Consider the following 72,089-nt stretch of genomic DNA (forward strand, 5'->3'; position numbering starts at 1 on the left):
GCAATCCAAAGGAGGAGGGAACACCTCCCGGCTCACCAGAGGGGATGCAGAGGTCAGAGTTGACCCTGCGCCAGGGTCTCCTGCTTTCTTGCAGGACGCGCCATTTCGGTGATCAGACTCGCCAGCCAGGCCACATCACGCCAGTCTCCTCTTGGATCCCCTCGGACTCGCTCGGTTCCTGGGGCAGAATTCGCACGCTGGGGCCCCTAGGCGGATGATCTATTCAGAACCCTGTGCATTGTCTTGTTAATCACCTTTCATTATAGACTGGTCAGGACAGTCATAACGCTTTTAATATTAATAAGACCCAGAGCACCAGCTCCCCCGCACTGCCGTCCTGAGTCACCCAGCAGACAGCGCAGGTGTCGGGTTGCAACCTGTTCAGCCGGGCTGGGGCGTGGGGGGGGGGGGATGAGGGGGTGGTGGGGTGGGGTGAGGTGGAGGGGTGGGGTGGGGGTGGGCTGGGGTGGTGGAGTGGGGTGTAGGGGTGGGGTGTAGGGGTGGGGTGGTGGGCTGGGGTGGTGGAGTGGGGTGTAGGGGTGGGGTGGTGGGCTGGGGCGATGGGGTGGGGTGTAGGGGTGGGGTGTAGGGGTGGGGTGGTGGGCTGGGGTGGTGGGGTGGGATGTAGGGGTGGGGTGGGGTGGGGTGGGGGCTGGGGGGTGGAGTGGGGTGGTGGTGGTGCGTGTCCTCGGGGGAGCGCGCTGCGTTGGTGGCAGGGAGGCAGGTGACGCCGGGTTCCAAAATGAGACTGGCAAGAAGAACAAAAAACAAAACCAAACCTCTCTTCCAAACAAAGGGATTTGTTTGACTCCAAAGTGCTAGCCCGAAGAATTTAACTCTCGGGAAGAAGGGAGGTGCGAGCTGGGGGTGGAGAAGGAAGGGTCCGCTTGGGCAGGGACGTGACATTTCCTGTGGTGAAGCCTGCATTGGCTGCTAATAGAGATCTAATTGATGGGTGAAGTCCCATTTCCGCGCGCTCTCCTTTATTGCTCCATCCAGTCTGTTGCAAAATATAACCTTAATCTGATTTAGCAATTCCTCCAGGATTCGGTGCGAGCTTCCAGCCCAGAAAAAAAAAAATCGTTATTAAAAAAGTTAAAGTACAGACTTGGATTCGGTGCGTTGCCTTTTAAAAATCTTGCCCCAGCTTCTGACATTTCGCACTTTCTCTTTTGTAATCGCCCGGTCTTTTATGATTATTAATACCCACCGTGCTGGCGGATCTGCGCAGGGCGCGTTTGTTAGGCATGCAAATTGGCGCTGTGGCGCAAATGCCTTGTGGTGTGTGTGTGTGTATGTGCGTGTGTGTGTGTGTCGGGGGCGGGGAGAGGGGTGCGTCTTCTGGCTGGAGGGACCGGTCCGTGGGGATTCGCAGGAGACCAGAGTGCTGTAGTTTTTCGTAATCTCATCCCTAACCCAGGATTCCCACAGAGGCCGTCCAGGGACAGTGGGCCTGGGCGCTAGAACTGTTTGGTGCCAGGCGGCAGCGAGCTGGTGGGCGGCGCCAGTGTTGGGGAGGTGTTTTCACCCTCCTACTTTACCTTCCCAACAAGGTTTCAAAGTAATAGCACAAGGTGCAGGGGGTAGTTCACTGCTCTGCAGGTTGGTTGGGTTTATAAGGTGGTCCAGAAGCTACGACTTTGGAACTCTGGTGGTGGTGTACAAAGATGAAACTTGGTTCTTGTTTGTAATACAAACTGGATATTTAGAGGCCATTCTGGGGCCTCCCTGGTGGCTCGAGGGGTTAAGACATAACCTATGAAGCTATCCGCAGCCTCTGCAGCACGAGCTCATCCCATGACGCAGCAGACCTTTCCTGACTCCTCCGCTGCTCCCCTCAGCAGTGTATTTCAGTCACTCTGCTTGTTCTGTTCCCCACTTTGTCTCTGGTGAATCCTCTCACCTCCCCCCTCACCTCTGCTGGCCTGTACCCCAGTTCTTGTATGCATAAATAAGTAAATCTTAAAAAAAAAAAGAGGGCACTCCAAGGTTATGGTTTCCTTTCCCAGCTGCATCCCTACCTGTCTCCTACCCCAAATGAGATCCTTACTTTCTGCTGGATAAGTCAAATGCACAGTCTCCTTGAGCCCTATATGGTTCTAACAAGCTGATTTTTTACTAGAGCAATAAAGTTTCTTTGTGCTTTTGTTTACTTCTTCCTCCTCTACTTTCTCCTAATAGGCTGAGCAAAGATTCTTAAGGAAGTCCATTTCTAAATATCTGATGTCATATCATAGGCATTTAAAAAAATACACAAATAATAGTGACTTCTTGAACTTCTCTTTACCCTGTCAACCAAGTTGTGTATAAGAAATGATGGGGTTTAATCTCATCCCTTAGAAGCCATAAGATCTTGGTTAAGTTCAACCTCCTAGACTTGGCTTTTCACATGAAATAGAAAATAAAATTCCTGCTGTAGATTCCTTCAAAGGAGAAACCCTTATAATGTGCAAATATAAAAATAAAATAATCCTCATGATTACCTAAAGATAGCAATCTGAAATATTAGTCAGTAGGACAGACCTTTGGAAAATGGTAGACGCCTACTCGCCCCAAATATAGAACTGGGTCTTTTCTAATTTACCTGGATGGCACTTCATGATTTTATTTTTTTGCCTCAGAAAACTCTGAATTCAGTATCAGAGTTCTTTCCTGATGTTGGGTCTGCTCCCAGACATTAAAAAATAACTATGTGCATTTGCATCTGTCAGTCTTAAAATACTCAACTTTGGGTGAAGCCGGTGGTCTTCAATTCCACCAGCAAACAAATGAGTTCCTTAAGAAAAAAGATTGAGGAATGCAGGCTTGGGCTGATCATTTCCTAAATGCAGGTCTAAGAAATCTCCTGGAGCTGCAAGAAAGGTGCACCCCGTGAGTGGCCCTGTGCACCCTTTCCTCCACAAACGCGGGCCCTTTTCATCCCTGAGATTTGGAGCAGGGGGACGGAGAGAGTGCTCAGGCATTCCCTGGCCCCACCACCTCTCTGCAGCTCTCTTGATGGGTTTAATGAGGCGGAACACGGTGAAGGGGGATGTGAACTGGTCCAAATGATTGATGAAGCCAGGGGCAAAGCCCAGGCGTTTCCAGATAAAGCCCCATACAGCCCGTGATAAAGGCAGGATAGTGGCAGGGCTGGGCTCCTTCAAAAGCTGTGGCCCAATTGCATTGAGAAGAAACAGGGAGGGAAGGTGCTCTGTTGTTACCTAATCAGTTCATGCACTAACATGCACTGAGCCACCAGCCACAGAGAGCAGAGGAGGGCTGCAGAGGAAGTGGGGAGGGTGAAAAGGCAAATATCTCTCTCTCTCTCTCTCTCTCTCTCTCTCTCTCTCTCTCTCTCTCTCTCTCTCTCTCTCACACACACACACACACACACACACACACACACACAGGGACTCTCAAAGGCTAAATCAGCCTGAGCCACCACAGTTGACCCTCAACTCAGCATGAGACCAGGGCATTCCCTTCCACAGGGTGCAGAGAGAAGGTACAAAGGCCACAGAACAGCAAGAGTAACTGACTCATCCATACTTAGTGTCCAGGCTTCTTCTGGCTCTCTTCCTAGGTACTCTCTTCTTAGGTGCTGCCTGGGTACTTAGAAACATCAGTTCTAGTCACTGAAAGGGAATGAAAGAAGGGGGGAAGTTTCCAAACCCAATCAGGGATTTCAATGAAAACAATTTTTCCTATTTCTCTGTTATAAAGAACTAAAATAAAACTATATTCATTGGCTTAGGGTGAAAAAAACTAATTTTTTGCTACACATATTATTTTCTAAAAGCTGGTATACTATAGTTCTCATGGCAAACAAAGAAGGTAACAGTCATTTGGTCTGGAATAATTTTGGAATTAGAGTTCAGAATCAGAGGAGCAATAGTTATAAAAAGAACATGAATGTACCTATAGTAGGTGACACTCTCCAGTTTAGCTGTTTAGGCTCACTAAGAAATGGTGTGAAGGGGCCTCCCTGATGGGTCAAGGGGTTAAGTTACAGCACTGTGAAACTATCTGCAGCCACTACAGCATGAGTTCAATCAATCCCAGGACAGGGAGCTAACCCACATGGCACAGCAGACCTCTCTTGTCTCTCCTGCTGCTCCTCTCAGCAGTGTATTTCAGTCAATTGGCCTGTTCGGCTCCCCACTCTGTTTCTGGTGAGTCCTCTCATCCCCTGCATCCTTGGTCTGTACCCCAGCTCTTGTATGCATAAATAAATAAGTAAATCTTAAAAAAAAAAGAAATGGTGTGAGGATAGTGGAGAAATATCAGCTGGGTCTTGGGGGCTGGTGGGCAAATATAATACTATTTTCCCACAATCCTTGACATTATATAAGCATTCGTAGTTACGGAAGGGTTAAGGAACATTTTCATCCATGTAATGGAGGCTTAGGATTGTAATAGGGGTTGAATTTTCACATAGTTATTCATATATGTATGTCCTGGTCATTGACTAGAACTAGTCTTCAGCTTCTCTTTCATGTTCACAACTATATTTTATTGTTCTCTAGGTTTCAAAAGCTACCTAGATAATGGTCTTGGTATCCATGAAGGTTTTGAGAGCCCTGTAGCTGGGCTTATCACCTGTAGTAAAGTGGTAAGAAAGTCCCTGCCACCATCTATTTTTTGTTTAACTTGTCTGTATATTAATCTCCTATGATATCAAGTGGCATTTGTGAAATATAATAATTTATTTTATTTTCCTTATTTGTGCCTGTCAACTGTAGGTCATTTCTACTTCTGTTGTCTTTGAGCTTTTAACTTAGAAGGCAAGATCCTGAAAAATAGGTGTTCTGACTATGGAATGATTGTGTATTACATTACAAGAAAGTGGAACTTAATGATAAATCACATAAGTTTATTTTGAAAAGAGAAAAAATGGAAAGGTATGGTTTAGCAGCTTTAGATGAAGAAAAGTATTTAAAATTAAACTCTTATCTGATATAAAGCAATATGTATTATTTAAAAGTTTTTAAATGTTATTTTAGGATTCTTTAAAAACATTTTTTAAGATCAAATATCTTACCAATAATTCCTTGACTATTACCTTGAAAACTTTCCTCAATTTTCTGCACTAAAGTGAATCACTCTCTTTCTTCAGCTCCTAAATATTGCATGTTTATGGGGAAGAAGATGAGACTAGGCCTGAAAAATTTAATATTGAACACAATTAGGGAATTGTTTGAGATTAGAGGGAAATCATAATCTTTTAAAAACAACATTCAGTAACATGCAGCTAGCATCATCTACATAAAATCTTTGTGACCACATCATTTGTCAATTTGGATTGTAGAATTGAGGTAATTACCCATATAATTTGGCTGAGGAGACATTGGTAACTGTAAAAACTTTTCTCCTAAAAGTATCTGACTAGATCTTGTAAAGCATATGTACAATATTGAGAGATAAGAGATTCAAACTCAAACTCTCTAATTTATTCAACTAAATTGATTTTGTTCATTAAGTAATTGCTTAACCTTCTTTTCTATGAACAGAATAAACTGCCAGATTTTTGGTATAAAAGGGCTACTGTGTATTTCTGGGTCCTAATATCAAATAGAAGTATTGTTACTAGATAAAGCAAGTCTAGTTTCCCCAAAGTTGGTCTAAATTTCTGATGGAGAGTTCTAGAAACTTTTGGGGCAAGGAACTTTGACAGCTGTCATGAAAACCCTTTGAGCATGTGTTTATAGAAATTACTCAAACACAGCTACTTTCTATGTAATTATTTTCTAATAAATGTTGGAAATAGATGAACCTTAAGGTGGACTTTAGCTACTATATGGGAAAAACTCTTATTGTTTATTTTATAGTTCCAAGTTCTTACTGTAACTGAATTTTAAGAAAAATTATAAAGTAGGTTTGTGCAGATGAGTGAACAGCACTTTCATATCTAAATATTAAAAAGTTTAATAATTTTAAAGCAGGCAGATAGAGGAAACTATCCCATCATTAACTTAGGTACATATAATTATTTGTAGTTAAGAGAATATTTTGCTGTAATCATAATAAAATGTTAATTATGAGAAAAATTTCCTGAAAGGGAATTAAAAAAATATATGCTAGTCATTGTAAAATATGTCTCCATCCCCTTTCTCCTCCCACTTTAATTCAAGTTTTGTTTTTCATTAAAAAAAAGAAAATAGTTGATTATTACCTCCCCATTTACTTTGTTTTAAGGAAGGTCAAGGGAATGAGACTGAAATTGCATTTAAAGTTTGCAGGGGCTGAGTTTTTACTTAATTTTCTTTTTATGATAAATATTATCTTATTAGCTTGTCCAAGCATCATTACTAAGGTCATGTGCATATTTGCATAGCTATTTCCTTATAATTTTCCAGAAATATTTTATTTGCTTAAAAGTGCACAGTGAAAAATTTTGTTCTTTTTCTGAAAACTGGCTGGCTGTGGAATAAAAATGATGAAACTTTTTATATGCTTAGTCCTCACTAGATCTCTAGGGAAATCTGGAAAGAAATGACAAAATAGCAAGCTATAGTGACTGAAAAATTGCATTTGTTCAAGTGTAGAATAGAATTTCATAAACATTGGGATTTACATAACTATTTATGTGACTATAGAGTTTCATAAGCAGGAAGTATTGATGTTTGATATTTACATGGCTATAGTTTTGGTACATTTGTTTGATAGTGATGTAGGTAGGTTTTGTTTGTATATTGAAATGAGTGTCCATAGTTGCACTTATAGTCTTTTTATTTTTATTTCTTAAATCTTCTATGGCAAAATCAAATCAAAACAAAGAAACCTCATGGTCTTAATTCAAGTCTACAGTCTTTGGACCTCTTGATATAGTTTTAAGATCACTAAATTAAACGCACAAGCAAGATATAAAAGCTTGACTCTTAATGTCAAAGATGTTTGTCTATGTTGTGAATTATAAGATTTCTTCCCAACCTTTAAAATGTATTCTCAAACTAATTTGTAAAAACGGTTGGTCATTAGTAATGCTTTACAAAGACCTTAGCCATGCAATGCTTTAAATATTCATTCAAACATAGTGGATCTTAATGTTCATATGATTCACTTTCCTTTGCACATGTAAAACATGCCCCATGTTTTCAGAGGCCATCCATCTATTTATTGCTTTTGAAAATAAATGTCACTCACAGCCTAACTTTCAGATATTCTTGATACACTTTTGTGACTCTTTTTATTATATAACATTCCCACCAGTCTTTATAAGAAACAATATTTATATCATTTTCTCCTTAAACAATGTTCTCAGTAGCTCCTATCCTATCATATAAAAAATGTTTTATCTATTCTCAGTCTTTCCTTTGACTTTTATTATATATTCTGGTTTAGAAATGTGTCTCTAAAAAATTTAAAGTTATTTAACAAAAAAAAAAAAGTAGCCAGTGGAAGTGAATAAAATGCACAACAAAGATGAGCTGGGAAGTGTTCAATGTGCCTTGTTTGCCTTGCTTTCTTCAGAAGCTGCTCCTGTCAGTGGTCAGTTATAATAAAGGAAGAACAAAGTTCCTTGATGTATAGTCAAAAAAAGCTGCCTGCAGTTCCTTTCAATTGCTCTGTTGCCCAGGCTGGCCGGCCTCCAGCCAGAAGCCAGCAGGCAAAATTTAACAGCCACGCTTCAAAATGTTAGTAGCAGCTATCAATGCACCCATAACTCTTAGCCCTCTAGATATGGGGTCATCTTTCAATACTACCCCACTGTCATATACAACATTTGTCTTGTCCCACATTCAACTGATTGTGTCAAACTATGGAGTGACTATATAATACACATATACAATAGCACAATGAAAGCAATAATCTCCAACCCAGTTTCTTTATTTATTTGAGTGCTATTACAAAGTTTCCTGCAGTAAGGAGAAGCTGGGGAGGCTGCGACATGTTTCAGCTCCATAGTGGATCTTAGAGGAGTCAAAGGAAGCTCTGGAAGGCTGAAGTAGGGAATGCAATTGCTTTGATGTTATCCAAGAATCCAGCTTCTCCATTACTTTGATAATCAATTTTGTTTTCTTAAATTCTGGTAGTCACTACTTAGATCATGTAGAATCTATTTTCTTGTTTATTTAAAAAAGTATATTATGCTAATGTTTATGTATTAGGGCTGGAAAAAATAGGTGATATAAACAGTCGTTTACTTACCTTGATTTTTAAGGACGACTGATTCTTCAACCAAAATGAATTCTATATGGAAAAGCACATCTTATTTTGTTGTAGAAATAGACTTACAAAATCATAGTGAGATATTAAAGGTGTACTTGCCTGAAAATTTTTTCAAGTTGTTTTATCCATGTACTAAAGCCTTCAAGAAAATAAAAGTTGGCTTTGGAGAATGATTGCATTTTCCTTTTGAAGCTACACCTGCCATAAGGAGTGAAATGTCAACAAGTCAATATAGAGCATTTAATTATTTAGTCACTGGAAAGGTTGACAAGGCATTTAGATGCCAGCCTGAATGACTGGATAAAATAATATTGAGAAGTACTGCACTCCATTTAGAAATATTACGTAAAGCAGAGATTTATTATGCTAAACAACAGTCTCCATTGAAGAGCCGTAATTCAAATACTCTGGTCATTAGGATTTGTATGAAGCTAGTCATGTAAAAATCACTGTTAACTTTTTTAGACAGTTATTTCATTTTGTGATAATATGACAGGGTTTCTGAGCAGGAAAGCCCAATTTTGCCATGGCGACATTATGAGAAAAATAACAAAGAGAGGAATGAGTTTTAGGAAAGCGATATTCTTTCAGCAATCAGAAGAAATGCTTTGCTCAAGAATATATGACTAAAATAAAAATGACGCTGAAAGAACAAATTGCAGAGGGAGGGAGAAGGGAATCTTAATCCAGGTGTAATAAATAATTGGCAATTCTTATACATCACAGAGCAGAGAAAGAGTCACTAAAAGCAGAGTTAGTTTCCTTCGAAGTATGTTCAAAAAGAAAATGAATCTTGTAAATATCCCTGCAAAAGTCAATTCTCTTTCAACAGTCAAACAATGCTCTTTGTAACATAGCTGCAAAGTACGTGGGGTTTTCAGCCACACACTGTAATATTTTTATAGCCCCGAAGTCACCATCTATTCCATATACACAAACATCCGCGTACCCAGAAAATAATTGTGGATAATTCAATGTTCAGATTCGATAATGGATGCTCAAATAAATATGAGAATTCCAAGCAAATTTGTGCAAATGAAAAAAGATTTCCTCTGACATAATGGCATGGTGCAAGGCTGTGTGTAATGAGCTGTAATTTGTCTGGAAGAGCATTTTAAAGGGGTTGAGCCATCCAGTGGAAGGCCAGCAGCCGCTCCAAGTCTTGCAGCAGTGAGCCGGCCTGCCTCGTCTCAGAGGAAATTACACCGCAAGCAGGCCAAATTTCTGACAACTTCCATAAATTATTTCAGATTTTCATATTTCAAATTTCATCTGCATTCATCATGTGAGTTTGACTGGGGAAAAATGTCTAGGAGGAGCTCTGCTAGCATTCAATGCAGCAGTCCCAGGAGCCTGCCCTGGGACTAGATAATTTAATTTTGTTTTGATTAGATTATTCTTGCTGCAGTCTACTGCCAATCTGAAGTATTGTGCCTTCTCTTCTACTTAACCTTCCTGCCCCATGCCTGCTCCAGCCTGCATGCAGCTCTCTGTACTGCAGAATATATTTGAACAATCAAAGTTAGGAGTTATTATTTTGCTTTCCATTGTCCATCCTTATAAAAGCACACATCTTTCACTGGGCTCCCTCTTCCCAGAAATCAGATTACTTCTTTTTTTTAGTTTGTAATATTGTTTACCATTTTCAGTGGAAAGTGCCCTGTAATTTAGGTGGAAAATCTAAAATCATTACTAAATCTCAGGATGATGCAATAGACCATAAATGAGGATCATCTTTAAAACAACTATAATCATCACCAGGCGATACACAAGAGACTGAAAACAGGTAAATAATGAATACACCCATCCATTAAACTAAAAATCTATTGTAAACCAAAGTTATTTTTCAACCCTTTACCTAATGGTCAATGAAGAAAGTCCTCTGTAATCGGTCTTCAAAAGCAGGGCATTAGAAATTCAGAATACAAACTTGTAAACATGCAAAAGCACAAACATGATTAACTTATGAAAAACACTGGCATGATAGCAAAATAATCTGGGAAGCAGCCTCAGTAAGGTTTTAAAAATTATCTTAAATTAAATTTGAATATATGAAATGACGATTAACACTAAATGTGAATCCTGCTTACCTTGAAATGCATAATCACAATTTCCCCGTTTTTAGAAAACAACTGCTTTTATGTGAGATTCAATAACCCAGGAACAACAAAAATGTTTGTCGCTTACTCAGTTAGAGACAGGATTATTAGAAACATAGATAAATAAGCAAAGCTAATGTTGTTCTTTAAGTAATATCTATCACTTCCTCCTTATTGAGTTATTTCTTTAAACAATATAAGTTTTTTTGATGCCATGTGTCTGAACTGAGGACTTTAGGTTCTTTATTGTTCTCCATTTTGATGAAAAAAATTGAATTGGGGTCTGTTATATTGAATTTTGTTCAGTAAATATACTGAAATCATATTTTTGTTAGAAACTATCAATAAATCCAGTATAAGAAAAGTAATAAGATACAAATATGAACAGGACCTTTGCAAAGGAAATATTACAAAGAGAGTGCACCCAGAAAATATATTAGGGAATGTGTTTTTTCCCTTGTGCTAGGAGAAAAAGACATGAAACTGTGTTATTTTTAATACAGATTCCGTGCTTGAAATAAAAACATTTTGAACTGCTATATCACATGGTTCAATAAAATCATTTTCCCAACATTGCAGTTAAATATTAGGAACAAGCCTAATACATATTAGGAACAAGCCTAAAAATATGTTTCTACATCAAGAAAACTTACTTAGAAGACATCATACTTGATAAATAATTATGACTTCTCAGATTATGAAAAGCATGAACTTTAACTACCCATATTGTAATAGAGGATATGTAATAGTCTCAGTTATTTCTTAAAAATAATTTCAATAGCATATTTGAGTCAACCATCTATATTCAGAAGTCCATTATATGCTATCAGTAATATCTTAGAAAGAAAAGGACAAGATCTTAACAAGATCTCATTTGTTGTGGGTAAATGTTTCGATACAATAGATGATGTTTATTTCTTCTAGTTTTTGAAAATTTTGGACCTCAAGACAAAAGTCGAGTTTGTCGAATGCTACTTTTATCTCTTCAATAATTCAATTGAATACTGTGGGAAAGGGAATGCCATTGTAAACAAATGTGACTTGACACTACTTTATTCTGTGAAGTCATAGTTTTCTTAATAACTCCTTGCTCTCTTTTATGATGTCAGACCTTGGGTGTTGGTGACTGGAGCGCTAGAAGTTTCTGTGGTGTCTTCATTTTTGTATGTCATCATGGCAACAAGCATCTCGAGCCTAGAATTTAATGACATTCCCTATTAGTTTAGACCTTTGAACAATTATATGTCCACTCAGATATTAGAAGCAGCTGTGAAATGACTTTCCAATAAATAAAATGTGAAAAGAAAAAAAATTGACATTCAGTATTTGCAGCTTGTCTTAAGGTTCTAAAACTTGTTCTAATAAAATTAAATGCGTGTACTTTTAAAGTCCTTTCTAATCTTTGTCTTGAAAATCTTTGTGACTTAATGTTGGAGTCACTGTGCCGTTTGGCAAGGAGGTCTGGCAATTAAGCTTTTTGTACCCAGTATTCAAATTTGAGAATGTCACTTTATTACTTTGATTTTTAATTATGGACCATGTCAGCAGAAAGACTTCCATTGAGTGCAGTCAAAGTTTAAAAAAAAGAAGTCTTTCCTGGAAATGGCAGTCAATGAAGAGAAAAGCAGTATTCCTAGAAATGTATAATTTATGCCTGTAGCAAGAGGCTCCTGTGGGCTAGCAAAGGTAGTTTTAAATAAGGATGAAGACTTGTGAGGGCATTCATATGGCTGGATGCTTTTGGCAGTGGGGTTTTGGCGTCTGATGCAAGGGGAACGGCCTAACCACCTCAAACTTTGTAAGCTGAACTCTGAGAGAAATTAATTATGATCTATGCTGTGGAAGGGTTAAGTCATTTTTATGATAGAGCAAGAATTTTGTTGCTGTTAGGAAGAAAAATTAAAGTCTTGTGTGGTGGACCCAATTTCCCAAGGTAGGAGCTTCCTAGCTTTTGGTTATGAACGTTAATTTCTCCTTTGCCTCTGACCCCCCCATAATGTAGAGGCTGTTACACTGCATTCAGGGCTCACCTCCAGGGACCCCATTCATATTATCTGCTATGGAATTGTGCTCTTAGGGGTCATTTTCATAAAATACAGTGTGAATAGTGCCCCCTAGTGTCGTGGGACTCAGAGGCTCCTGTGAACGCCAATCATTATTGAATGGTCTCTCCCATGTTTCTGCAGATGGAAGACAGAAATGAGAAGAGACAAAGGTCCCTGGGTTCCACTTTTTTCTCTCTTAAGTGCAGCCCCTAACTTTCTCTTCCACTCCATGTGGTCTCTTTCTCAAGTCACAAGTACTTCATGGAGAAGTACTTATTATCAGGCCCCATCTGCCTAAAGGAGGGAGGGGGAAAATTAGAGACCTGCCTGGCTATATTCCTGGCTGCGAGATGGAGAAGCCAAATGAATCAGAATTGTGTTCTCCCCAGGTATCTGTTTTTGAGTAAGTTTTGAGAAGCTTCCATACCTTAAGAGTAAAATCTGGTTCCTGTCCTGAAGGTTTGGACTACTGGTAGAATTAGTTGATTGTTTGAATGAACTAATGTGAAAATGTGACAACTTTTTAAACCCCTGGTGGAGAAAAGAGGCTGTAAGGCAGAAAGCCTATTAGGAAGAGAAGAAGACTCAACTTTTTGGGGCTTCATTTTGCTCATCTGTGAAATGGAGTGACTGGATCAGGTTATGTCTTAAATTGTGAAATGTGTTGGAAAGTAAATGAAAATGGGGCCTCCCTGGAGGAGCAAGAGATTAAGTCGCAGGACTGTGAAGCTATCTGCAGCCACTGCAGCAAGAGTTCCATCCCAGGCCAGGGAACAACCCACATGGTACAGCAGACCTCTCCTGCCTCGTCGCTGCTCCCCTCAGCAGTGTATTTCAGTCAGTCTGCCTGTTCTGTTTCCCACTCTGTCTCTGGTGAATCCTCTCACCCCCTGTATCTCTGGCCTATACCCCAGTTCTTGTATGCATAAATAAATACATTAAAAAAATAGAGTATCATTTGCTAGGAATGTGGGAGAGTTTTACAATAGCCACGTTATGGAAACAAACTCAGTGCCCAAGGACAGATGAATGAATGGAGATGATGTGTATGTGCACAATGGAATACTATTCAGGGATTAAAAGAAAAAAAAAAGATGAAATCATGCTGCAGGAATTACTGTAGCAGAAACTGTAGTTATTTCACCTTATTGTAAAAAAATGTGGGCTCCAAATATAGTACTGCTTTATTCACTCTCAGAAAGTTATGGGAAGGGAAGGAAGTTCAAGTTATTTTTTTAATTTAAAAAAGAACAGAATGCTCCTGGGGTTCTGCTCTGGATAAAAGGAATTCTTAAGTAAGTTCTTTTATTTTGCATGTTTTGCCCTTTGAAATGTCAGTTCCTTGAACAAAGAATAAAAGTAATTTCCCTAATGGGAAGAAATGGGGGAGGGGAATGAGTCTTTAGAAAAGTTCAAATTATATTTAGACCTGAAGGACATTTTACCTGAGGAAGTAAAACTTCTAACTGAAAAATGTCAGCGCTGCAGGGAAACCTAAGGAAGTAGCTGTGTGACCTTGACTGAACCTCCCCTTCTCTGATTCCAGTTTTCTCATTTGCAAAAGGAGCACCAAGCACTAGGTTTCTCTTAAAACTAAAAATCCCTGGGGGTACAGGGGTTAAGTCTCAGCATGATGAAGCTATTGGCAGCCACTGCAGCATGAGTTCAATCCCAAGCCAGGGAGGTGACATGACACAGCAGACCTCTCCTGTCTCATCCACTGCTTCCCTTAGCAGTGTATTTCAGTAGATCCATCTGTTCTGCTCCCCACTCTGTCTCTGGTGAATCCTCTCTCCCCAACACCTCTGGTCTATACCCCAGTTCTTGTATGTATAGATAAATAAATCTTTAAAAAAAATCTACAATATCAATTTTGTCTAATTACAGAAAAAATTGGTTTTAATTACTTTCAAAATAAAGAATCATTAAAGTATAAATCATCAAAAAGGAAAAGTAGTTTTGTTAACTTTAATGTAATAAAATACAATATGATCATCAATTTTATGTTGCTTAGTAGAGGTCTTTTAAGCAGAATCATTAAGGATTAAAGAGGATTTGTAACTGGAATATTACAGTTGGCTGGCTGTCTGTGGAGGGTGTTTCTCTTCTCCCTGGGCACCTGGCTAGACTATTCTTGTGGTGTGGTGAGGTGTGGTCATTGGTGTTCTGGCTGATGGATCATTAGCAGGTGTGATAAAGGCCACTTCCAAGTCTGGTCCATGAGCACCTCCAGGTTCTGTCCTATCAGCTGCAGCATTGGAAACTTACAAGCCACACCTGGAAGCTGGCAGGGTTGCAGATAAAGGGATTCTGGTCCTGGATTATTACTTGGAAAGAGGGGGCGAAAGCTACCAATAAGGAACAGCTGTTTTGTTGCAGCTGCTGTTATATGGTTTGAGTTTGCAACTATTAATGTACATTTAACTAGACAAAATGTGTCTTAATAAGAAAAACTGTAGACTGAAGAAAATACTAATTCTTGGTTTGTGAAGTCATTGAGCAGTATATTTAAGCTATCTGCATTTTTTTGAATGTATATAGTACTTTTTCTAAAGAGGAAAAATAGGTAAACTTCTGATTTTTTGCAAGCAAAGCAAATACTAAGAAAATGACAGGGCAATGTTTCACCTAGTCATAATAGTTCTATAAAGAGCAGATTACTAACAAGATGTTACCCTCCCAACATTTCCCAGGAACCGGACTAGTCTTTACAATACTGGCATTTGGAAGGCAGCAGGGTATGATGGAATGGGCAGAGACTTTGGGTTCAGTTAGAATGAGTTCAAGTCCTGATTTTATTAACTATTGCCTCAACTTACTGATCTATAAAATGGAGGTAATCTATGCACCTGGTTAGGTTGTTAGCATTGTGATTTCAAATATGAAGTTAGGGTTAATTAAGCTGCTTTAAGTTGAACCCTGGTTCTGCCATGCACTGGCTTGGGTGAAATACTTAAATTCTCTTTGCTTTAGTTTCTCCCTCACTGAGATTGGGTTAATGCTACCTACCTTGGAGAGTTAATGTGAGACTAAACAAGTAAATACCTGCAATGTGCTTAGAACAATGCCTGCCACAATGATGTAAATAGTTGCTTGTTATTGTTGAAAGGATTATCTAGAATATGGACAAAAATTCCCCCACATTGTAGACACTCATTAAATGGCAAAAATGCATTTTTGAAAGATGTTTAGCAATGTTTGTTTGTACATAAAAACGACAAAATCTTGGTTTGACATTTTCCACATGCACCATACCCTATCATTCAGAAATTTCATTTCATCCTACTTCAGTTTATGTGCTGGTCTAATGTGAAATGATTCAATTACATGACTTAACAGATTATAATGCATTGAGAAAAAAAATCTAGCATATATAAAGAAATCTGTGTTCTGTAAGACCAAGAGTTGAGGGCTCATGTATCATAGTTCCCTCCTTGTATTTAACTGTTCACTGAGAGTTTGTGCATCTCTTCCCACCGCCCCCATCACATTTATTGAGGTCATGTTGGTTTACAACACTGTATTTGTTGTAGGGGTTATAGGTTAAAAGCTCCAAAATTGTATATTTTCATGCCGTGCCCATCACCAAAGCTCCAATAATTCTTTACCACGTTCCATTGGGCCCCTTCCCTCCCCTGCTACCACCTGGGTGTGTTATTGGATTGATTTTGTCTCAGACATGCTTGCCCCCTTAGTTGGGAAATTGATACAATTATTATTCAGCTAGGAGAGATTATCCTTTATGACTGTGTCCTTTATCAGTAAGATATTTTCAAACATGCATTATATATGTGAATATATATTTACTTATAAGTGATAATATACTTAGTATTTATGTATACAAATAGTATTTATATTGCATATAAGTGTATATACTTACACATTATATAGTAAGTGCACAAATATATACTTACATTCTATGCACTACTATTCTTAAACAATATAGAATTATAACACATATATACACAAGTAAAAATTTTTGCATAATGAACTAAAAAAAATTATCTGCAGTATAAAATATATTCCTAATTTGTGGTAGTTTCATATTATCATTAGTCAATATCACAAAGTTCAATATGTACTTAGGGTGAGGCTCACTGTTCTCCATATTTTTGTTCATATGTTAATCCATATTTTATTTTATTTTATTTATTTATTTTTTTAATTTTCTAGAGGCATGTCTTATTTATTTATTTGTTTGTTTTGTTTTGTTTTGTTTTTGGTTTATACATGCACTGGGTACAGTCAGAAGCGCGGGAGGGTGAGAGAATTCACCAGAGCCAGAGCAGGGAGCAGAGCAGGCAGAAGGACCGAAGTACACTGCTGAGGGGAGCAGCAGGCGGCAGGAGAGGTCTGCGCGCCATGTGGGACCCTCCTCTGGTGGCCGGGGAGCAGCCGGGGATCGAACCGGTGCAGCAGAGGCTACGGGCAGCTTCGCAACCCAGCGCTCAACCGCTGCGCCACCTGGGAGGCCCATCCATATTTTAAATAAAATAATTTCTTGATAATTTCAAAATTGCTAAACAAAATAAATCAGAAGGAGAAAGTACAGGATGATTTTACTTGTGTATTGAATATAAAGAAATAAAGGAACAGATAAATCCAAACCATAATAAACCCAGGAAATTTGACTACAGAATTGAGGCTACTAGCAGGGGAAGATGAAGGATGGGCTCCAACAGACTGTGGAGGGGATTGTGGGTACCTTGGTGGTGGGCATGGTGTGGTAACATACATCTGAATAGGTGTGAACCCATAGCCCTATATAATTTACAGTGTTGTAATCCAATGTCACCTCAATAAAAAATGATAGTTTAACAAAGTTGCTTAGCTGATTTATGTCAGATCAGATTAGATATTCTCCTTTTAAAAAACTCCCTATTGTAGCTAATGAACATTTCCAGGAGTAGAAGTGTAACTTCTGCCATTATCAAATTGTTTGTGTTGCTTCATTAGTATGATTTCCAGTCTGTGGTTTCTCCTTTTCAGTTATATTTCTATTTTCTCAGTTGAGTTAAAACTAGAAAGTGTAATTTTTTTGTATTTCTCCATTTTATTTAATTTTTTTTCAATTTTCAAATGCTTCAACTGTTATAGGCCATCATAATTTATTTATTTATTTACAGATTTATTTATGCATACAAGAACTGGGGTACAGACCAGAGGTGTGGGGGGTGAGAGGATTCACCAGAGACAGAGTGGGGAGCAGAACAGGCGGATCAACCAAAATACATTATTGAGGGGAGCAGTGGGTGAGTCAGGAGAGGTCTGCTGCACCATGTGGGTTGCTCCCTGGCCAGGAGGGAACTCATACTGCAGTGGCTGGCAATAGCTTGATAGTGCTGAGACTTTAACCCCTGCACCACCAGAGAGGCCCCATCATAATTTAAATAAGAGTTAAAAACCAGAAAATATGATCGTATTCCTATAACCGAGCACACTCCACGTTGCAACATGCTTCAGAATGCCATTGGCACACAGCTACCTGTACTGTTCTGTGGTGCTACCGTGCATATGACTCTCTGATGGAGGGACCAAATAGAGGCAACCATGTCAACCCCTGTTTTATTTGTTACTTGAGTTTCTGGCTTTCCAATCCAAACGTAAATAAAGCAGAAGTTCTCATTTTGTTTTCCTGCACATCGAGGAGTACATGGGCCCTTACCTCACTTTCGTTGACACATGGTGTAGGCCGTGGTTTTCATTTTCATGCAACATCCTGGCTAAGGAAGCAGTTGACTACATTCCTATAATGTCAGAGGATATGTCTTCCATGTCTGGCAGATCTCGAGTTTTCTTTCCTAATGGGAAAGAGAATTTTACATTCTGTGATGATAGTACTTGCATTGAAACTTAGTGATGGAGCAAGACAGAACTGAGAGGCAGATTAAAGTCTGACCTTGGGATGGGAGGTTGCTGAGTGTAATGGCAGGAATGGACAAAATGCAGGTTCTCTATGACCCGAGCAGACAGGGTAAAGGAGGAGAGAGTCCTGGAGCCCTCCTGGTGGCTTTTGCAGGGATTTACCAGGTACATGGCAGGCAGAGGTGCCTGGGGGGGGGGGGGGGAGGCTGGCAGGCCTCCCAGCCCCCAGCAAGTATTCACTTTCTGAGCTCTCCGGTGTTCTCTGGTGGTCTCTGCTTCTCTTTTGCTCTCGTTATCTCTGCTTCTCTGCTCTACTGGCGTCCAGTGATGCTGCCCTTATAAGTCCAGCCTTAGCCCAGGTGCACCCACTTACGCATGCCCACACCCGACTCCAGGTGCTTGCCATCAGGCATGCATGCAGTACCGCAAAGATCCATCATCAATCCTAATGGCGGGAGCTCAGAAAAGCCTGATACTTTTTATTTACCCTACACTGAGCCTCACCAACAAAAGGTTGGTCTCAGGCATCAGTCAGACTTTGATTCAAGTCTGAGCTCTGCTACTCAGTAGCTCTGTGAATTTGTCATAAACTCACCAATCTGAACATCAATTTCCCCACCAGAAAAAAAAAGTGATAATACTTACTGCAATAATTAGGATATGTCTTTGGTTGTCGTCGTGTGTGTGTGTGTGTGTGTGTGTGTGTGTGTGTGTAGAGGACGGGTTACACAAGTTCATGTACACTGGACTCCCACTGTATGGTCATGGTCAAATAACTGTTTCAGTTACAACCACTAAGTCTGGTTCCAGTTACAAGGAAGAAGGAAAAGAGAAGGCACACTAATTTTCTTTTCAGGGCATGACTTGGAAGTTGTTCAAATCCCATTGGGGTGAGAATGGGGGGACAGGGATGGGGGAGAGCACAACAGACTTTGGTGGAGAACCATGGATGCTTCCATGGTCCCAGTGCTGAGGTGACTGCACCTTAGTGGGGAAATCCTATACTGTCAAAACACTAGCAAGGAGGTGAAACAATCGTACTTCAGTACTTCAGTAACAATATATAAGTGTTAAAAAATAATAAAATAAATCCTATTGGCCAGACTTTGGCTACATGACCACAACTGACTGCAAAGGACCATGGGAAATGTAGATTTGCTTGGTAGCCATGCATTTAACTCCAGGTTTCTATCACTAAATGAAGGTAGAGAAAATGGTTATTGGGGCACAACTAGCTGTGTCTGGAACACCTGCATCTCATGATCGTTGGAGGACTTAGTTGACATCATTTAAGCACAGAATTGAGCTCATGGGTAAACAACAAATCCAAAGATCACTGTTCTTATTATTAATATCTGAATGTCTTGTGTTTTCCTAGGTAAAATTAATGTTGACTGATTATTGACACTGAATACTGATCTTGGGGCAAGAGTGTCTGCCAGTAGCCAGTATGGAAACAATAGTAACCTAAGTGGATGAGCTTTGAAAAGTATTTATATATTATTATCATTCACTGACTTTCATGATGGGATCTTATGAAGGCCTTGTATCACAATTAGAAAAAAAGACAAAAAGAAAAGTTCTACTATTTTGGCAAAAAGAAGAAAGCTGAAAAATAAAAGTACCAGGAAAAATAGGTTGATCGAGCTCCTTGAGGGACCAGGGGAGAGAAGCAATGGAACAAAACAAACAGTCTGGACTATGGATCCAGACAGAACTAGGATGTTAGTGAACTTATGCTGTAACACTCCCCAAGTCAGGGTTTTACAACATTTCTTCCAGTCAGATATACGGGATGGCAATAGCTTTGCTTGGTTCTGCAAGATTCTTCTCAGTTTTGCTCTGTGTATTTTTCATTCTGTTCATATCTCTATCTAGGTATGATCTTGTGGCAAATGTTAGTAGCTCAAACAGTCAAGTGATATTATGCAAGTGCTTTTGGAGCCTCTATTTGCTCTTTTTGTTGTCCCAATTTATGGAGATATAATCAAAACATAACATTGTATACATTTTTTAAAAAGATTTATTTTATCTATACAAGAACTGGGGTACAGACCAGAAAGGGGAAGGGTGAGAGGATTCACTAGAGACAGAGCAGGGTGCAGAACAGGCAGAAGGACCAAAGTACACTGCTGAGGGGAGCAGCAGGTGAGACAGGAGAGGTCTGAAACGCCATGTGGGTATCTCCCTGGCCGGCTGGGAATCCAACAGGTGCTGGGCCACCAGGGAGGCCCAACATTGTATATATTTAAGGGGGATATCATGTTGATTTAATATCTTACAGTGTTTGCCTTGTCTGTCTGCCTTATTTCACTTAGCATAATGCCCTCATGGTTTTCGAAGTTGAAATCCTAACTAGCATTGTGATGGGGGGTGAGGGTTTCACCTTCCTGACCTCATTCATAACTAGGGATAATACACAGAGCCCGTAAGTTTATACTTATTAAAGAAGAAACTCCCTGTGAAGCAGTTTTCCAATAGCATGCCACAACTGGGTTCCATGTGTATCATGATATTGTATTTTTTCCAGCCCAAAGACCAGCCAGTTGAGTGAGACTTAGGGTTTCCTGACCCTTAGCCAGAGGCCTCTGCCACTAGCAGACTTGCTTATATGCAGCCACACAAATAATACCACTTCCTCTGTGCCATGAATGGTAAAGTTTTGGGAATACTAGAAAGTAAAACATTTAGATGGTGCCTGGCACTTAGTAGTTTCAAACCAGAAACATTACTGATAGATGGAGAGGAGACTGAGGAAGCAGTTTTGATGGTAAGAAGGCCTCAGTGGGAATCAATGACAGAAGAGAATTCTCTCCCTATCAGCTTCAAAAACTCTCCTTGATGCTTGGCTGTTTTCCTCTCTCTGTTACTCTACAGGGGTCATGACCTTGCCCCAGAGCAATTTGAGAAATCCTGGGAAAGAGGATTTGGGAGACAATGTCCAGAGCCCATATTTGTGTGACTAGAGTTGAAAGTTGAATCTAAAAATATGTCTTGCTATATAGAACACCAATTGTGGCTGTTTCTATAGAAATTCCAAAGCTTGTTACAAATCTACCCAAAAGAAATTCCTGGAATTGTGCTTGTCTGTGAAACGCTGGAAAGATACAAGGCTATTCTTGATCTGGCACGTGGTCAAGGCTAACTTACAGTGGTCGACATTGGAGCTTCTCACTCCCTTTCTGTCATCTGAGTGTGTGAAGCTGTTGCTCTCGGTGGGAACCCAACCTGGCGCTGAGATAGTCTTCTGTAGAGATGAATGTTCTTAGTGTAGGTCAAAAACCTAGGGCAACAGCTGATGTCATTTGAACTCATTGCTAGTCCTTAGGCAAATTATATTGCTAGACATAACCTGTCCTCGTTGCTCACAGAGGTATTTCCCTAATATTTTACTGTAATCCCACTACCTAATATAAGCGTAGGCAGGGTCTATTGTCCCAAAATAAATACAACAGTTGAGAAGGGTAGCGTTGAGGACTGTAGGGTTTTTTTTTAAAGCTTACTTTTTTTTTTTTTTTTAAAGATTTATTTATTTATTCATACAAGAGCTGGGGTACAGGCCAGAGATGCAGGGGGTGAGAGGACTCACCAGAGACAGAGTGGGGAACAGAACAGGCAGATTGACCGAAGCACACTGCTGAGGGGAGCAGCGGGCAAGACAGGAGAGGTCTGCTGTGCCATGTGGGTCCCTCTCTGCCCGGCTGGGGATCAAACTCGTGCTGCAGAAGCTGCGGATTGCTTCATAGTGTGGTACTTAACCCCTTGCGCCACCAGGGAGGCCCCTGAAGTTTTTTTTTTAAGATTTATTTATTTTTATACAAGAGCTGGGGTACAGGCCAGATGTGTGGGAGGGTGAGAGGATTCACCAGAGACAGAACAGGGAACAGAACGGGCAGAACAACCAAAATACACTGCTGAGGGGAGCAGCGGGCGAGACAGGAGAGGTCTGTCACGCCATGTGGGACTCTCCCTGGCCGGTCGGGAATCGAACCCGCGCTGCAGAGGCTGCGGACAGCTTCACAGTGCTGTGCTCAACCCACTGCGCCACCGGGGAGGCCTGAGAATTGAAGTTTAAAAAAAATTAATTAATTTTCTTACATCATTGCTAATTTTTGGATAGAACTGAAGCTTTTAAACTAGAATAGTCAGCTCCATTGTTCACAGTATTTTGGAAGCTCAGCTTTGATAGGAAGTAATTTCCTTAGCACGATGGTTGGTTTGATTGACATGGATTTTACCTTCTTATATTCATTACCCCAATAGATGTTTATCGAAGCCTTTTATGTGTGAGATCCTGGAGAGATAATGATAAATAAGGCATGTCTCTGGCCTCAAGCAGCATACATAATGAGAATAGAGTATTTACTAAAATAAACTTTAGGGGATGATCCTATCCCTCTACATCACGTACATTGTTGTAAAATAATGTTACCTCAATAAAATAAATGAAAATAGAATAAACATTATTCTGAAACTTCACAGTGTTAGTCACTGCTCCCTTAACATCTTGCATTGAATAGAAAAAGGCCACATAGAAATTCTCTGGTAATAAAACAGTACTTGAGATGCACATCTTAAAAGTGTTGTTAACTAAGCAAATCCCTTTCTCCCAACTCATGAGTCATAATGAGAGCCTCCTATTATCTTTCTGTGGAGGAGCAAAATACACTTGGTCAGCAGTGTTGTTCAGGGAACAGAGAAATGGGCATTCTTGTGTACTGCTGATTGGGGCCTAAATTGGATCAGGCAATATGTAAATCCCCTACATAGGGAGTCTTAAAATAAAGTATGGGACATCTGAACAAGGGAATACTATGTGACCCATAAAAATGATGCTCTAGATAAGCAATGAAATGGAATGTGTTGTTGGATGAGACCATGGAAAGCAGTGGACACAGTATGAGTCTAATTGTGTGCATATGTATGTAAGTATCTACATACATAGAAAAAAACTGGGAAAAGATGATGCCTATGTCACAGGGCTTTACTTCTGAGTCTTCAGATTACTAGTGATTTTTAACGTGGGCTACACTTTTCAGTTCTTTCTAAATTTTTGACAAGGAACATGAATTACCGTCACAATCAGAGGTGGTGGGGAGGGTTTGAATTTTTGTTTCTGTTTTTTTAATAAAAAACCCATCTGGATTAGGTCACATCAGCACGGGGGTGGGGGTGGGGGTGGGGGCGTGGGGATGAGGGGGTTGTTTCCAGTGAAAACATTCACATTACATGGCAGAATTAAAGACATAAGCTCAGGTAACTGACAGGATTTCTACCAATGCAGAATTTTCCAAATGGGTCTACTGAAGACACAACCTCAGTTTTTTTTCCTTTGTGGAAGCAGCGAAAGTAATAGAAATTTATTACACTCGGAGGGACCGGATGAGATCAGCTCTCTTAGACAAATCATGCTGTCTTTGGTGATTTTTCACTTGAAATCTAGAAAAGAAGCATTCAGAACTATTCTAGTGGAACATCGCCCAGCGTTAGCTTGGATCAGGGTTGGTTTTGGAGTTAACTTCATGTGCCCCTTAGGTAGCTGAATTTAAGAAAGCTAATCTCTAACTTCAGATTTCTAAATAAAAGTTGTTTCTTTTATTTCAGGTACTATATTTTTTAAAACATTACTTTAAATACACTGGAAAAAAGAGGAAAATTATAGAATACCACTTTTGTAAGTTATTTTATCTAGATTTTACCCCCTCCAAAATAAATATTATAAATACAATTAAAGACAACTCTGAATCCACTCCCTTGTCCTATTTTCTACCTTCTTCCTTTGTGTTAAGCACACAAATTGCTTCATTGTTCCTGTGCATATTTCAGAAATTTTTCTATATATTCTGCATTTAAGCTATTCTTCTAATTTTTTTCTAAGCTCCCTTTCCCTACTATCTTTGTCTACTCAAAGATGATGACTCCAATGGCATTAGTAACAACAGAATATCTTTTAGTGCCAACTCTGGACCAGTTATTATTATAATCACTTTACCTATACTTATTTAATTTTCATACCCATTTAGTACTTAAAATAGTCCTATGAAATTACTGCTACCTATTACCCATGTTTTATAGATGAGAATCCTGAGACAAAGAATGGAAAATAATCAGAGACAGTAGATACAGGACTTGAACATTGGTAACCCTGCCTTAGAATCTATGATCTTATTCATTATGCTATACTGCCTCATATATGGCTGGCTGGCCCAGAATTTGTTCCTTTTTGTGACATTTGTCTGTGCTCTTTATACTCCAGAGTCTTAAAAGGGAAGAGATGGTAATTTGGCTAAATTGTATTTGGTAATTTTTCTAGACTCCCATGACTTCTTTCTACTTATTTTGTGAGTGTTTCTGAGATTTTTCTATGATAGCAGATGTCACTGTAACTTATTCATTTTGACTGCTTTATAGTATTCCATCACATAAATGTACCACAATGGGTTTATGCATTTGTCAATTGATGGACACCAGGTTGTTTGCAATATTGTTTTTGCACTTACTATTTCCAACAATGATGCAGTGAACATTTGTAAATGTGTATTCCTGTCTACAGTGGCTACAAAGAAGTGAGACTGCAGGATTACAGAAATCTTTAACTAGGTCTAGTTAGTAGCTCTTCCACATGATTGTACCATTTTACCATCACACCATTAATATCTGAGTGTTCTTGCCTATCTTTAGAATCATCATTCTTTAGATTTTTGACAATCTGAGGGTGTGATACAGTTTCTCATTGTTGTTAAGTTTGATTTCCCTCACTAATTCTGAAACCAACCATCTTTCCATATATTTACTGGTCATTCAACTTTCCTTTTCTATTAGTGACTTTTTATATCCTTTGATCACTTTCTTATTAGGATGTTAGTCTTTTTTCTTCTTGGTTTATTCTCATCTTAGTTAAAAAAAAAAATCTCTCCAACCATTCATTTAACATATTTTCTTTGGAAAGAAAATTGGGTGGGCATCCCTGGTGGCGCAAGGGGTTAAGACACAGCACCATGAGGCTGTCCGCAGCCACTCCAGCACAGGTTCAGTCCCTGGCCAGGGAGGTGACCCACATGGTGCAGCAAACCTCTGCTGCTGCTCCCCTCAGCAGTGTATTTCAGTAGATCTGCCTGTTCTGTTCCCCACTCTGTCTCTGGTGAATTCTCTCACCCCCGCATCTCTGGCCTGCACCCCAGCTCTTGTATGCATACTTAAAAATAAATCTTTTAAAAAAAGAAAATAGGGTGTTAGATGTTATAAAGGAGTATGAAAAAAAGTATAGCTTCTCACATACAAGTACTCATTTTATACTGTTTCTGATAGTATAAAGGAGTTTTTCTTCAATATCGCATGTTGTATTAGGATGAACATTTACTCTATATTTTGTTCTTAAAGGTTTATATCAGACTATTCCTAAATAAAAATATAAAATTATGTGGTTACAATCACTTCTGTGTTACCCCTTAATTGTCCAAATAAAGCATACATTCTACAGTCGAGAATCAGAAAATAAAGGGAGATGGCCAGGCTCCCCCAAGGTTATCTTACACTCATTATGTGGCAGCACATGTGGGATGGTCGGGGGTACACAGAGAATGACTAATGTATTAATAAGACTCACATATAGCTCCCACCCCTCTATAATTGCATTCCTTTCATTAGCTTTTACCCAGCTGGTCTGAGTTGCACAAACAAAATATTGTATAAGATTGGCCCATTGATGGTAAATTCGGAACAATTTTTGTAAAACTCTTGCCAAGTTACATACTGACCCCAGGGTCTTTAAACCAGCCAAAAAAAAGTTAAGCAAAAACTGAATTAAATCTATTATCACAAATTTGTGCCCCATAATCTGATGAGACTTCCAGATGTCCAGCCCAAGACCATCTGCTGAATGTCTGTGGGCACACACTCCCAAAACATGCGCCTGGATAAGAGTAACAGACCAACAGCTTGGAGCTCTAAAACCCAGAGCGGTTCCTGCTTAGGCATAAAGGCAAACAAAGAAAAACAACTTAGAGAGGTTGGAGATTTGGGTTTTTTTTTTGAGAGTTCTTTTCTTAAACCATCATTTGCTTTCTGTTTAATGGAGCAGTAGCTTTGTCAGAGTCAAATGACTTTTTTCAACACTTAATAATAAGACAGGCTCATTTCTCTCCAAGAGGACAGACTAAGTGATTTCAAATATTTTAAAAGGTAACAGCAAAACGGTGGGGAGTTAGTTGCTAACTTAGACATGGTAATAATCATGAGTAACATCTTTTGCACATATGGGATCTCGGCACTCTAAGATTAGTATATTCTTAGAGTGTTCAGTATTCAATATTCAGTTTAGCATCCTGAGAGTCTAAGAAAACAGACTCAGGAGGAGAGCTACATATAGGAGATATACTGGGAGGTGCTCTCTGGAACCATGTGAATGAGAGAATGAGGGGAGCAGAACTGGGAGACGGGAGAAGGTGGGCTGAGGGACAGTGACAGAGAACCTTCAGCCATTCCTCTGTGGTGGAACTCAGAAAGTTGGACAATTAAGTGTTAGTTTGGTTAGGCTGTGGTGCCCAGTTGTTTGGAAAATGCTAGGAGAGATGTTGCAATGAAGATATTTTTTGTGACATGATTAATGTTTACATTGGTAGACGTTCAGCAAAACAGATTACTCTTGGGCCTCCCCGGTGGCGGCAGCAGTTGAGCGTTGGGTTGCGAAGCTGCCTGCAGCCTCTGCAGCTCCAGTTCGATCCCGGGCTGCTCCCCGCCCACTGGAGGAGGGTCCCACATGGCGTACAGACCTCTCCTGCCGCCCACTGCTCCCCTCAGCAGTGTACTTTGGTCCTTCTGCCTGCTCTGCTCCCCGCTCTGGCTCTGGTGAATTCTCTCATCCTCCCGCGCTTCTGACTGTACCCAGTGCTTGTATAAATAAATAAATAAATCTTAAAAAAAAACAAAACAAAACAGATTACTCTCCATAATGTGAATGAGCCTCATGCAATCAGCTGAAGACCTGAAGAGCAAAGACTGAGATTTCTTGGAGAAGGAGTTCTCGTTAAGGGTACAACTGGAAAACTCAACCTCATGATTGCAATATCAATTCACACCTGAATTTCCAGTCGGCTTTACAAATTTCAGACTCACAGTTGCAAGTCAATTACTTTAAATCTTTCTCGCTCTCAGTGTAGGACCCGAAGAAGTCTGTACTATGACTCTTTTATTGGGGTTTGTCATAACCTGCACCCATTACAGTGTCAAGAACGTGAAGGCCCTGAGACTCTATCCTACTTGCAAACCAACAAGTTAGGCTGTGCCAGGTCATGAGTGCTGATAGGAGACGTGAGGTTCTCAGGTTAAAGATAAAGAGTAGTTTATTATGTACAGCTATTGCAGCAGCCAGAATATCAGCATGGCTGTATGGATTCCCTGAGCCCCAATTCCTATGGAGGATGTAAAGAGGGTGATATGACACCTGCATCCACAGTGGGATGTATTTCAGAAGAGAGATCCTGAGTTTAGGAAATCCAAATCTCTTATATTGGGCAGTAACACACCTATTTCTTGCTCCTGGGGGTGATACTATCTTTATCATCCTAGACTAATTGACATACAAATATCCTGAAAAGATAATCCAGCACAAAGGGAAGATAATGAATTACTCACAAGACATGCAGAAACATAAGAGATTCATGAAATTTGCCTCTCACCATGAGACAACTCAAGCATATGGTCTGCCAGGTTATGTAGTCCAAATTGCAGAAATTCTTGTTCCAGAGCCTGGGCTATTTCAAGCTCTATCAAAGTGACAACCTTTCAGGTTAATTGGTAATTTAGTTGGGGTAATAGTCAAATACATGGAATATACTTCTTCCAGAGCCCAAAGAGGTCTGGGGTTTCTTCCTAGAGGTGGAAGAATAAGATGTATACTTTGGAGAGAGTTTATCCTTATGTCTTAGATTACTAGACCTCTCTTAAAATTTATTAATGTGTTAAGCTTTTGAATCTCCATAGGGTTTAGCTTCTACTCCGTGGAATACATGAATCTTATGAAAGCCTCAATATACTTGTTACTTCTTGCTTATTCAGTCTGGTGAACATGATGTTATTAATAAAATGGATCAATCTGATGCTTTGCAGAATGTCAAGATGGTTCAGGCCCCTTTGGAATATATTATGACTAAGGCAGAAGAGTTAATACAGCCTTGGGGAAAGTTTATAAAAATATACTCTTGTGAATGCAAACAGGTTTTGAGTTCCCCTTTCCTGATGCGACTAGAGAAGTATATATTCACAAAGCTGCTACAGCAATGACAATACATTGGCATGGAAGCTGTATTTGGGGCTACTACTTAGTTGAGCTTGGGTTGTCCACAGTTGTCCCTCAGGATCCTATGGTTTTTGTGGAGACCAGACTGGAAGGTCTTAGGGTGGTGCTAGTCACTGCCATAATTCCTGGGATATGATACTGTTTTGATAGTTTTTTTTTTTCTCAGTTGGGTGAGTCAGTGTCAGAGGTTTCTATGTATCACTGTCTACTATGATATCTCTTATACCATTGACCCAGTAACTTAGGTAGAAGTGCTAATGGCCAAGTATGTTCATTGCATTTTTACATTTGGAGACCTGGGAAGTGACTAGCAGATGAATTCATGGACTCAGTGGACTTAACACACCTAGGTCTGACTTATTTGGCTCCGCTGGTCCCTCACTCTCACAGGGTCACCCTGACACTGGTTCAAATCTCCAGGGAGAGTCCATACTCACTCCTCCTAATCTGCATTTTTACATTTCCCTCTATATGGTGACACGAGTAAACGACCAGAGGTCCTCTTGGGGAAGGACAGAGGGAATGAAGACTATATGTTTACCATTCTGTTGCAGAGCCCTTTTTCATGGGGCCTATGCCTTTTTTTAGTCTGTGGGTTCTGGATCTGAGAACTGGCTCAAAGTTCAAAATCAGACAAGAGATTGTGGCTGTGTATTAGGACAGCTGCCCTGTGTGTTCTTATGAATCTTTGATTTCTTTTGATCGTATAAATTGAGCAAAACCTTGTGAGTAACCGATCTACTTGCCCCAGTTAAACCATATTCTGTTAACCATCTCCATACTCTCTACAGGCCAGGCCCTCCTTGCTGCTCATTATGACTGTACTCACTTTGCTTCTGATTTTTAAGAGCCACAGCCTAGCCTCTATTATTTTAGGGTTCTATCCCACCCAGCTATTGATGCGCTCAGTTCTGTAACAACATTGTCTACCATCAGCCCTAATCTAGTAATGAGAGATTGACAAACTACACCACCAACACATCAAATCCAGCCAATTGCCTGCTTTGTTTTTTATTTGTTTCTTAGAGCACACTGCCATGCTCATTTGTTTACATATTGTCTGTGGCTGCTTTTGTGCTACAACCAGAGTTGAGCAACTGTGGCAAAGACCATATAATTTATAAAACCTAAAATGTTTATTCTCAAGCCCTGTATAGTTTGCTGACTTCTGCTGTACAGAATGGTCACTTAAATAATGTTGGTTTTCTGTTTATTACTGCATTGGTATTTGCTTAAGTAGAGGGTTTTCCTCTGGGTCTCTCCATGGAGCATAATCAGTTGGTTGGTTATTCTGTCTTTCTTTTGAGTCTTTTGATTCCCTTCTATCTTGTCTTAACGTCTCCCTTTAGTGCCCCCTATTGGTAGAACCGAAAACCGGAGGCTATAGTCTGTAATCATTATAAAGCAGAAATGCAGTTTGCAGCAGCTCAAGCTAGAATTTAGAAAGTGGGACTCAAAAGCTTAATAGGACCCAAGAACAAGAATGTAAGTGGGGAGATCAGTTTAGTAAGTTTATTGTGATTGCCTAGGCAAGGTGATAACAGGAGAGATAAAGCGAGGGGAACAGATTCAAGGCATTTAAAGTTTAAATTAATAGAGCTTTATGCTGGGAATAAGGAGAGGGAAGAAAGCAGCAAAGCAACTAACTGAGAGAGTGTATATCACATATACTGATGTGAAGAACATAGAACAAGGAGCTATTTTTTGAGTATATAATTTTGTAGTAGGACTTGCGCTAGGCTTGAAGGATAGGCAAAGAACTGTGCGGAAGTCATCCCAGGATGGAGGAAAGTCAACAGAACAAATTAAAAAACACCAAACAACTCACCACTCGTAACCATGTTCAGTGGGTATATTCATAAAAGGAGCGAGAAACTAGAGTGTAACCAGGAGAAACTGCAGCCCATCTAGCCGCAGAGACACCTACACAGAGAACCCTCAGTGGTTTGAATTGGCCATGAAATATTTCACCCTTATTTTTTCTTCAAAAAATTATAAGGGACTTCCTGGTGGCCAAGAAGTTAAGTCTCAGCACTATCACCGCTACGGCTTGAGTTTGATCCTTGGCAGCAGACCTCTCCTGTCTCACCCGTTGCTCCCCTCAGCAGTGTATTCCAGTCAATCAGCCTGTTCTGCTCCCCACTCTGTCTCTGGTAAATGTTTTCACACCCTGCACTTCTGGCCTACACTCCAGTTGTTCTATGCAAAAATAAATTTAAAAAAAGTTTTGAGATATAGTTATGTATATAAAACACATCCATTTTTAAGCATGTAATTCAATATTTTTAGCATATTCACAGAGTTGTCCAAACATCTCAAAAATCTGATTTTAGAATATATCCCTTACCCCCAAAAGAAACCCCACACCCATTAGTTGTATATCCTTGTCCTTTCCTCCCATATCTAGTCCTGTATTGTCTTTATGGATTTACCTGTTCAGGGCAAGTCATAGAGATGGAATTATAGCAAAAAGTTCTTTTGTGTCTTGTTTATTTTACATAGCATAATTTTTTCAAGGTCCTAAATATTTAGTTTTCAGATTCACAAATGTATGGCTAACAGTAGAAGAAGAATAAAATGATTTTTAAAGACATTTCATTCCCAAAGTGTATTTTCTTGTTTTCCTGATGTCTATTCCTTCAAATTATCTAGCATAAATAAAAAAGATGATACCACAGATAGTATTTTAGAAATTATAAGGTAAGAAAATATTAAGCACAAAATGGAGAATAAGAGGAAGGGGTGGGAATCTAATTCTTGACTTGTACTGTATCCCATACTTTTATTAAGATACTGCCTTTTATCAAAATCTAGGAATTTGGTCTTTAACTTTAAACCTTTCAATCTTTATTTGCCAACTTTTGATCAGTTAAATATTAGAGTCAGACTGCCTGGGTTTGAGCCTGCTCCTACTAAATATTTGCTGTGTGACCCTGGGCAAGTCACTTAACCTCTCTGTCTTTTAAAATCTTATCGGCGACATAATAGTAAGAGCACTTTCCTCATAGAGTTGTTGTGAGGATCGAATGAATTAATATAGGCAAAGTATATTAAATAATGCCTGGCATATAGCAACACTATGTGTTGTCCATTATTTAATGCCTTTGATATTGATGCCTAAAGAGACCATGATAGGTGTGTGAAGAAAATGAATAATCAGACTAGCTGGAGGACTTCATTCATTTTTCTTTACAAACCTCTAAAGCAACATATGCTAATGTAGTAGATAATGCTCCTGCCTACCCTGATGTCCCTCTGCTCTTTTCCTTAGTACTAGCATTTGAATTCCAGGCTTGGGTAAAAGCCCACATTATCAAATCTCTTGTGCAGCTAGGGAGGATATTTAACTACAATTTAGTGGACTTGTTAAGGGGGCTGCCAGGACTGTAGGGGGCAACTGTACTATGGCTACCATAACTTACAGGTACTGTCTGTTCTCCCTCTGTCTGCCGACTTCTAGCCTTCAATTCAGATGTGATGGTGGCAGCTTAGACAGTCAGCCTAAATTATGAAGGCGCAAGTCACACTCTGAAATAGCTGCAGAGAGACAGAAACCTATATCTCTGAAGACATCATAGAGCTGCTATCTACATCAGTCTTATGCTGTTTGACTCCAGAATTACTTAATATGAGAGTGAAATCCACTTTTTCTTTGTTAAGCCACTGCTATTTTGCTTATTTGATATTTGCTAAATGGAGTCAATCTCTCCTAACTCATAACTGCTAGTTTCTGGACTTATTAATTAAGTAATTGAATTTTTTTTGTCCATTGAAATGTTTATTGCATTTATACTCTGTGGTAGACTCTGAAGAGTTAAAGAAACTTCTAAAATATTTTCCCCTCCACGTCATTGGATCTCAGAGATGAATTGTGGCTCTAACAAATCCAAATGGAAAGTGAACTGACACTTATGCTGGTACAGTATTATTATGTGTGCATCTTCCTGTTTTTGAAAATGGAGTTGTCTAGTGGTCTGCAGATTCACACAAGTTCAGAGAAAATAGTGAAGCTGCACTGGAAGGGCCATTGGTAGTTGTAATTATGGCATATGGAGCCTTCTGGAATCTCTATTGATTTTGTTTTTTGCTCCTTGGCTCTGAATTCTCCTCTGACTTCCACTTTTGTTGGAAATGACATCACCTCTCTGTCTCACCAACCTAAAATGCAGTGGCTGTTACCTCAACAACTGTGAATGTTCCTGTAAAGCCTTCTATCTTTAAGATGCAGAGGAAGCAGAAGCAAGAATATTCAAGGGATTGTGATGACAACAATCATATACTTTCCATCTTCAAAGTGAAATCACCAGACAATCCACTAGGCACATAAATCCTTCAGTTATCTCTTGATGGGCCAAGCTGCTTTTAATAGACATATTTAGGGTAGGCCTATTTATGTTGAGGAAAGCTGAGTGTTGAAGTTATAAACATTCAGTCACTCACTCAATAAATATTTATTAAACATCAGGGATGGGGAGGTGGGGACAAAATCAGAATGGACCTTGCCCTCTTGTTGCAGCTTCCTTCCTTTCTCTGACAAAAATCATTCAGATTTCCACCTCATTATTACTTCCAGCATGTGCATATATATATGTGCATATATATATATGTATAGCTTGGAATCAGACCTGTACATGTAGGATTTATACATAAGACTGCCTCAATTCAGGCTGCAGGAGAGGGATTTTGGGGGTGGGGTAAGGAAAGAAGGGGGCTGGGGCGTAGTGGACTATGGTGGAAGATCATGGTGTGTTGGTGATGAGTGTGGTAAGGTAACATACATCTGAAGAGGTGTGATCCTATATCTCTGAATCAAATATAGTGTTATAAATCAATGTAGTTCCTATTAAAAAATATAGTAAAACAACAATTAGAATGGCCACAATGGACTTTTAACTCAGTGGACACGCGTTCTTAAAAATAACAGATTTATTTTTCCAAAGATGGTCCCCCACTTTACATAAGCCACGGTGTGTGTCTTCTTATGGCAATACAACCTAGATGAGACTTGAACTGCCCTTGCAGAATTCTATGCAATTAACATTATTTACCCCTCTAGGAATCCACCCCTATTAATGAACCCTTATGTTCAACATTATGGGGACAAATAGTGATCCTCCTCCATGCTTAACTTCAGAGTGTTTTATCTATTCAATGTAAATCATATTTATAAGGTTTGTTTTGTTGTTGATTATTTTGTTTTTCAATATCTGGAGTATAATTGAGATAAAATATGGGTCACTGAATAAAAAGGCCTGCGACTTGTATTTTTCCTTCAACAAGCAGTCCCTCGATCTATTTAAATTCATCAATAATAGATTAAGCACATTACCATTTTATCTATTTTCCACAACCTCAAATCAGCTTGAAACCTAAAAGAAAACAAGCCACTATATTTGCATGTTTGTATGGTTTTCAAATAGTTTGAATTTGACAGGATAGAATTTCTTAAGAATTCTGATGGGGGGAAACTATTTAATTGATGTGATAATAAAACAAAGGATGGTAACATAGCATGAATTAGCTAACTATAAATGCTTTGCTTCCCTTTTAAGGAAGTTATATCAACAGTTGTATTTTTCAGTTCACTTTGCTTCTCTTTCTCCCTCCCTGGCTCCAATCTAATTTATTTTTGCATTAAATAATTCAGCTCCTTTCTCTTTGTAACGGGTTGTATTTGGGGAGATGAAGACAAACTGCTTAGACCTTGAAAAGCACACGGGCTCCTCGGGTAGATGGCATCTGCGAGGACTCAGAACTCCCTCCACATTCTATAGGGAAAAAACAGAGCCAGGTGCATTTCTTCTCAAATCAAATTAGCTGCAAGATGCCACATCCAATTGTGGCAAATTGATGTGAGAGTTTGTGATGTCTGCAGCGGCTCTTCCAGCAAAGGTCACTACGAAGAGACACAGACACCAGACGGGGGTGCAGCGACTTGTGCTAAGGCTGCTCTGACAATAGCAGGGAAGATGTAAAATGCAATCAGCTTTTTGAAAATTGCAAGAGAATCCAGTTGTAAGTATGTATTCTAATTGGATTTACTGTGCCATCATTTACCTCTTTAAGGATGTTAACATAACATTATGTTTAATTGAAAAAATGGGTTGTTAACTATTCAGAAGAGACTCTCCAGCCCCCCATATAAGCCACAGGCTAATCAGGCACAAAGTATAGGGTACCCTAATCACATCGCCAGACAGTTTTCACATCTCTTAAATAAAATTTGCTTATTTACTGCTGGAAATTAACTAAAAATGTTGACATGTGACAAATTTGCCCATCTTGATAGGTGTTTTAAAGATCTCGCCTGACATTAACAAGTTTACATCGTGCTTTATGACATTTAATTAGTCATATTTTATTTAATTAGCATGGTATGACATCTGAAGCAATCCAATGTTTTCTGAAATGCCCAAACAGGAGGCAGCAGTTCCATACATTGTGAGACCAGGCAAAGGTCTATTCAGATCACAGACCAGACGCTTTGCGGTTTTGGTGAGAATGGTAGACTGTTCTAGCTGAGAAATGGGCTATCTTAAAGTTTGAAGAAACTATTTCAGGATCTGTGTCAAAATCTGTCTATAAAGTATAGATACTTCTCCAAGCCGACTTAATCCAATATATGTCTCCACTTGAAGGTCAAAATAAAGCTGTGGGCTGCGCTTGGTTAACTTATGTAATGAATGGATAAACTATGTTACCTTAGAGGAGACTGAAGTCTTTTTGTCTTGCAACTTTATTCTCGACTTCTCATGTGCTTTCTTTTCAGAACTCCTAATGATTTTCAGGTTACTGAGAATTTGCTATAGATGCAAGTCTTGAGTATAGGGAACACTTAACAAGTGCATTTTATGCCAGAGTGCCAGGCACCACGCCAAGCATTCTCATGGACTGAATCCTTCCCCAAACACTAGGATGCAGGAGGGCTTATTGCTCCCAGTTGTTAGATGATGAAACTGAGGTTTAGAGATGGTGACTGACGATTGGCAAGTATGTGACAAAGTTAGGGGTCAAACTCAGTTTCCAGGAACAGATCAGAGGCCCTGTTAAAATCTGCCCTGCCCCAAAAAGGGCAGGTGGGTGCTCAGGAGCAACTTGTGTTTATGCCGGGGCTGTTCTAGTCCAAATCCTAAATCTGAACACAAATCCTAAAACTGAAATCTCAGCCTAACTAATTCTTGTTAGTTGTGACTGATCTCTGCTCTCTCTCTCTCTCCATCCATTTTTCCTTCCTTACAAATTAAAAAACACTAAGGAAGAGCTACAATAAAAAGCACAAAAGAAACCATGATTGAAATTTGACTTCCAATTCCTCAAGGTAAATTCTTTGCCTTTCATACTGTGGCCTGACTATAAAACCGAGCCATCTACCTGCCCTGGTTCACTTAGTTACAAGATTTCATTTAAAAAGCTACTGTAAACTTGAAAACTTGCTTTTAAACTTGAAAACATACTTTTAAACTTAATGACTTTTTTTCTGTACAGATATAAGTTAGTTCAGCTTTTTAAATTTCAGTAAGGAGGGCCTCCCTGGTGGCGCAGCGGTTGAGCACTTGGTTGCGAAGCTTCCAGCAGCCTCTGCGACGCCGGTTTGATCCCCAGCTGCTCCCCGGCCATCGGAGCAGGGTCCCACATGGCGCGCAGACCTCTCATGCCGCCTGCTGCTCCCCTCAGCAGTGTACTTTGGTCCTTCTGCCTGCTCTGCTCCCCGCTCTGGCTCTGGTGAATTCTCTCACCCTCCCGCGCTTCTGACTGTACCCGGTGCATGTATAAACAAAACAAACAAACAAATAAATAAATAAAAAACATGCCTCTATTAAAAAAAATAAATTTCAGTAAGGAAAAGAATCACCTGTTTTTTATGCAGGTGAGTAAGCAATGACATCCAAAGTACAGGGTGATAAGAACAGAGGAATAAGAAATCTGCTTTCATGCTTCACCTTAAGTATCCAAACCCTCTAAGAGAAGTCTTTAAAAACTCCCACATAAATCTGCTTCATATTTGGGTTGCTTATATTTTAAAGTGATAAATGTAATTTTAAAGCATGTACTTAAATATTCCAATGAATAGGACCCCCCCTTGCATAACTGTGGTTACTCCAACCATTTCCAAACTTCCCCCTCCCCCAAACAGGGAATGCAGATGTAGGTTTTATGCTAAAACAGCGGAGCTCTAAGTGCATTAAGAAAATCATTTCAATATAGCTTTTACTAATGCAGACGATTTTTTAAATGAAACAAGGCAGATACAATAGCAGAGGCGCCACAGATTGAATAAATATCACTTAACCAATTACCAATTATCCATGCTAATGAAGGATGAGGCAGAGCCCTGATAAATTAAAACCCCAAATAAACCGAATGTTAGTTTAACCAATGATTCTTCCCCTTTTGCAAGAGAGTCTAAGGAACAACTATAAAGTGACTGATCTGAATTTTACTTCCTTCCACCTGCCCACCCTCTGACTGTGACTCTGATGGGCAGGCAAACGGTCAAAGGGCAGACAGCTGGAGGGAACTCAAAGGGAGTAGGGGGGACCCACAGAGTGGAGATTCTGTCCCTGGATAATTGAGAGTTGATTGGATACACAATGGCCTCCTATTGTCCCCTCCTCATTTTGGATAAGGGGCAAAGCCAAGCCTGACATAAGTAGCTCTTCCCTGGACCTTCCTCTCCTGGGCCAGCTGTGAGTATTCATGAGTGACAGCATGTTAGGCACATTCCTGGCTTCAGTTCTCTCCCCTCCTGAGTAATGAGAGATTGAGCTAGAAAACTCCAGCTATATCAGAAGTCTGGTTCTTGCCATTTTGCACCTCTGCATGGGTCAAAGACTAGAAACACTGGAAAGGACTGCTGAGTAACATTTGCAAATGATTTGAAGCAGGAGCTTCTGGCTACAGTATTTTGTCCCCTCAATTCCACAAATTTTCCTTTCTTTCATTGCTCTTGCCCGATGGTCCATCATCTGGGTTCCTCCCTGCATTTCACTAATGCTTTCATGTTCCATTATGCCAGCCTGTCTGCCCCCTTATTTCTGCTTTGTTGGTGGCCTTATTCTCTCAGCATTGCTGACATCCCACAAATGACTGGGGTAGTAGCTGGCTTCTGGTGCTCCATGGGGCCCCTGATCCAGGGCTAAAAGTAAACCTAGAATGCAACTGTATGGTCATATCATTTGCCAAACTATCTGAGCCTCTAGAATGCATTTCTGCTAACTGATCTTCTCAGTCTAAACTTTAGGACTCCACTCCCCAGGTACAAGCAACTTAAGGGTTAAATCTGGCACAATAGGGGGTCTAGTTGGCATGAATTCCATTTGGTGTCCTTCCTATACCCCTTGGAATGACACCTTGCCACATCATTCAATAGCTCTAATGCCCTCAAAGATATACCCACAGGAACCTGTAAGGCCAAGGCAACAGTAAAGGGATGAGTATAAAATACTAGATATGCAGTCATTTGCAGACCAGAAGTTGCTTTTAGGAGTATGAGCAGGCCTCTGATAGGTCTATGACCCCATGTGGTAGAGTCTACTATAATCTGGAGAAAAGATTGCTACTTATGCTAGAATTCCAAAAAGACTGGGCCTCCCTGGTGGCACAATGGGTTAATACACAGCCTATGAAGCTATCCGCAGCCACTGCAGCACAAGTTTGATCCTCGGCTAGGGAGCTACCCATATGGTGCAGCAGACCTCTCCTGACTCGCCCGCTGCTCTCCTCAGCAGTGTATTTCAGTCAATCTGCCTGGTTCTGTTCTCCACTCTGTCTGTGGTGTATCCTCTCATCCACCACACCTCTGGCCTGTACCTACCCCAGTTCTTGTATGCATAAATAAATCTTAAAAAAAAAAAAGAATTCCAAGAAGTCTTCACAGATCCATGCCTTTGCACACACTCCTTACTCTACCTGGAATTCCCATCGCAAGCATGCTCACATGGCAAACTGCTGCTGACTTAAAAGTCTGCTCATGTGTCACCTCTTGTTGTAGTCTCTGATGGCCCTTGTCTATTCAGAGTCACAAGCTTCCCTGTGTTCCCACAGAGGTTTGTACCTTTTTCTCTTAAGCATGGAATGCTTGTGTTGAGGCTGCTGGATAACCCATCTCTCCCTTCCACTATTTTTCAACCTTGATGCACACTGGAAACAACTGGTAAGTTTTAAGGCATACCAATATTTGGGTCTCAGAGATTCTGACTTAATTGGGAATAGGTGAGACCTGAGCACTGAAATATTCAGTATCTCAGTGTTGGAGGTGGCTCCAACATAAAGCCAGATTTGAGCACCACTGCAGTAGACTGTGAGCTACTTGAGGATGATTATTGTGTCTTATGCATCTGTATTACCTCTGCTCCTGGCACCAGTACAGTAGGTATCTATGGAATGATTGAATGTATATCTGCATGAATTGGTCCGGTCCTAGGTGATCATTAAGAGTCCTGTGGCACGAACCACCAACTTTCCACCAATATTCACTCTATGGAGTAGTGGCTGAATTTTTAGCTGCAAGGGCAGGATGGCTTAGGAGAAAGATTGTATTTCCCAGCTACCCTTCTAAGAGAGGACAAGATACTAATTCTGGTCAATGCAAGCAGAAATTGTGTGTGCAATTTCTAGATTATGCCCTTACAAAGGGTGATTAGACACTTCGATGCCCTCTTTTCTCCTTCACTGCTGGTTGCTATCCCAACTAGATGGTGGTGGGCCATCTTGGACCGTGTGGATGAAAGTAACAGAAGGGTCTTGATCCCTGACCTGTGACCTTTAGGAAAGATATAAACTGAACGTCACCATTAGTTTGGTATCTGTTATAGCATTCAAGTTGGTTTCTAATAACTTAGGGAAATACTTGTATTCCATATGTTGCTATCACAAAGTCTGACATCTGAGCTTGCTGCTAACAGTAGCAAAATTTGTGCTAATGCTACTTCAGTTTGCAGCCAACCCTGTTACTCTATAAGGCTAATGCTTAACTTGGGTCTCTGATCACTCCCCATCATTCTTAGGGTAAAGCTCAAATTCTAGGTAATTGACCCCAAGGCCTTGTATCCTGGACCATGTTGTCCTCTTCAGCATCATCCTGCCCTCTGCTCCCCTTGGTCTCTCTGCCCCCATCTCAAGGGCCTCCTCGGTTCCTCAGACGAGCTGTACTCTCTTCCACCAGGGGCCATTGGTAAGCATTCTCTCAGGCTTGTAAGGACCTCACATCACACTTGCACCTGGATAACTCTAACTATCCTTTTGCTCTTAGACCTCAGTTCATTGCTACTTCTTCAGCTCTCCCCTGAACTTTCTGACTAGAGAACCCCCATGCTAGACATCTTGAATCTCCCTATATCCATCACATTTGTGCTTTTGCATTTATTGGTATGATTATTTGATTTGCAAATAAGACTATCGCTAATCACAAGACTATTGGCTTGGCAAGAGCAAGGACTGTAGTTATTTTTGCTTATGTTTGACTCCCCAGTGGCCAGTATAGAGGCAAGCATGTAGTAGATGCTCAGTAAGTATTTGTTGAAAGAACAGATGAATAAACAAGTAAACCCAAGAGGATCATTTTTCCCTTTGATTGTAGAACTAGGCTGAGGTAAGGCAGATGGAAAGCATATGGTTAAAACATTAAAAAAAAGAGGAACTTTATTTCTTGCCAGAAAGCATCAGACTACTGTGATCTGGCAAGGGGAAAGTTAGCCAAGTGTGATCTCACTAGCTCCAGCCCCAAATGAAGTTGTTCTTGGCACTCTAGCCACCAGATCACAAATAGGTGGACTGGCTCAGGTCTGGGTAGCAACATCTTTCCCCTTGAGCATTAGAGGTGAGCATTAGCACTTTCTTTTTCCTCACTTTTAAAAAAAATTTAATAAAATTTTTTTTTACATCATTGTTCATTTAAAAACAATATTTGCTTCCCCCCACCCCCTCAGGTGTAGTCCCCATAGAGTTTCCTTCACCAATGCACCCGTGCACCATCACCACAGTCCCCTGTGCTCCTCCCTCCCTCCCTCTGATCCCTCTCCCTCCTCCTCCCCTGCAGGATGTCTCTGGTTTATAATTGTCTGTTTTTGCTTTGTTGTGTTTTGTCCCTTGTTTGCAGGCCCATCTTCCTAAAAGCCTCTGATTGGGCTCCCCTAGACTCATGAGTTCTTATCCAATATGGTTCCTATTGCCTGGAATCAGCTCTCCTTACCCTTCTCCAAAGTATCCAAGTCCTACACTCCCTTCAGTGTCTGAGCTTGTTCTGTTTCCTTCAGGAAGACCTGGTGAGCTACACTGGAGGGAACTATCTCCCCTGAGCTTAGGAGTTTTGTCAGGAGCATTGAATAGATTCTTGTGATGTTACCTAGAGACATTATTTTTAAGCAACTGTACTATCTCTCCAAATGAAATACAAATTCATTGAGGGCAGGAACATTTTATCATTAGCACCAACTATAGGAGTGCTGCATCGTAAGCATCTAGTGACACAAGAAGTATTTGATTAGGAGGAAGATGATGATGAGGATGACATCATGAGATAGTATATATTCTCTTCCAAAAGACTGCTGGCACCTTGCTAGCCTGTAATTCTGTACCCCAGAATTAGGGCAACAATAGAGTGCACATGGGTCTTCAGAAAATATTTCACTCTAGGATTGAAAGTTAAGTCGCTTGGAGCACAACACACCACGGGGGCTCTAATTTACTCACAGCCAGAGTCACATAGCTGCCATCTGAATCTCAGATCCCATGCCCAAGGCAATGGAAACTAAGTGAATTGAAAAGTCACTTTTAACTTTGGTTGTAGTGGAAGAAAAAAAATAACCTGTTAGCTCAAAAGAACATTAATCTAGGGTGCTAGCCCTGTTTTGGTGTATTCACCAACGACCTCACAACTGCCCCATCTGATTACCTTATCTAATGATCAGAGACATTAGATTCTTTTCCAAGAAAATACCAAGGTAGTTTATCAAAAGCTGGATTGAGAGTTGCCCAGGTGTGAGGCACCATGCTAGCCCTGTATTATAAGGACAGTTATTAGCAATAGTAGTAGCCAAAATAATAGTTAATGGTTTTCTTTTCTTTCTTTCTCTTTTTTTTTAAGATTTATTTGTTTATTTATTTATACAAGCACTGGGTACAGTCAGAAGCGCGGGAGGGTGAGAGAATTCACCAGAGCCAGAGCGGGGAGCAGAGCAGGCAGAAGGACCGAAGTACACTGCTGAGGGGAGCAGCGGGCGGCAGGAGAGGTCTGCGCGCCATGCGGGACCCTCCTTGGGTGGCCGGGGAGCAGCCGGGGATCGAACCGGCGCTGCAGAGGCTGCGGGCAGCTTCGCAACCCAGCGCTCAACCGCTGCGCCACCGGGGAGGCCCCTCTTTCTTTTTTTTTTGAGTGTTTACCATGTGCTAGGTATACATATTACTGCATTTAGTCCTTTCAGTAAGGCTGGTACTGAGGAATACCACCTCTTGTCTTCTTGACTCATTTTTTTTAAGTCCAGTTGTTACCATGACAACCAGTTTTCTGCAGGTATAAACTGTCAGTAGCTTGTTTCACTACATCACTTATCTCTGGTTTTCTGCCCTGGAGCTTCACTGTTTCTGCCAAGGACTCTGCTTGTGGGACCTCAGTCATTCTGATGTCGGCTCAGACTTGAGAGGATGAGAGGGTTGCCACAGGGTCAAAGGCACATAGTGATGTGGTAAATGATCTCTCTTCTACCCTCAAAAGGATAGTTCTAGGTCATTCTACACAGTTCCCCAGAGGGTCTCTGCAGGATTGAGCTCCAGAGACCAACAAAAACAGCTAAACAATGGGTGCTTAGATTGACTTTCCCTCCATCCCATGGTTTCACTCTTCCTAGAGTGCCCTCTTGTTTCCTGGCATCAGTTTTCCTTGCATCCTTGGTCACAGGCCTATTTTCCAAGGGAACCTCAAGCGAAAACAACCCTTACTCACATTGTAACAGTTGAAGAATGCAGTGATGGCCCCAGAGATGTTACATCCTTATTCCCAGAACATGCAAATATTACCCTAGTTGGAAAAACAATATTTGCAGTGACAACTGCATTAAATCATTAAATTAATGATATGGAGATGGAGAGATTATCCCGGATTATCCAATGGGCCACTAATGACAACACATATATCCTTGAATATAATTCATGTGATGAAGCAGAAGGAGATCTAATAACAGGCACTAGGAGGAGAACATGTGATCACATGACAGGGACTGGAGCAACGGGATCATAAGTCAAGGCAGGCCTATAGTGACCATAAGACCACAAGTGCGATAGGCAAGGAAAGAATTCACCCCTTGACTCTCCAGAAGACCAGTCCAGATGACACCTTGATTTCAATTTACTATCACTGATACCCAATGTCTGGCCTCCAGAGCTGTAAGAGAATAAAAATTTGTTGTTTTAAGTCACCAAGTTTGTATAGTTTGTTACAACAGCCACAGGAAACTAATACAATGAAACTGAGGTGCACAGAGTTAAATAATCAGCCTAAGGTCCTACGTTAGTGATTCAGAGCCAAGATTCAATCTCAGTTCTGGGTGATTCCAGTGCCCAAGTTCTTTATATTTTGTTTCCTGTTCAAATAGAGAGGGCAAGAGTCCTGCTCTGCAGAGTAGGTAGACAATTAAACAAGGAATCAAAGCTCACATTGGTGATGGCTACCACGGAAAGAGGTGCCTGGAAATTGCAGGGAGAGGGAGGATCCCCTGGAGGGAGGTCATTACCAGGAAACCCTTGTGTAAGATGGATACTAGACTGTGGAAGACACCAATCAGACCCCTGTCAGCCCATTTTAATCCATTAAATTTCCTTCTTTAACCTCTAATGCTGGCTGTAAGCCAAATCTCTACCAGGTAGGTCCAAAATATTTGTTTTCATTGCCCTACCCTGTTGTCCAGGGTTAACTGAAATAAATTCTTCTGAGAGTGAAGACTACCCTCAGTTATGGAGATTTTTACAGGTCTCCCCTAAAGTATGATATTTTATCATTGAAGCTTCAGGGAAGAAATTGATTGTGGATTACAGGGCTCTTTGCAGGTGTGCCCTATGTCAAAATATAGGGTCCACTAAACGGGGCCGAGGACTGACTAAAAGTAGGTGGGACTCTACTCAAGAATGTAAAATAAAGGACAAGTGTAAGAGAGAAAGAACATAGGAATAAACAAGGGATTTTGCTGGGTTTGTTTGATGGTGCATGTAAACTCGTTGATTAGAGCCTTTCTAATTTGGTTATTAAGTCACATTAAATCCATAAAATTCCTAAGTATTTCCACTTAGCATTAAATGTTTCACTCTTCCAATACTTCTGGTGCTATTTTCTCCTCTTATTGAACTTATCCCTGGAGAAATTTCTTGAGTAATATTATGGGATGGCCATACCTGATCTTTGTCAGGGTACTGAGCTGGCATTTCTGTTGCTATTTTCTTTTTTTGGAGATTTATTTTTATTTATGCATGCAAGAATAGTGGTACAGGCCAGAGGTGTGGGACGGTGAGACGATTCACCAGAGACAGAGTGGGGAGCAGAACTGGCAGACTGACCGAAATATACTGCTGAGGGGAGCAGCAGACAAGACAGGAGAGGTCTGCCTGGCCATATGGGTAGCTCTGTGGCCCAGGATCCATCTCATGCTGCAGTGGCTGCCTATAGCTTGATCGCTGACTTTAACCCCTGTGCCACCAGGAAGGCCCTTCTGTTGCTGTTTTCTTCCACAAAATTTATCAAATAGTTTCTTCCAACCACTGGGGAAAATTCTGGGGACACAGAAATGTCAGATACAAAACCTGATATCAGGGGGTTCACAATGTAGGTGGCAAGACAGGTGAATATACTACAGTTTCAAAGTAACAACAAAGGTGTGCTCCTGGTGGTGTGGATAGAGAGGAGGCATGCCCAACTCAGAGAAAGTCACTTGGAATATGAGAAACCATGCTGAGTCTTAAGGGAAAAATCTGGAGCTAACCCGGATGCAAAAGGATAGAGAGTGGGGTGTAGAAGGATGGCAAAGGGCAGCATCTCTGAATCAGTTTGGGTTGTTAACAAATACCATAGATTTTACATTTGGTAAATACAATTTTACAAATGGTATTTGTTAAGAAAATACCATACATCGGGAGTCTTAAACACTTATTCTCAAGAACTGGAGGCTGGAAAGACCGTATGAAGTGCTGGCACATGCAGTGTGTGGTGAGGGCCTCTCTGGTTTGTACATGGGAAACTTCTTGCTGTATTCTCATGAGGAAGAAGAAGAGAGAAACTCTTTCCCTCTTCTTATAAGGCATTAACCCCATTATGAAGGCTCTATTCATGACCTCATCTAACTCCAATTACTTCCCAAAGAGCTCACCAACAAATACCTTCATATTGGGGATGAGGGATTCCATGTATTTTGGGATTATATTAAAAATGTTTGCAGGGGATTCAAACATTCAGTGCACGGTATAAATAGAAAGACAAACATGTGAAGAGTGAGGAGAGTGAGAGAGAACTGGGGAGCTGGTGGGTACTTGGTGTTGCTGGAGCTCAGAGCACATGTCCATGCACCTGGAGAGAAAAGCATGAAAACCTTGTCTGCCACATGGAAGTTAAACCTCAGTGTGAATATAGTGGGAGTCACTGAAGGATTTTAAGTTGGGAGTGACATGATCAGATTTACCTTTTAAATGATCACGGTGATCTCAGTGGGCAGTATATATTGGAGTGAGGCTTGACTGGAGACAGAGAGGCCAGTTAGGGAACTGTGGCAACGGTCCAGGTGAGAGATGATGAAATGGAGATGTCAATAGGGGACAGATGCAAGAGCAATTTAGGAGATAGACTCAGCAGGAGAAGTTGGCTGTAAATAAGCACGGGAAGCCAAGGGAAGAGTTAAAGATGACTTTTGTATTTTCAGCTTGTTTAAGTTTGTAAATGAGTAGAAAGATTTGGGAAAAGGGGAAATAATGGGTTGAGTTGAGGATTTTCTGAGTTTGAGAATTTCTCCATCATCCCAAATAGAGCTGTTGGTGAATCCTCTCACCCTCCCGCACATCTGGCCTGCACCCCGGTTCTTGTATAAATAAAATAAATCTTAAAAAAAAAGAAATAAAACATCTTGCTCCAAGACACACCACTAGCAAGTTGTGAGCCAGAGTCGGAACCCAGGCCTGTGACTCTGAACCCCACCTTGTTGAGTCACTGTACAAACACCGGCTCTAGTACATCTGAATTGGGGCAACTTGCAAATTACAAAAAGCCATTCCTGCTGTAGCAAAATGTTTTTTTTTCTTTTTCTTTTGTTTTGAATACAAAATGTTCTCTTACATTTAATGCTTCTAACTATCCCGGTTTTACAGAACTGTACAGAGAAGTTCAGACAATTTTATCAAAATTGGCTTTTAAATAGTATGATGTGCTTTTTAAACTAATCATTTTATAGATTGCTTCCAATGTGGAAGAAACTCTGCCAGATCAATGGGATTTCCTCCCAATTGGGAATGCTCCCTGGAGGAGACATCATTTGGACACCCACAGGTAGCCTAGGACCTGGTGTGTTTTATTTCATTAGGGCTTTACCTCACTTGTACAATGGAGTGATAGTACCTACCTTAAGTAAGATTGCATTAAATAATTGAGTGAAATGAAACTGAAAGGCTAGTGTCAGGGAATGCTCAATGAATGACACAGCCTCAAACTCCACGGCTGGCACTTCTCAGGCATCATGACTAACTGTAGGGCCTCCCCAGTGGCGCAGCATGTTGAGTGCAGCGCTGCGAAGCTGTCCGTAGCTTCTGCAGTGCTGGTTCAATTCCCGGCCAGCCACAGAGAATCCCACATGGCGGGACAGACCTCACCTGTCTCGCCCTCGCCCGCTGCTTCCCTCAGCAGTATATTTCGTCAGTCTGCCTGTTCTGTTCCCCGCTCTGTCTCTGGTGAATCCTCTCACCCTTCCGCACCTCTGGCCTGTACCCCAGTTCTTGTAGAAAAATAAATCTTTAAAAAAAAAGACTAACTGTAGTTTCTTGTCCTATCTCACTACCAACCATACCTGTCTTCCTTCCTGACCCCTCACAATCAGAGTTCCTGGTTACTATTATTCATCATCATTGTTATTATTACTTATTATTATTCATTATATTCTGAAGCCGCCCTAGTATCTACATTCTGAAGATAGACACTGATGCTGCCAAAGGGGTAATGACTTGCTCTCTGGGGATAATTCCTCATGCAGCAATATGTAACTAACATGAAAGCAAGGGAGAAGCCAAGAGACCAGTTAAGTGTCTGTTTCAGTAATCCCTGTGCGGAGGTGACTTGGAAGTGACAACACAGTCAAATTTGCAGTCAGACTGGATATGGGCAATGAGAACTGTTTGATCTGAACAATGGGAAGATCAATTCTTACTTGAGTTCTTGAAACTGTGCAACACATTCGGTCATTCCCTCCTTAGAAGAATATATTCTCCTGGCTTCTGTGACAATACACCCTGATTTTCCCCTCTACATCACTGACCCTTTTTATTCCCCTTTACTGGCAGGTCCTCTGTTCAAGTCCTTAATGTTGGAGCAACACAGGGCTTGATTTGGAGTTTCATTCTCTTTTCATTTACAGTCTCTCACTGGGATTTTACATCCTCTGTAAAGATTTAAAACACCATCCCTGTGACCAGTGATTTCTAAATCTAGGTGTGTTCTTTCCATTGAGTGCCAGGCTAAAAAACACCACTGATTACTCGACATTTTCATGTCTCTGTCAAATGAACATGGATTCTCAATTTTAACATAACCAAAACAGAACTGAATTTCTGCCACCAGAGCTACTCATTATCACCCCCTCCATCTCATTAAGTGGAAAAACATCAACCTGGTTTTTCAAGCTAAAAATCTAGGGGTCGTTCTTGATTTCTCTTTTCTTTACCCTCTCCTCCCTCTGTCCGTTGGTGAATAGCAAGGATTCTATGGCTAAATCATATTTCCACCTCCTTCCCTTGTTACAGATACCACCATACTTGAAACCACCCTCCTTTCGCATTTAGACTTGACTCCTTCTCTTGTACCGAGGCCTGTATGAACACAAATCAGATAGAGGAGGTCCTCTTCTTACAGCCCTTCAGTGGCTTTCCATTGCATTAAAATCAAATCCAGACTTGTCATTACTAACCAGTTCCTACATGAAATTGGCCCCTGTGTATTTCTGACTTCATTTGATTTTATTCTCCTCTTTTTCTCCAGTCACTCTGACCACCTCTCTTATTCTTAATGATGCTAAATTCATTCCTGGATTAAGACATTTGCATTTGTTTTTCCTCTGCCTGGAATACTCATTTTTAGATAGCTGCATGCTTATAACCTTTTTGTCATTTTCTCAGAAAGTCCTTCTCTGAGTTTTAAATCCTGCCAGTCACTTCTTAGCATTTTATCCTTATTTGCTTTCTTCATAGCACTTACATATCTGAAAGTATCTCATCCACTTATTTGTTTACACATTTTTTCAGTCTTCTCTTTTCTGGACACATTGACCCTAACCCTAGCCAGAAACTTTGTCTGTCTTGTTCATTACCACTTATATCCTCAGCCCCTACTACAATCCCTGGTACATTAACTACTGAATAATGCATGAATGAATACATAAAATGGTCTGACAGAGGGGAAAAAAAAAAGCCCAATCCACTTTTCCATCTCCATCTGAACTCAAGGAACACCAGGTAAGGGAAACCCTTCTTGTTTTTGCCAACCCTTCTCCTATCTCTCAGCTTTTGCATTTTCTGACTTCATATACTTGATCCTCTCCTTCCCTAAAGTGTCTTCTCGGATGTCACCTTACTAGACAGGACAATTCTAAGCAATCTTGATCAAACAGATGCCCCATTTATTTATTTCTAGCAATTTCAGGAAAAATTCAGCTTCATTTTCTCCTGTTCAAAATGTTAGTTTTTTTTCTTTTACTAAAAAGTGATGAAATTGTCAGTTACTATGAAAACCTCTTTTAATCAATCATTTATTACTTAATAACCAGCCATCCCAAAGCACCTAAAGGCATAGTGATTTTTTATCATCATTCTACAATCTAGGCTGGGTTCTACTAGGCAGGAGAGTCTCGCCCTCATGACCTGCAGTGATATGACTATAAGCTGGAAGTTCAGCTGGGGCTGTTGACCAGAGTGCCCTGTATCTCCTCCACTGGCTTCTCTACCTGTGCTAGGCTTTTCATGGCACCATGATTGGGTTCTAAGAGGGTATGTTCTAAATTGGTGGACTTGGAAGTTGCAGACAGCTTGAGATGCAACCCTTGAAGTTGTACTATCTCACTTTGCTGCATTCTCTTGGCAAAGTGAATCACAAGGCCACACCAGAATGATGGAAAGGGCTTGACTCTATCTTAAAATGGAAGAGTGGAAAAGAATTTGTGACCATCTTTAACCCATCACCTTTAATCAACTCTCCTTTGTTAACCAACTCACTCATTATTGCAAGTAGACTATAATGGGCACAGGTTTCTCAATGATTACAGGTCTTCTAGAAACTTGGAATCACTGTTCTTTATTTCCACTATCATCTTTTGGATCCTGGTGTTTGTTTTCTTGTTCACCTACCCCCCAGCAAGTGAATCTCAGGTGACTCAAAGGGATGCCCTGAAATACAGAATGGCTCTAAAGTTCAGACAGAAAAGACTTTGCCTTCTCCAAGGAACTGTGATAAATCACTATAGTATTGACTTAGGGGAGACACAAACAGATAAAATTAGAAAACGAACTGTAGCTGTGTCTTTGAAGGCATAGAGTTACCTGATTTCTATTTTCATTTCTAGCTCTAAGAAACTATGACTTTAGAGTTTCATTTAAAAAGCACAGGAGATTAGACAACATCTGTAATAAATTCAAGACATACTCTCTATGCATACATTTCATGTATGAACTTGCATTTGCTTATGATTTTACTTCTCACGGAATGCAAGTACATAGTATTTATTAGATGGTTGAAAGAGGGCAATTTTTAAGTTCAGCTAATCAAATTATGGCAGTGACTGCTAGGTGTTCTCCAAAGCCTATCTCCTCATCTTCCTGAACATACAGTAAGCTGTATTTCCCAGCAATCCTTGCAGTTAAGTGTGGCCATGAGATAACAAATTGAGAGTAGAAGTACTGTACACCCTTTTCCTCTTTCAGTAGCTGCAACAGAGACAAGCTTCCAGAGTGACCTTAGAAGCCCTCCTTGAAGATAGCAGAGCCCCCATGAGTGTCAGTCCCTTGGTGGCTGGTGGGGAAAGGGTGACCTATTCACCCATCATTTGTTATAACAAATGAACTTTATTGTGTTTGAGTCATTATACATTGTGCAGGTCTATTTGTCACAGCATTAGTCTACAGTCCATAGATTTTACTGTGTTTTACAAAATATTCTAATGCTACTTAGTTGGTTCCAAAAACAAACTACTTTTTTTTTTTTTATAATCTGTTGGGACATCTTCAACATTGAGATAATCTGTAGGATACATGGAGTATCCTACATGTCTCTGAAAGCCAAACCTCAGGTGCTAGGGCCATCTTCAAAATATGACTTGATAATGCTCTTATACCCACCCTTATCTCAGTCCCCAGGCTTCTCATCAGCATTTGGTAATTTGACAAATACCAGTTCGGGTATTGATTATGTACTCCATAGACAATAAAATTGTTCTAATAGAGGTCACTGAAAGTTTTTCAAATATCATTTCTAAAATGGCCTAGCAATTTCCCTTCATTCCTAGACTCAGTGTACATAACAAAATTTAACCTCATTATCATTAAAACCATGGTAAGTGGTAACATAGTAATACACTGAGGTCCAATGAAGTGCAGAAAACTATCCTATACAGAGCAATCTTGCATTACTATGTATTTTGGATTTTCATGTCTACCTTGGACTGTTTTTCTATTTCCTTGCTGAGCTGTAGGGATGTGAGACTGATGGGTATTTGAGGTTTGTACCTGAGCCAAAGTCTTACCTTCTATTTGCTTCATTAATCTGCCCTCATCCTTTTGTGGAAATGTTCACACTTTGCAGGGAGGGAAATAAAGTAACGCATTTCTAGAAACTGTTTGACACCAGACTCAAATAACAGATTTCAGAGACAGTTAAAAGGAGTTTTTCTGCCCCCCAAAGCAAGAGCTCTAGTGCTCTGTGCAAGATGATGAGCTGGGAGTTCGACTGGGGAAGGGGGTCTGGAAGGTGGGCCTGAATAGAAAGGGTCTAGGAGATGAGTCTCTGGTGACTCAGAGGCGGGAAGTTTTGCCTTGAAATTTTAAGAGAGCCTGAAGCCCAGACAAAGGATTTTGCCTTCTCCCAGGAAGTTGTGCTAAACCACCGTGGTGATGACTTAGGGGAGACACAAGTAGTTAAACTGGAAAGTGGAATGGTACCTGACTCTGAAAATCTAATATATGGATTAACCAGTGCCCAGTCAAAATGACTAATAATTCTGGGACTATAATTACCCACCTGTAGGCTTTATTTTTCCTCTCAACTTTCCACTTTTCTGTATTTTGCAAATGTTTAATAATGCGTATGCATTCCTTTTATAATAAAAAAATCTGATTAACTTAATTAGAAAAAAATTACCCACCAGGTGACGGGAGGTTTCTCATTAATTTATCATCAGGCATCACAGGCCAGCTTCACAGTCTCTGCCCACAAAGGAACAGTTATTTTTATATTCTCAATGGCTGACTCTGGGTGAGGTATTCCAGAGGGTCTGGGGAAGGAGGTGACAGGAAATATAATGGCATATTGTTTCTCAGGATGCTGTATGTGCAAGAGAGACCAGCACTCCCTCTGAGAGGGACCAGCACTCAGTGGCACTCAGCTTTGGGGAATTTCAAGGGGAGGGGTTGGGAAGGAAACAAAATTGCTGTTGGCAGGGATGAGGAGGGCTCATACTGAGTCTGCTGTCACTCATGACTTTATATTTGGAAATCTGGACTTGGTCCAAATGGGAGTGTGGAAAGAGAAGTTTAAAATTGTGCTGCTAGCCTCTGCTGTGTGGTTGTGGCAAGGGTGCCAGGGATAGAGTGGCTAACCTTGGCCTCCTGTCACAAAGGGTCATGTTCTATCTTCTGCCAATGGGCTAGTTGGGTAGGATTGTTGGGTAGATTTGCTTTGGTACCGCCCAACTGGTTACAAAGCCATCAGTCTTACTCTGCGTTCAGACTGGAAGTTGTTATTTAGGATTCTGAATGTAAACTCTGGGGAAGACCTGACCGCTTTACTCAATGGATATGAAATCCTTCATTATACCTTCAACATCACACAGAGAGCAGCTGCTTGTGTGCTCAGGAAGTCAGGGAGGATGTAGTCCCCCCTTACCCGCGTCTCCATCTGCAGCACATTGAGTTCTGGGATTCCAAATTCACACACCCCATGTTGCAGAGTGGGGGAGAGGAATCTCGTCACAGTTTGCACTCAGATGCAGGAGACTTTAGATGAGAATTAAGGAGACATTAGAAAATGAAAATGGATGATCACGAAGAAAAAAAAATGCATCTGGAATTTGAAAGAATGTCCATAGTCTGAAAGAAGCACTCATGCAGTAGGTATAGTTCATGTATGACATCTTTGTCATAATCATTCCGTTATTGATTAACTTCACATTGTACAGCAGCTAGTTAATTGTAGGCTTTTCCTGTTTCTGGCTCTGGTGTTTAAAGGCAAAATAGGCCCTTTGTTATGCTCTCAGAAGAACTATTTACACATTTTGATTTGGCAAAGAACAGCTCATTTCTATGGGCCCTTCTGGCTTTTTTATTTCACATAGAATATGCAAGCAACACTGGCTGTACTTTCAAACATCAACTAAATCCTAATAATCACTAGAGTGTTTTTTGCCATGCTCTTCTCAAATAGCTATACTTATTATATATCAAGTCAACAATCCGCAGCAGAAAGGTCACCATCTCATGGGTATATCTGCCCCCTGGACCAATAGTTTCAGAACCAGAGCTCCTCTGACATTGATCATTCAGCCTTGCAGGCATCCAAATCTGGAATGTGGTTCTCTCTCCCCCAGAGAAGGGTTCCCAAGCACCATAGAGGGGGAGGGGAGGTTGTAAGCAAAACCACCAGCCCTTTAAAAGGCATCCTGACCTCCCCAGGCCTGAACTTTCAACCTCTTGAGCTGACAGTTAGTGGTGGATGCACAAATTTTGTTTGTAACTAATTGCAGCTTGTAAATGGAGCATTGTGGCCCCAGAAAAGAGTCAGCAGTCTCTCCCCAGGGTCACCCAAGTGGAATCTGGACACAAGAAAGTCTGTCCCCTAATGGGTCTCCTCCCCAAGCCCTTCCCAACCTCCTGGGCCTTGGGCTTGTCTCCTTCATCAAGTTGAGAGCTACAGGGCACAGAGGGAGACTCTTGCTGGAATCTTCTCCTTCAAATGCCAGGCTATTCATAGCAACTTGCAGCTCCCTCAGGAATTCCCATAGACTGACTTTCCAGAGCAGACTATTGTCTCTCCACCCTGCAGCAGCAGCAGCCTTTCCCAGTCCTAAAGACACACACGCTATCTCAAAGCGCAGAATACTTTGCAAACCATCCATTGGGAGTTATGAGGGAAAATACTGAAAGCTGAGTGGAGAAAAAGCAGAAGCCAGGTGGAAGGGTAGATCCGATTTTCTATCAAACCTACTGCATGTTTTTAGTTTCACAAAGAAGTTTCAATTTGTAGATGATGAAGCCACAGAGGAGCTTAAAATGTGGCATCTCATTTCCATTTATTGGGGGTGGGACTAGGACTATGCCCACATCTCTCTGATAAGCAGTGGGTTGTATGTGTGCATCCCAGACCTCACTGGTTGAAGCCTTGAGCTGTGAACAAAAGGGGTAGCCAACGGTGACGCTCTTTGTTTACTCTGCTAGTCTCATTGGACTGAAGTGGTAGTTAATATCATCCTGCATCCTTAACCTATGAAAAGAACATAAGGGATTCTGTGAAAGTGAGAGCGAACTTTCCAGGCAGGCATCATATTGTTCTCAGTTAATCAAATTTGTCAAATTGTTCCCAGTGCCTTAGAGCTAAAGGATGATACTTAGGACCCCAGTACACAATCCCAGCCATCTGCTCTGACAGCTGTTGGACCTTGAGCAAGAACTTGTACCCGTGGTGTCTTTTGAGAGCCCATAGGCACAGGGATGGGCTGGAATGGCTCAACCATCAAATGGCCAAAGGTTAAAACCACTAAAGACCCTGGAATATTGACACCCAGCTTAATGTGCTCCTAGGAAGGAGTTCCATGAGTAGAGATTCTTCTTGGCTCATCTGCCTCCAAACACCCGTTTCTATGTCCGCTGGATATTTCCTTAATACCTTCAGCCTTGCCTTAAAAATCAATGCAGTTAGTGAACTGCTTAGTTGAAACTGAACACATCTATTGATGCTGAAACAAGAGCTGTGCACTTCCAGCCAATTTAAAGAAATCCGCTCAGATGATCTGTTCGATTCTGTGCCTTTCAAGTGTGAGGCTCAGAGGATTAGCTGGCAGTTGCAGTAAATTATTTCTGTGAAAGTTGTCTGCCTCTAACAAGTTAGTTTTTGTGCACCAATTTCATTAGGCCGATTGGGTTTTGTTAATGATGTTAGAATAGGATGACCAATCATCCTAGTTATCCTGAGACTGTTGAGTTTTAAAATGGAAGAGTCTTCATCCTGGGAAACACTTATTCCTTGACAAGATGGTCTGTCACTCTACCAAGTTGTTTGCCTTCAACAAGTCAAATGTTCTATTGAGCTTCAAAGTGTCACAATGCAGTAAGCTCTGGGTTTTTGCATTTAAAACCTTAGTGGGGTACATATTTAAGGGTATCTTCTGAAAGTGATAAGGGGATTCTCTGCTGGAGGTCTGTTTACTTTATAATTATTCAAGGTACAAGGACCCTTTGTGACATTTGGGGGAGCACAGCATCCAAGTCTAGCACACTGTGTCACTGCACATGGACATTTAAAATCTAGTGTTTTAATTTCTCTTCTGTGTCCTCAATTTCTGATGGAAAAAATGCAAGATGATTTTTTATAAATGTCTTCACTAGACATTTAATATTTCCATTTGTGTACTTTTAGGCACTTGGGAAATGTAAGATAAGACAGGAACAGATATTTAAACAATGAAGCCTTTCTTTTCTTTTACTCCATTCTTAAGAGAGCAAAGTCATTTTATATGTTACTGTTCATCCATACCTAAACCCTTACATTTGGCTTTGGTTATTACTCAGTTTGACTTAAGTCAGTGGTTTTTAAACTTGAATGTGCCAAGGAACTACCTTGGGTATCTTGCTAACGTGCAGAGAGCAGTTTAGTGAGTCTGGGGGAAAGCGAGATTCTGCATCCCCAAACTTGCAGGTGATACTGATGGCTGGAGGGTCACACTGAGTAGCAAGGTCCCTGGTGACTGTACTGAGATTTCTTTACCCTTTGGAAGTTTCTAAAAAGAGGGAAGAAAAAAATATTTTAAGGGAAGAGAGGGAGAAAATTACACTTAACAACGTCAAAACGGATGCCAATGAAAGCAGAGACTACGGTGTGCCGTAGTGCAGGAGGCAAATGCAATTAGGATCGAGCCTAACATCAGCTTACCTAGGAAAGAAAGGCAGATGGGAGGAAGGGGAAGGGGGTGAGGTGGGGTGTGGCAATTACAGTGTCTGTGGCTGGGAGGGGAGCCACTCTACTTCAGAGGACTGGCACTTGCTTTTTCTTCTACCACTCCCTTTCCTGGACATTAGTAGCCAGGCATTTCCCTTCCAAAGGCTGCTCGAAGTAGAAGCTGTGCTGACGGTACAAGGCAAAGAAGCGTTTCTCATTCTCTTTCAATTGGTTGCAAGAGCCGTACGAAAAGATCCATTAGAGATGAAAAATGAAACATGCTCTGAAAAATGTACCAGTCTTTTCATGTTGGTTATGGTTTATTGTGTTTCGGAAGACACAAAAACAGATAATGAAATGCATAAGTAAGTAGAAGAGGAAATACCATTAAGTCAAATGCCTGACAGAAAATGGATTACACTAAATCACGTACAGTTCTGATATTGTTTTACAATAAAAATTGTTAATGCAATTCAATGAGTTTCTATTGCTCACACAGCCCTGGTTAATGACATGACACACGTAGGGGCAGAAAAGGAATTCTGGGATTAGATGTTTTAATTATTTAAGAACAAAATATATGTGTCTCAGTAATGGATGAGATGTTGTTGCTCCCCAAATTGCATCAGTGGTGACCTTGGGAGAGCTTACATCTTTTTCCCTGAAGAGAAGCATCAAATGGGGATGATTAAATTGTCACTAAGCACCAAAAATCTTCCAATGTGTGTTTATGTTCTGTGGAAAATGTGTAACCAGGGCTCTCTCCAATAGGACTTTGATGTACGGCTCCTTTAGGAGCTTCAGGCTAAAATAGAAAACCCTCTTTTTCTTATGGGTCATCAGCGCAGAAGTGGCCTAAATTATGTCTCAGGTTTCTGTGCGTTTCTACAAAGGAGGAGGGTGTAATTGCAATAAATCCATTTCAATATTTTCCCCTTATGCCGGAGCCTGCCCCCATTCAGTTGTCTCTCTTATTTTTGCCATGAACAGCCAGCTGCTCAGAAATGTTCCTTTTGATATGATGTCCTCAGGTGACCTTTTAGCTGTGAAATTCCAGTGAGTGGACCTGGGTATTTGCTCGTCCCCAACACAGGTGGTTGTTCAGCCCAGCACACACTTTATTCTTAGAGAAGTCTGCTCCTTTGTATCCAAATGGAGGAAAATCTCTCTGTTCTTTCTCAGGCTAGATTTTCTCTCCTCCTTGGCAGGAGCATGTGTGGATGGGTGAAGGGCAGGATGGAAGAGGGCCAGTTTGATTCTTCTGCCTGTTCATCTTCAGGTACACAATCTCAGCTCAGAACTATGCACACACTTCTAGAACGTAGTCCAATCTCATTAAGATGCCACAGGCTGGATCCTGCTGGTGGGCACAGTTCACAGGCAATGTGATGGTCTTTAAGTGTCTCAGCTACTTTCCTTTTTTTTAAAAAAGATTTATTTATTTATTTACACAAGCACTGGGTACAGTCAGAAGCGCAGGAGGGTGAGAGAATTCACCAGAGCCGGAGCAGGGAACAGAACAGGCAGACTGACGAAGTACACTGCTGAGGAGAGCAGCGGGCAGCAGGAGAGGTCTGCGTGCCATGTGGGACCCTCGCTGGCAGCCGGGGATCGAACCAGCGCTGTAGAGGCTGTGGGCAGCTTCGCAGCCCAGCGCTCAACTGCTGCGCCACTAGGGGAGGCCCACTAGTTTCCTTTTTAAAAAATTTACTCAGTCATATGCACAGATTTCCACAGTTGTTCCATTTACATATAATTTGAGCATTTGACTATACAACTATCTTTCCATTTATCATTTCCCCTCACTTTTTCCTGTTCTTCTGGTCTGCATGATTCTGCTGGCTTAGTTACAGCTACATCTGACCCTGCACTCTGTTCCTGGAGCCTGGGTCATTCAGTCTAGAACAAATATTCTTTGAGTGCCTTCTAGGTGGCTGGCATTACTGTAGGTACTGAGGTAACAGGGAACAGGGGTCCTTGGCTCCTTTTATTCTGTTGGTAGTGTGGAGAGACCAACAAACGAGCAAAAAGAAAAGTACTAGAGTAGATGATAGTAAGTCCTAGAGAGAAGAATGTACAAGGCAAGGAAGAGGGGGCACTGCAGAGGGTGGGGGCACTGCCCTTTTCTATGGAATGACCAGGGAATCTCTCATCTAGTTGGAGTTTATATAACTCCAGGTTTCTTCATCCCCTCACAGTTGTAGTTGTGAACAATTTCTAGCAGATGGTATCAAAATATGTAAGGAAGAGTGTGCTTTTCTTACCCCCTAATTTACCCATTTGGACTAGTGGTAGGCTTTGATAAGGTGGCCTTTTAGAAATCTGGAGGAAGTGAGGCAGTGAGTCACACAGCTATTTGTGGGAAATTATTTCGGGCAGATGGAAGAGCAAATGTGAGGCCTTGAAGCAGGAGCAAGTCCTGGTGTGTCCCACGAACAAGGCCAGAGGTTGGAGCAGAATGAGTGAGGGGGCAGGTGGTAGTTGGTGAGGCCTGGGGCAGAAGAAAGCAAATCACAGAAGATCTTGGAGACCATTGTCAAGTCTTTGCCTTTCATTTTAATGGAAAAAGAAAGTAGGCAGAGGTTTTCGAACTGAGGAGTGACAAAATCTGATTTATATATTTTAAGGATGACTGACAAAATGTGGGCATTTGATACAGGAGACGAGAGCGCAAGAGGACACTGATGAGGCTCTTGCAATTCTCCAGGTGAAGGAAGGTAACAGTTTGGTCCAAGGTGGTGACAGTGGAAGTGGAAGGACATATTCATTTTGGATATGTTTTGGGAGAAGCTTTTGTATGACCCCTGGGGTCTGCTGGCATCTTGCGCAGTGAAAGTTTCTCTCTCACACTCCAGGTCTATTTTACCAATTAATACCCTATAGAAGCAATGTTGGAATCTTAGAGTTACAAGGGCTCTCAGAGAAAAGACAACTCTTTGTGACAGCTACCACTATACTTATTTTATGTATGAAAAAAATAGAGGTTTAGGAAGATGAAGGGATTTGCCCAAAGCCATACATACAGCTTATCAGGGACAGAGTCTACTCCAGCTCTGTCTGACTACAAATCCCATGCTCCAACTACCTCGGTAGGCTGGAAGTAGTATTTATGTGAAAGTTTGCATATTGTTTTCTATATTTAGTTTCATATTATAAATATTCACCCAAACTATTCTATTACTTTCAGTACCATTGTCTGAAATGTCTACATAACATTCTGAATGTATGCATCTTACTTTTTTCAACCTTCTTGCATTCTCTGTTGAGCACCTGGGGTCTTAGAGACTGTCAAGGCAGAGCATCCAATGTTTGAAATTCAGAGTCAGGAAAAGCACCCCATTGGGAAGCCCAGTAGTGAGGTGGAGGGCAAAGTAAAAACCTGCTAGCATAAAGGGATCAGGTAGAGGCTGGGTCCTGGGAGACTGGCAGGTTCCTAGCACCCAACATTTAGCTCCCCCAAAATGACAGGAGCACAAAACAAGGGAACTATAGAAGTGGGGAAGGAGGGATCTAGCCTTACATTTTCCTAGATCTGGTTTTGATCTACCTGGACAGTACATCAGACTGAACCCTATGGCATAGGACAAGAATTTAAGCAACAGAGACTTCGAGGCATAGGAAGGAAATACTATCAAATTCTGATCTGCTCTGATACCTCTTTCTCTCATTCTTTTCATCTGAAGAACCTACAGAATGACCAGCAAGGGGTAAGAAAAGCTATTTTTCCTGTCCCCCTCCCTCTCCTGGCTTTTAAGTGGGTCAAGAGAATTACAGGCTGCTGTTTCAGACACTGCCAGGGGCAAATGTGGGAACCCCAGCTCCAGACCAACCTCACAAACAATGCAGACCCTTCAGCTTCATCCCAGCTGTCTTTGGGGCCACCCTTGGTGGGAAGGGGGTAGGTAACCAAGTGAACCCATGCTCAGAAGTACATAAGGAGGGAGGTAGAAAGGCATGGCTAAAATCAGATTTTTTTGAACTCTGGGTTAAAATTCCAGCCATTCCATTTATTTGTGACACTTTGATTTGTATTGTATAGCCTGGTATAACCTCAGCTTTCCTATCTATAAAGTGGTAATGAGAATTCTTGACTTGAGAATTGCTGAAAGGATTAAATAAAAGAGAATGATTGTGCTCACCAATCAATACACATTCACTGATATTGATATCACCAGCCTTAATATCCAGTGGAACTACTCTGTCTCATCTATTTTGAAAACTCTAGTTTGGTGCAATCTTCTACTTAGTTAAATTGGTTCATCTATGCCTGGATGGATGAATTTACTAACCATGCTTTCCTCTCCCTCAAAAGTTTTTGTCCTTCTAGGTCCCTGGCTTGGAGAAAGGAGGTATAAGTACTTTTGTTTGAAATGATACTGGTGTTGAGGGGACCCTCAGGTGACCACCTGTTCTAGTGGGGGAATCGAGCTGAAGAGAAGTAGGCAGGAGACACAGGGACCATTTGTGATTTTGTTGTTCATGAGTATTTAAAGACATATTTCACTCTTTGTAGGATGTGTATAGAAACTGTCTCAACATTTGCAAATGAAAGAGGGAAATATTCCTTTTTCAGAATAAGAAATTCTGTTGGCAGCATCTTTTTTTGTTTTGTTTGTTTGTTTTTGGTCTTACGCACCCAGAAGAAGAAACTATGACCCTGGAAGGAAAGTGTGACCAATAATTCCCAGGCGGAATGAACAACCACTCTGTGACTGTGTGGTTAGTATTTGCAATATAGTGTACTGCTGAGGACTTAGGAAAATGAGATGAAAAAAAGGAAGGGAGAGGGAAGGTGAGAAAGAAAAAAAAGGAAAGAAAGGAAGAAAGAGAAAGAGAATGGGCAAGAAAGACAGAGAAAGAAAAAAAGAAGGAAGAGAGGAAGGAGGGAGGGAAAGAAAAGCATCTAGGGTCAAAACGATAGTATAGTTTCTTCATTAATTCCAAAGAGCACCTGCACCCCTTGTTTATAGCAGCACTATTTACAATAGCTAAGCTTTGGAAACAGCCCAAATGCCCAAAAATAGATGACTGGATCAAGAAGATGTGGTACATATATACCATGGAATATTACTCAGCATTCAAAAAAGATAAACACATGCAATTTGCAGCAACATGGATGGCGCTGGAAGGGATCATGCTCAGCGAAATAAGCCAGAAAGAAAAAGAAAAATACCGGATGGTCTCACTCATAGCAGGAATCTAGAAAACCTAAATAAGGGACCAGGAAAATGAATAACTATAAGAAAGAAAAAATCAAAATCAACAAACAACTATGAACCAGAGACACACTTTGGGGGGGGCAGGGAAAGGAGGGATTTGGGTCAAAATAAGCAATTGTATGGGGAATATAAAAAAAAAACCCCCGATAGTATAGTTTCTTCAAAAGATTGAGAAATAATTCTCTCTAAAACCAGATCAAGATGGTTAATTGCAGCCTTTGGGAACACCACTGATGAGACATTCAGAATTACTGTTTTGCAGGTCACAGTGTCTTATATTTTTCAATATGTGTTTTCAATCACACAGGTTATTATGGAAGAAGAAAAGCTATGTCTCAATAACAGGAAGTGATTTTAGGATTAAATGGTGTTTGTTTCTAAGTGTTTTATCTTTTTATTCCTTTAATAAGTTACTCAATTCCTACACACTTTCTCTGTTTCTATATTAAAGAGTCATCTCTGTCATTTCTCCTGTGATAACAGCAAGTTATTTCTCCTTCTAAAATGTTGTTCAGAAAACAACAACTATGAAGAATTTTAGTATAGAATCTTACGACAAAACTTAAAAGCACTTTGAAGTGCTGGATTTTTTCTAGAAACTATTTTATTTAGGAGATTTTGGTCTCCAGTAATATTCATGGCTGATTATTCGAAAAACAATTGACTTTACTCAAATCTCAAAGTTAATTGCGTACACAGTCTGCTTGTATTGGTGTGTGGCTGATGTTTACCACAAATAATCCTTAAAGCTCAGGATCCATTTTTAATTCCCCCCCCAAATTAGAATTTAGCTTTTGAATAAAATGTGTTTACAGTTATTTAAAATTCCATGTAAATATATAAACTCCAACTTGCTCTCATTTAATTTCCTTGCCATTTTCACAGGCAATTTTAACATGAAAACTGTGTCACCCTTAACAACCTAGCCTTATTTTCTAATTTCCCTTTAATGGTTTTGTGTTCCAAGTTTAATTTAAGAATGGATTGCTTACATTTCACTTACAAATCTCCCTTCTAATCACTGTTATTAATATCACAATTTTGTTGTAATATCTGTAAGAGCACAAAATGTGTCCTCTTAAAGATGCATTTGCCAACCACTGAATTGCATACATTTCAATTACAGCTCTCCCTTGTAATTATTATTATTAATATCACAATTACTATTGTAATATCCATAAGACTGCAGAAGGTGTCCTGTCAAGGATGCATTTACAAACAGCTTTTTCAGTTTCCTCTTAAGAAAAATGTGCCAGACTTTATCTAAATTCCACTTCCCCCTACAATTTACATTAGATAACACACTCCATCAATAAAACCATCAAAATGATCTACTGCATTGTAGACAAAAGTTATTGTGTCAAGTTGACACTAATCAGTTAATTCCAGTAAACCTTCAGATAAACAAAAGCTTGTTGTCTATTACTGATGCGTGTGTGATGGGTCCTTGTATGTCCAATGGTTGTGCCATCTATAGAGATGAATCTGGCAGACACTTGCCCTGAGGCATCTATATGGAAACCGAGACAAGATCTATAGTTAATGATGTTGACCCTGACTCCCCCAACAGAGATTGAATTCAAGTTCTCATAATATCTCGACAGCTGATATGTATACTGTGCTAATAATATTAACAATTACTATGCCACTGGGATTCCCCAGGCTCTGGCTAAAAAAAGCTATTTTAAAGCTTCTTTCTTTATATGAACTGATCCCCTGTTTATACCTGTCATCGGCACCTTCTCTGCATTAAGAAAAGGATGAATTTCTGAATGGGGACAGGCTTTTCTTAACGTATAGGTTTTATATTAACAAAGAATTCTGTGTGAGTTAGTTTCTGGAAAAGCTGACAGTATTGGTGATGGTCTAAGGAAATGTTTCCAGTCGCTAATTCCCTGGCAGGCTGGGCTAGGAGAAATCGGGGACAGTAGCTGACATTGCTATTGCCTGATGTGGATCAGAAGGCATTTGGAATGTCAACTGCCTTTTCCATGTGTTTGTCCTTCGGACACAAAGGGGCAGTCCACCAACCCCCGCTTAGTCTGCTTGGCAGTACTGAATGCTCAGAAATCACCCTTGGGTCTCCTCAGTGAGCTGCCCAGCCATGGAGGGAAGTGAAGGAACTGGATCAAACCACTCCTCCTCACCTGTTTTCTCCTCCCCTCTCTGCTTCTCATTCCTTTGCAGAGACTGAATGGGAAAGGCCAATGCTGGCTCACAGGCTATGGAGAAGCTTAGGATGAAATGTTGACAGGGGGCACTGTTAGAAATTAAATTCTGTCCTATTTTGTGTACCATTCTTGTGAGTCACATTCGTGAATAGTAGCGAGAGATTTAATGATCGCATATTTTTTATCTTATTTCCCTTCGGTCGATGGCAATTTTTTTCTGTTAATGTCAACTTAGAGCTCAAAGTAATTTAGTAATTGATTCTAAGCACAGCAGTTCGCCAATGGCAGCTCTCCATTTGTGGGGAATATCTTTGCTAATTTTATCCATCAGAATGAGATTACCATGCTAATCTCTCCTATCCTCATCTCTTGGTCATTTGGGACATGCTGATGCAAATGACTTATTAGACACAAGGCCTTCGTCCATCCCCAGGATCAGAGGAAGATGAAAGGAGGCCAAGATAAGGAGGTTACAATGCCCTAGCACACACAGATGGTATGCATACCTAAAATGCTAAATGATAAGACCTTACACTGGAAACCAGTATAAAAATGAGTTATGGCAAATGAAAAATACCGAGATATTAAATGCACTGAAGGGGAAGAATAAAAAGAATTAAAGCAGAACCAAAGCATCTAGGGACATGTAATTGGAAACCTAAACATTCACTGGGCCAAAGAAACCTAGAAAGTCATAAGTCAGGTGGAAGGAGGGGGGCACCTTAATAAGATTAAGTGGAGAAAACCAAAATGGCTGTGTTAACAAAAAGATTGAGGTTATATCTACAGCACAATCTGTCCGACTGTTTTCAGTGAATGACTGGTTACTGGCTAAGTTACTGATTGGTTGTTTGTCTGATTTAATTAAAATGCTCAAACCAGTGGGAGCGTGTGTGGTAAAAATAGCCTGAAACTAGTTTGGGTTACACATACACAATAGGGTATTGTATCACACAATGGACTGAAAGGGCTTCCAAAGACATCTCTAGTAAATAGACACATTCTAAAATGCTTTGCTTTATGAAATAGCAAAATACTTAGAGGGAGTTCAGAAAAGATCAGTTTAAATAATTCAGGTAAGAGGGAATTTAGAGGAAGAAAAATTAGCTAATATAGTAGCTGGGCGAGTGTTTATGAAGGCAGAAAACCCCCCAGAGAGATAAAAGATATTTAGCATTCAAGATGCCTGATGTGAGATCAAAAGAGGAAAATCTAGATATTAAGCATATAAATAAATTCTGGCTTTATTCTCCTTAAGGAAGGGGGGAACTGACATTATGGTCATTCAATTGTCAAAAAGTCAAAACTTTATTACCTAAATAAAAAAAAATCACAAAAAATCTAAAACAAAAGGATTTTCCAAGAGTTAATCAGCAGACCAATTCTTTCTAATGTTTTAAATGCTAAAGCTGCCATATAACAATGTCAATACCTAACACTAGGACTCATACTAGGACTCAATAGAAAACTTATATTCTTGCTGGTTTTCACTTACCCCCAACCAGAGACTGACATCATCCCTCCCAAAGGAGGATTTGTCCCATCTTCCCAGTCCTGACTAAAGATTAAGCACAGTTCTGAAACCTAGAGTTATCTTTGACCCTTCTCAGTCATGGACTTGTCCTGAGGTCCTCACCCACTGGTCTCTTTCTCACTATGGAGTCTATTGTCAAGTCATAGCTCTAATACTGAAAAGTCTCTCTTCATGTTTTTTTATTTTCACTCCTGTTATTTATTTTCACTCCCTCATTTGGATCTTGATTCTTTTTTTTTGAAGGTAAAGCAAACTTTTTCTTCATGATTACTTAAAGCGGTAGGTAAAGACAGGGATAGAGGGCACAGAATCAGAAACTAGATTTCTTCAAGTCTATCTTGTTTTCTAAATTTGACTTTGTGACGATGTAAACATTTTACAGTTATACAATTGGCTAAATTTAAAAACAAAGCTAAGATTCTAAAGGAAAATAAGCCATTGATTGATAGGTGTATTTATAGGATGTAACCCAGAAGGGAACTATTTCCAAAAAACTGTAAAACACAACAATTTGACAATCTTTTACTCATTCTTGCCTATATTTTGTCACTAGCTTTACTTGGAACCAACACATCTTCATAACAGATTACCTGCTTTTGAAATCAAATTCCCAAACTGAGCTGGTACAGGGTATGACAATAGAGTGCTTACTTAGGTACAAAATTTAAGGGGGGTGGGGAGCAAAAGTTTCAATAATCATAAATATCATTTCAATACAATATTTTTAGAAAAACTTAACACCAAAGAAATCCACAATGAACAAAATACCCAAAATTCAAAGAACAAAATTCCAGTCTAAGCTTGTACAATCTTGCCTCATTCACCTTATTCTAATCCTGTTCCTGTTTACAATCAAGTTTCCTTTACCAAAACAGCAAAAAAGGAACTGCTAGCTATTGTTTGATGGTTTTATTTTTTAAAAAATATTTCATTATATTGTTATTTATCTTGATTGCTGAGATTTTGGGTGCCACCTTAAATTCTGCAACCAAGCAAGCAACCTAGTACCAGCCCTATCCTGGCATTTCCATTTTTTAACAGGGCAGTTTGTATGGGTTAGTGAGTGACTTCATGGGCTTTTAACTGGCCAGTCCCAAGTACAAATACTTTCTCTGCTGCTCACTAAGCTTAATGAAGTAACTTCACCTTTTGTCCCCTCAGTTCCTCATCTGTAAATGAGGATTAAATATCCTTTACTGGGGTCTCCCTGGTGGCACAAGGGAGGGGTTAAGTCACAGCACTATGAAGCTATCTGCCGCCACTGCAGCATGAGTTCAATCCCAGGTCAGAGAGGTGACCCACATGGCTCAGTAGACCTCTCTTGTCTCGCCTGCTGCTCCCCTCAGCAGTGTATTTCAGTCAGTCTGCCTGTTCTGCTCCCCACTCTGTCTCTGGTGAATCCTCTCACCCACCTACAGCTCTGACCTACTGCCCTTGTAGCCATAAATAAATATTTTTAAATAAATACCCTTTACAGAAGACACTCTATATTTCTAGTCTTAACAGTCCATGATGCAAAAATATACACCTTTTTATAAATTGTTTCATATATATGTTCTCATTAAGTCTAAAAATCATTACATTAGGGATTTATGACATTGCTTCCTTTAGCCTGAATTGCTTTCCCCCTCAACCTCACAGGTGAAAATCTTAGCCAACTTTCAAAGCCAGCCTTAAAGCCACCACTAGTAAGAAGACTTTCCCCAGTTCCCTATGGCAATAACATGCACGCATGGAGAGCCAGCTCTCTAGCAGTCTTTGGGGATTCAGGGGCTGATACGACAGAGGTCAGCCCACCCTCATGGAGCTAGAATCTAGTGGCGAAATGAACAAATAACTATTAAACAACCACATAAAATAATTCTAACTAACTATAGCAAAATTAGTATGATTACACATTGACTAACTTAAATTTATTCTGAAACACTTAAAAGTAAGTCCTGTCAAAGGAAAAAGACATTCAAAGGTTTGGAACAATAAGAGTTTGGGTTTCATATTCAAGGTGTACAAAGAGCTGAAAGGTTAGTGCAAGGTAGAATAAGAGGCAGTTCTCTTCAAACATGGAGGAAACTTTCATATATATTTCTTAGGACCATTGTGTCTCCCCTTTTTAATATTCTAGTCAACTGTCTCCTTGTTTGGCTCCAGTATTGGATAAAGTTAAGTGCATGAGTTTCTTAATCAAATATGGTCTCAATTGCTTATTAGTCAGAAGATGATGGGCAAGTTTTAACCTCTCTAGACATTGTTTTCTTGTTTGTAAAATGGGAAGGATCATAACAGAACATACTTGATGGAGTTGTCATGAGGATTAAATGAACACATCAAAACCCCTTAGGACAGTACTGGTACACAGAGCATACTATGTAGAACTTATTCCTGTGGTTACAGATAGCCTGTACATTCCTCTAGGACTGCTTGCTTTTGCATTAATGCAGCAACTTGCCTGCTTTGCAAACTATAGGCTCTCAAAATATGTGTATTGAAATTAGTCATAGGTAGAACAGAAGATTGGTAGATTTTTTATGAACACCAGTGATATGATTATAATAAAAGTTATTTGGTAACTTCTATACTTTCATTTTTTACTAACTGAAAGAAATTATCTTCAAGGAGGACTCGGGTTGAAATCATATTTAACCAGGGCCACTAGCATACCAACTTCAATATGTACCTGAAGCATATTGAAAAAGTTACTACTCAAAGTTAACATCATTCTTTATTTCTTTCATCAGAATTGTTTTAGAATCCAGGCTATGTCAAATGATGATTAAAAAAAAATAAAAGCTATGTTCAAAAATACTGCTGATGGATCTAGCCTGAATTTTTGTATTTACTTTTTTTAGGAAGCTGCTGAAAATTTCCACCATCAGGGATGGGCTAATTGTTATAGGTCACTTCTTACCCTGGCCTTTGATACAGAAGCATACAGAAGTATGTGCTATGCTATAGATGAGCTTTTCAGATAATCTGGGATCTGAAAAATTATACTTTCAAGTGCTATAAAATTTCTTTCATTAGCAAAACTTTCACAATCCTCACATATTTATTTCAGTTGCTATGAAACAAGTATTATGTTTTTGCAGCTGAAGGAAGTGAGGCTTAGAGCACTTACAAAAGTAGACTAAAATCATAGAATAATTACATACAGAACAGGGATTTGAATCCTTTGCACCGCTGGACTATGCCACCTCTCTCCTCAATCATTAGCGTGTGTTACAAGAGTCCCATTGTAAGAAGGCTCCTTGCACCAATTGGTATCTTACAAAGGAGTTATTAGAAATGACTTGTCCAGGGACATGCAGCTTGCTGTGGCAGGAGGAATACCCTGCCTTGTCTCTCTCCCAAAATGGGTCATTTTCAAGGGACTCACTATCTTAACACTTCCTTTTTTTGTTTATTTGTGTATTTTCTTTCTTTTTTTTTTAAAAAAGATTTATTTATTTATTTATTTATTTATTTATTTATTTATTTATTTATACAAGCACTGGGTACAGTCAGAAGCTCGGGAGGGTGAGAGAATCCACCAGAGCCAGAGCGGGGAGCAGAGCAGGCAGAAGGACCAAAGTACACTGCTGAGGGGAGCAGCGGGTGGCAGGAGAGGTCTGCGCGCCATGTGGGACCCTCCTCCGGTGGCCGGGGAGCAGCCGGGGATCGAACCAGCGCTGCAGAAGCCGCGGGCAGCTTTGCAACCCAGCGCTCAACTGCTGCGCCACCGGGGTGGCCCTTGGTTGTGTATTTTCACCTTTGTCAGCCCCTGGCTGTGGGCCAGATGCACTATGGCCTCCTTAGTCAGGTGATGGGAGCACCTCATATGTGTCATGATACACTTAATATGTAAAAAGGAAAACTGGGAACAAAGCCGGGTTGGGTACTTTAACATCTCTTGGGTTTAGTAACATTGTTTGTACAAAACATTTGTCTATACAAAATTAGTCCTTTTTAACTACTTTATAAAATACTATTATGTTGAAGTTTTGCTTAATCCTGACTCAGTACATACAAAAAGACTCCTAAGGACATCCAGAAAGGAATAAATTGGAAAAAAAAAAGCATTCCACTTCATTCCAGTGGCCTATTTTTATATTTTACATTAGTAGAGGTAATATTTCAGAAATTCTTGGCATGAGATTTGGAGACTATAACAGCAATGAAATGCAGCAATAGGTAAGCCACAATATTAGGTATTAAACATATGTGTACATATGTATGCTTGTGCATACATTTCATTAAATCTACACAATTTAATTCAATTTATGGTTTTACTAACATAAGCTGGAGCTTCAAATCAAAACAATAACAATATCTACTATTATTAAGCACTTACTATATGCCAATACTTTCATGATTTATATCTTATTTACATCACAGTAATCTAGGAGACTGACATTTCTTTTTATTTTTAGTATATTTTTAGTTCCCTTTTGCAGGTAAAGAAACTGAGGCTTAAAGAGATGAAATACAAAGGAGGCAAGAGAATACGACAGAAAAGGAAATTCTATTCAACAAATGGGGTTGGAAACACTGGATACACACATGCAAAAGAATGAAACAAGACTACTAACACCATACAAAAAATTAATTTAAAATGCATCAAATAATAGCATATAATACCTGAAACAATAAAGTGCATAGAAGAAAACTGAGGGCCTCCCAGGTGGCCTATGGGCTAAGTCTCAGCACTATGAACTCAGCACCGCTATGGCCTGACTACGAGTCCTGGCCAAAGAGCTAACATATAGCGCATAGACCCCTCCTGTCTCTCCCGCTGCTCCCCTCAGCAGTGTATTTCAGTAATTCTGCCTGTTCTACTTCCCACTCTAACTCTGGTGAATCATCTCACCCTCTGCATCTCTGGCCTATACCCCATTTCTTCTATGCACAAATAAATAAATAAAATTTATTAAAAAAAAAGTTAGGCAATACCCTTCTTGACATTGGCTTTAGTGGTGTCTTTGGGGACTTGACTGCAGCTTCAATAACAACAGAAACACAAACAAACAAATGGAACTATAACAAACTAGAAAGCTTCTGCACAGTGAAAGAAACTATCATTAAAATGACAAGCTAGCCTACTAAATGGGAGAAGATATTTGCAAATATCACACATTCAACAAGGAGTTAATATCCAAAATATATAAAGAGCTCATTAAAATCAACGACAAAATAAAACCAGATTAAAAATGGGCCAAGGATAAGAGAAACGAAGTAACTTACTTAAAGTGCTGGTGAAACTTGGGTTGGAGCCCAAATCTGATTTGAAACTCATGTTCTTGACACTACCCAGAGCATTATTCTCCCATGACTCCCATATCCAGTGTTTTAGACTCCCTCTGTTAGCCTTACCGGATTCATTTGATGTTTAGTAATACAATCATTGCAAATGTTTATTTTCCAAATTGTGTAGTGGAAATACAACATGCACTTCTTGGTAATGAGAATGGGCATCATTTCAGATAAGCAGCAGCTGACAGTGCACATAAAAGAGTGGTTTTGTTTGGAGCCAGTGAGACCCTTGCAAGGATGTCACCTCAGACCTTTTCTGTTTCTGACTGGCCAGACCACATTTACTATCACTAACTTGCCACCCTGCAGAGTTCTTTCTTTAAGTCTTAAAGAGTTGAGAAATTAGTAAAACTACTGGTAACTATCTAAGAGGGCAGGAGGACATTTTTATTGTTATTTTAAATTGTTTATTGAGTTCAAACAGAGGAATATTTTATTTATGAATCTAATATAAATGCCATGAAATATATGCAAAAATACATGAAACCTATGAGCAAAACATTAACAGCAATCAAGTTCCACACAGTTTAATTTTACCAGTATCCCCTGGGTTCCAGGGGAAAATTTCAGCATAACATTATTATTTTCAGTTTATGCAAGAAAAAAATAATTGACTGAGCTTCTACTATGTGCTAAACACTGAATCTATGAGTGAATAAAACTTATGTCTGTCCTTTTCTTTCTCTAACTACACATAACGTGGTCCTTATTAACCTTGAAAATCTATATGTAATTGAAAATCTATTGTAGTTGAAAATCTATATGTAATTTTATATTTTAATGTTACCCTAAACCAAAATTAAGTAAAAGGGCTCTCTCAGAAGCTATGTATACTAAATATTGTTACAGAAGAGTGATTTGAGGACTTGTAGGCATTTTTAATTAGGTATGGCACTAATTACTGATGAGCTGAGACTTAGGCTCAGCATCCTTCTCAACACAGGACCCAAACAGTCACCACTGGGCGTGGAATGTGAGTTGCCACCCCCTTTCCAGGGATTTTCACTAAATATGTGAAATGTCACTCATTTCAAATAGTTACTATTGGGGCTTTACTGACATACAACATTCATTCAACAAAGATTTATTGAGGAATATTATAGCTAACATAATAGCTAGCATAATGGAGTCTTGCAATGTGCCAGGCACTGTGCCAAGTGCTCTTCTTGCATTATTATTTAATTCTCATAAAAACTCATAAGGTAAAGGTAGATGTTATTATCCACTGTTGTAGACAGTTATAAATTAGTTTTGTTTTTCGTCTGGCCCAGCATTCATCCTCCCATCATCTGAAGGCAGCAACTCAATTTTTCTTTCATGAACTTTATCTTTATAGTTATAGTTAGATGAGATTGTCTATATAGCTACATGAGACTGTTACAGATACACCTCTGTGAAGGGGACATGCCACTTTCCCTGCCCCCACTTACATGCAGCCACCTTGATTTATAAGTCCCAGTATGCCATTAGCTGGACTTCCTGAATGTGGGTCACCTGGGAGGGAGTGAGGTAGATATATAAAGGGAGGTGGAATGAATGGGGGAGGAGATATGTGGGAGGAGCTTGGAGAAGATACATGAAGAAAAATACACATAGAAACACTTGGAAGAGACACATGGGTGTGGCTGCTCTTGGTCCTTGGTAGAGACAACGGCAGCTGTCATCATGTTGGACTATGTGGTACATCTTGAATTTTGAGTCTCTCCTTCTCCAAGTTCATTCAAAATGACTATAGTGAAGCAATATGGGGGACCAGGAAGGACATAGTTTGTGAGTAGTCCCTTTTATGTGGTTCCTTGCTATAGAAGGTACCTTGGGCTTGTAGCAAACATTCAGGCTTCAGTGGCCCTACTTCAAGCCAAGAGAGTTTGGTTGGATATTTACCCATGAGGGGATGGGCAATTTTCAGAGTTTTGTTAGGAATATCCTTACTTCTCTTCCAATGCACACTGATTCTATTAAAGATCTTCACAATATGAGTATGCTTCCTTTGAATTTACGTGCACAAATGGCAGGACCCTTTTTAAAGTTTACACCCCTTAATAGTATGGAGTTCCTGGGTACACCTTGATTGCATGTTAATAATTCCATTCCTATCTCCAACAGCAGCCACATGGCCCAAGCCTTCTCAATGAAAACATGCAACTTCCTGGCTTCAGTGGTTGGTTTAAAGTTGGGCTGGGATTCAAGCTGGACCAATCAAAGTCAATGAGAGCCACTCTGGGACTTTTGCTGGGACTCTTGACACAGAGGCACTTCTTCCACTATTTATTAAAGCAGTTTAGATGGAAACTTGGAGCTGTTGTGGTCATCTTGCCACTTCCTGGCAAGATCCTGGCTGAGAACACAGGACAGCAGAACTAAGACATAGAGAAATAGTTGGAGAAACTTGAACTGCTCACATTAGTCTTCGTTTTTTGTGTCTGCCCTGCAGTTATGCAGCTGATAACTAATAAAACTCTGTGTGTGTTTGTGTGTTTTTTTAACAAGCCAGTTTTATTTTGGTCTTCTGTGCCCTGTAACCAAAAGACTAACATGATCCCACTGTACGCATGGGTAATAATTTATCCAAGGTTATATAACTAGTTAGTGGTGAAGCAGATCTGGAATCAGACTTCAAAGTTGGTACTTTTAACAAGTATGCTATTATTTTCAAATAGTGTTAGGATTTTCTCTCAGAATTTGAGGTAGAAGATCAAGGTATCAAGAATGTAGTGTTGGTATTAGAGTGACAGAGCTTGTGCAGGGTTTGAGGACTAATTTTCTAGCAGGCGAGATAGAAGATTTTAGCTGCAGCATTCAGAGCAACCATAGTGAAGGGTTATGGGGGAGCAG

Source organism: Talpa europaea (genome assembly GCF_964194135.1).
Source record: "Talpa europaea genome assembly, chromosome: 5".
Classification (NCBI taxonomy): domain Eukaryota; kingdom Metazoa; phylum Chordata; class Mammalia; order Eulipotyphla; family Talpidae; genus Talpa; species Talpa europaea.